The sequence below is a fragment of the Pituophis catenifer genome, unplaced genomic scaffold, assembly GCF_029215685.1.
Source record: "Pituophis catenifer annectens isolate HBS135680 unplaced genomic scaffold, rPitCat1.0.hap2 SCAF_2, whole genome shotgun sequence".
Classification (NCBI taxonomy): domain Eukaryota; kingdom Metazoa; phylum Chordata; class Lepidosauria; order Squamata; family Colubridae; genus Pituophis; species Pituophis catenifer.
Window position 1 is genome coordinate 101,800,145 of NW_027256882.1, and position 72,089 is coordinate 101,872,233.

At 37.9% G+C, this 72,089-nt stretch overlaps 1 protein-coding gene across 2 annotated transcripts; it reads left to right on the plus strand.

The window, feature by feature from the left end:
* Nucleotides 1-8,294: 8,294 nt before the first annotated feature.
* On the plus strand, nt 8,295-46,692 carry MACROH2A1 (macroH2A.1 histone). Of its 2 annotated transcripts, none has more exons than XM_070937289.1 (9): nt 8,295-8,341; nt 19,414-19,614; nt 31,037-31,143; nt 31,446-31,643; nt 32,664-32,771; nt 36,543-36,642; nt 43,031-43,120; nt 43,877-44,051; nt 46,011-46,692. In XM_070937289.1, the coding sequence occupies exons 2-9, from the start codon at nt 19,443-19,445 to the stop codon at nt 46,174-46,176; spliced, it is 1,116 nt and encodes a 371-aa protein (XP_070793390.1). In that variant the 5' UTR covers nt 8,295-8,341; nt 19,414-19,442; the 3' UTR covers nt 46,177-46,692. The 2 variants fall into 2 exon arrangements, with proteins under 2 accessions (XP_070793390.1, XP_070793391.1); XM_070937290.1 differs by lacking the exon at nt 36,543-36,642 and adding an exon at nt 39,015-39,105.
* Nucleotides 46,693-72,089: the final 25,397 nt, after the last annotated feature.

Sequence of the window (72,089 nt, forward strand, 5' to 3'; positions counted from 1 at the left end):
TGTGCCCCGACCCAGATCCCCGCTTCCTGGAACCGCCCAAAAATGTCTGAAGGGTGGGGGATGGGGAGTGGGCACGGCTACATTCAGACTATAAAACACACCCAGATTTTCACCCTCTTTTTATACTCCAAAAAATACGTTACCTGGCAAGAAGTCAGGAGCAGATCTTCACCCTAACAAATTGAACTAATTGTTTCCTGCAAACTCCTCACCCCTTCTCTCCTCTATAATCCCTATGGGAGGGGCCATTCACCATTCACCTGTGCCTTTACTCCTGAATTGGCCCTTGTTCTTAGCTGTTCCCTTCTCCTGGCAGCTCTGCGCATGCGCACATCGGGAACAGGCTCCAGCTGTTCTTCTGCCTCACTGATACCCAACTCCAAAGGCAGCTGATAACTGTCGGTCGGCCCTGGCCCCATCTCTGCCTCTGACGCAGAGCACTCACCAGAGCCTTCCCCAGACTCCAGGTCTGGCCTATGTTCCTCCACAACCTCCTCACTGTCTGAGTCTGCCACCAGCTATGCTGACCACTGCCAGGTCACAACAGCTTGGTTAAATTGTTGAACTCTCATTTGGTCTTATGAGAATGCATCTTCTACAGTTTGAATTCATAAAGCATATCTTGCACAGCATGGTGTTTACATTCCTACAATGTCAAAATCTAACACGTCATATTACAATTCAATAGTCTAAAATAAAAGAAGACAGCCAAGTATGTTGGGATTCCCTTTGCTTTTTCAGAAAAATAGAATTGTTTTGTAATTAATTGTTCAGTTCTGTTCCATAATGGGCAGAAATGATCAAATGTTGAACGACCTACAGATAATGCTGAACCATAAAATTTGTTTTGTTTTACTGTTGTTTGAACAAGGCCATAAAGCTTGTTCCATATAACGTAGTTTATAATTACATTATCTGTGAATTTGGCCAGTGGATCAAATCACAGAAGTCCACTGTTTTGCAGAAGACCGCCCTAGAATGAGGGCTTTTTCACTAAGTTTGGAAAGGACAACTTCTCAATGAACCAAGGTTTAAACTTTTCTCTTAAATTGTTCATTTTATACATCTTTTACTCAGCCCAGCAGAATAACTGCAAACTGAATTAAGAACTAAAAAAGCTATTATAATGCCAGCATTTGATGTATTGTACTAAGCTACAAGCTACCACATAGATTCCAAGGCACTTTGACTCTCCTGTAAAAGGAATTATTTGTTGGATAACTGAAAACACCTGGGTGCATGGAATTTCCTGCTGCAGCTCAGCTTTAATTTCCTCAGATAGTTAAAAAAAAAAAAAACACACCAAAGGTGGAAGAAAGCACCAATCAATCAAAATAAATTGCCAATGCACTGTAGCAATGGTAGTATTTTCAAAATTAAATTCTAATCTTCACATGATTTGTTCTAAGTTACTTTTATTCAAACCATTCATCTGCCCCACCTTTGTATTTTCATAGTTTTTGTGTAGAACCCCGTAATTATTAACACCAGTTTCCCAGGCCATCATTTCTGTGTGATCAGAAAAGAAATGTGAACCAAAACCGCCTATATTTTGCTTGCTTGAATCATTGTGACTTTCTCTAGAGTTATTTAGCACCAAAGTTAGTAGACATCCTCTTCTGCTCATCAACATTCATGGAAATGTCTCAAAGGTACTTTTTCAGGTTGCAACTGGTCTTTCTCGTTTTTTTCCTTTTGAAGACATTTCGCTTCTCATCCAAGAAGCTTTTTCAGCTCTGACAGGATAGTCATTCCCCACTATCCTGTCAGAGCTGAAGAAGCTTCTTAGATGAGAAGCAAAACATCTTCAAAAGAAAAAACAAGTCCAGTTGCCTCCTGAAAAAGCACCTTTGGGACATCCATGACCTGGATGACTGAGAATCTCTACAGACATTCATGGATATGGTAAGGGGGAAGAAAACAGCTCTATGAATGGAAAGGCATTGATTACAGTTGCTTGCATACTGCCTACTGGATAGGGTTACATTCCCCTGTACGGAGTCTGTGCACAATCTGGGGTGCTCCTGGACTCAGAGCTCTTGCTTGAGGAGGTAGCAGCTAGGGGGCATTTGCACAGATACATCTTTTGTGCCAATTTTCCCCCTCTTTTATAAAAGATTTTTAAAATTTTAAATATCTTTTAGTATTTTATATATTCAATTTTAAATTGGTTTTAAAAGTTTGGGGTTTTAAATTTGTCGGGGCCAAAATTATTTAATTTGATTTTATTCTATTTTTTAAATTTTGTATTGTATGTGTTTTTATTGTTTGGCTGTGCACCGCCCTGAGTCCTTCAGGAGTAGGACGGTATAGAAATCTAATAAAATGAAAAATGAAATGAAATTGCAACCATTCCTGGACCAAAAGGCCTTGCTCACCAGTGGTAGGTTGCTCCCGGTTCGCACCGGTTTGCAAGAACCGCTGGTAAAAAATTTTAATAGTTCGGAGAACTGGTAATAACATTGGCTGGCCACATCCCCGAACCAGTCCCCGGCCCGGTCGCCACTCTCTTACCCTGCCCACCTCATCAGAGGCTTTTTTTACTTTTTAACTTTTAAAAGCATTTTTTCTACAACCTCTTCGGCTAAAAAAATGCTTTTAAAAGTAAAAAAAAAAAAGCATCTGATGATCGCGTGGCTCAGCTGGGATCTCAGAAGCTTCTAAAAGCATTTTTTTCTGCAACCTCTTCAGCCGAAGAGGTTGTAGGGAAAAAAGTGCCTTTAAAAGCCTCTGGCAATCCCAGCTGACTTGCCTGATCGTCAGAGGCTTCTAAAAGCATTTTTTTCTGCAACCTCTTAAGCTTTTAGAAAGAATGCTTTTAAAAGTAATAATAAAAAAAAAAGGTTGGCCACGCCCACCCAGTCACATTACCACAAGCCATGCCCACAAAATAAGCCACACCCACAGAACCGGTAGTAAAAAAATTTAGAACCCACCCCTGTTGCTCACCATGACTCACACCTTAGTCAGTTCCAATTGGATTACAGCTCCAAACAGGCTTTCCCTTGAAAACCATTCACAAGTATTAACTGATGCAGAACACAGCATTTTTTCTTTTAGAAAGAAGAATGTTTAGTTTAGTAGCAATGCTCACGTTGCAGTTTTTAAATTTTGTTCCAACAGTCTCTTTAATATCTTTTCCATTTTATCACTTGGACACAAATGAGAAGCTGAACTTACTGTGAAGGGATTCTCCAGTCAGTGATAAATGAAATGCATCAGTGTCATCCACGTAAATTGGAATAACTAGATTTGAGTACAGTACACAATAGCTTTCAGTTAGTGATGTCTTTGGCTGTTTCTCAACTTCTTCTGCTTTTGCTTTTTCGTTCCTTTTTACTTCCTATTGTAGGAAGAAATATCCTTCTGGATTCAGCTCCAAGTGGGGAAAAAGACACTGGAAACATGGAACCTGCTTGGAAAGATAGTTTAATGGTGGACAGGATCACATGGTTTGAGTTCCTGAACAGAAAAAAGGGGCCGAGATGCTGGGAGTCCCCGGGTTTTATGACCTCTCTGGCTTTGAACTTCCTGGGGCCCCGAAAGAGTATCCTGATTGGTTGTCAGACTCCCAGGAGGTGGGAGTCTTAGCTAGCCTTGCTGGCTGATGTAATCTTCCCAGGTGCCATGTGGTGAGTTTCTGTTGCTACATGGGTCCTATATTGTATTAGTTTCTGTTGCTAGATGAGTCCTATTGTAGATGATGGTCCATTGACAAAGATGGGAGGGAATTGAGTTTCTGCCTCTGGCCCATTGACAAAAGGTGGGAGCTGCTTCGTCTTTAAAACATGCTTCTCCATTTCTCATCCAGGGAAACATAATATTCTGCCTTTTTAATATTTCCTAAAATATTTCATTCTTCTAAGAAAGGGATGGGTGCTAACTTCCTACACTATAAAGCAAATTGTATCCTGAACTCAAGTACTATAACTGAAAAGTTCCTCGTATTCACTTAATTTTTGTTTCAGTTGCTGTTTTGTACAAGAAGAGTTAACATAATAATGAACCTTTTACTTACATGTTTTCTTCTTCATCACAACACAGTTGTGTCATTTTAAATGCAAAAGAATGCCCTTTTATTTGTTACACCAGCACCAAAATTTTGGCAGTTTATGGAAAAAATCTAGAAAAAATTAATCTAGTGCTAAGGAACAAAATATTGAAGCACTTTAAGAAAATCCGTACAGTGCATGAAACCTAGCAAGTAATTGTTGAAAGTCTTATTACATTTCTAATACACAGTTAGTCTGGATTATACACAATTAATTTCTTTTGTGGGCAATATTACACTCTGGTTTATTATATGTACTTTTAAAATCTGTTCTATTTTTAAAATTTGTATTTCGTTCCACTTGTCGGAATTGTGTAGGATCTTCTGCTTGAGCAGGGGGCTGGACTAGAAGACCTCCAAGGTCCTTTTCAACTGTTATTCTGTTATTGTGGGGGGAAAACATGTTCTAATGATATATGCAAGTGTGCACAGTGCCCTCTACTGGTTGAAAATAATAACTGCACCATTTCTGCTAGCATTTCCCCATTCAAGGTAAAGTCTTTAACATAACGTATTGTGTCCAGGTAAACTTCAACTTACGTTCTTTTAGTTACAACAGCAGTGAAAAGCTAACTTATGACCATTTTTTGCTCTTACAACCATTGCAACATCCCCATGGTCATGTGATCAAAATTCAGACACTTGGCAGCTGACTCATATTTATGACGTATTATATTCGTCATATAATATTACCTGTATTATATTCATTTTGAATATTGTTACTTTATATAGATGCAATATCAAATTCACATTTAGTATTGACTCTTTTTTATCCTATATATCCTGTAGCTTTTATTTTGATGTAATTGGTGAGTTCATTTAGATTCTGCACATTCCCAACCTGCAAGCTGGCCCATAGTGGGTAACAACAGAGTAAGTTACATAATTAAAAAAGAAAGAGACAACATAGTTTTATGATGTTTATTATTCTATCTAATACTATAAGCAAGCACAACAATAAAGTCAAAAGACAATAGAAGGCATCATTCTTAAAACATAATAAAGAGCCTGACTGGACTCTATGCCCCCTTAATATGTTAATAGCATAAAGAAGATGAAGTGTGTGTTTGACTATGCACAAAAAGTGTTATATGAATAATCTTCCTTCTAAGCACATCAGAGGCTGGGGAAGTTATCAGAATTGGCAGAATCCCAGTACTATCTTCTTTAATTGCATAGAACCTATACATGGACTGGAGGGCTAAATCTCACTTCTAAACATATCATGCCTCATCCATGCTTTCATCTTATTTGGAATATCCACACCTTTCATCCAGGGGTGAAATGCTCCCACTTCGGACCGGATTGCCTGATCCAGTAGCGATGGCGGCTGGTGGTTCAGAGAACTGGTAGCAAAAATCCCTGCCCCCCCCCCCCCACGATGCCCAGCTGAGCCGCACGATCATCAGGTTTTTTTTCTTTTAAAAGCATTTTTTCTACAACCTCTTCGGACGAAAAAAATGCTTTTAAAAGTTAAAAAAAAAAGCCTCTGATGATTGTGCGGCTCAGCTGGGATCGTCAGAGGCTTTACAAAGCATTTTTTTCTGCAACCTCTTGGCTGAAGAGGTGGTAAAAAAAATGCTTTGAAAAGTCTCTGACGATCCCAGCTGAGTTGCCTGATCATCAGAGAGGCTTTTCAAAGCATTTTTTAAAAAGCCTCTCTGACGATCCCAACTGAGTTGCCTGATCGGCAGAGAGGCATTTTTTTAAAAAGCAGAGGCTTTTCAAAGCATTAGAAAAAATGCTTTGAAAAGTTAAAAGGAAAAAAAAAAGTTGACCATGCCCACCCAGTCACATTACCCCCACCCACCAAGCCATGCCCACAGAACCAGTAGTAACAAATTTTACATTTCACCCCTGCTTTCATCTCTTTTCACCAGGCATGATAAAAGTTTGTCCTTTACAACTCCTAAAGCGTTATTATCACATCCAAGTCCCCTCAGGATTCTATTCAAAACTTTCTTCATTAGCTTCCAATCTGTTAATACTTCCAGTACAGGATGTTTCTTTACCTTAAATGGGTTGGGTTTTGGGTTTTTTTTTTTTTTTTTTGAGCCCCTCATTTGCTTGGCCTTTGTTCTGATGATGATGCTTGCTCCTCCAAGTCTATCAATAAATAAATAAACTCTTAATGGACTTAAATATTCTTTGTTGCAAGTTACTATAAATGAAATCCTGAAAGTAGCCATGGATCCACATTGTAAGGTTTTTATTTCTTGAATATTATTTCCTGCATTCTCACTCAATAACAGGAGCTGCTGCTGCATGTGTGGAAAAATGCAATCGTGGCCACATAAAAGCACCTGAAGATTTTACCAGATTAGAAACATTCAATTTAAAACAAAACATTTGTATTGTTTATACATATATTTCAGCTAGATAGGTATAAAATGGATTTTTAAACTATGTACAATTTAATATTGAGACGACTTTAGGATATGCTCATTTGTTGCAATAGTAGCAATGTAAATCTAAACTCAGAATCTTGATGTTGTGCCCTGTCCTCAGGATTTTGCAAATGTTATATCGGCTAAATAGGTCAGGGCCATTTATTCTGTTCTGAATGTCTATTGCTGATCCCAAAAACAGACATGCTGTGGTAGGAAGAAACCCTATGGGGAATGTAATCATATCACAGTAAAATGGGATGAAACAAACTGCTTCTACAAAATATCACTGCAACTAAACATGGCTGTTATGAACCAGTCCTAATGCCATGAAAGTTTGACAGCTGTTCAAGAGGTCCAATTCTAAAAGAGAACTCAGAACCAAGAAGGGCTGGAACCAATTAAGAGTCTGAGAAGCAGAATCCTCCAGAAAACAGCCTAGATCGCTCAGGAAATAAAAGATTCAGGAAAATCTGCAGCAGAGGGAAAATGTGTATTTTGCTTTGCCTCTCAGACTTCAACCTTTTCCCCAGTGATGTATGCTAGTTTCCACCATCTTGATGGGTGCTCCCTCCTTTGCTAGGGCACATATTGGCAGGCGGCTGTAGAGAGCCAGGGAGGCACCCAGCAGGCTTCGTTGCAGGGGATTTAACTGCGGCCCCTCAGCATGGAGGCCTGACACCAGCGCCCCTTCACCACTGGCTGCAATGCATTCCCCTGCTGGCCCACAGAGCATCCACTGCCATTCATGACTCAAGAGAGGGCAAGCGGTGGAGGGGGGTCCCAGGTGGGAGAGAGGCAGGTGAAGGAGGAGGGAGCAGTGCTCCCCAGCAAGGCTGCAGTGCTTAAATCATCAGAGAATGGAGGGCCAAAGAGAGAGAGATAGGGGAAAGGGAGGGGGGGAAGGAAGGAAGAAAGGAAGGAAGGAAATGAGAGGGAAGGAGGGGTAAAGGGAGGAAGGAAGATGGGAATGAGACAGGGAGAGTGGGAGGGAGGAAGATGGGAATTGGAGAAAGGGAAGGAGGAAGGAAGGAAATCAGGGAGGGAGAGGGAAGGGAGGAAGGAAGATGGAAATGAGTGAGAGGGAGGGAGGGAGGGAGGGAGGAAGATGGGAATCAAGGAAGGAAGGAGGAAAGAAGATGGGAATGAATGAGGGAAAGAGGGAGGAGGAAGGAAATGAGATGGAGGGAAAGTGAAGGGAGGAAGGAAGATGGAAATGAGTGAGAGGGAGGGAAGAAGATGGGAATCAAGGAAGGAAGGAGGAATGAATGAGGGAGGGAGGAAGAGAATGAGAGGGAGGGAGAGGGAAGGAAGGAAGGAAATGGGAGGGAGGGAGGAAGATGGGAATCAAGGAAGGAGGAAAGAAGATGGGAATGAATGAGGGAGGGAGGAAGAAAATGAGAGGGAGGGAGGAAGGAAGATGGGAATGGGAGGGACGGAGGGAAGGAAGGAAATGAGGGGGGGGAGGGAGGGAGGAAGATGGGAATTGGAGGAAGGGAGGGAAGAAGGAAATGAGAGAGAGGGAGGGAAGAAGATGGGAATCAAGGAAGGAAGGAAGGAAGGAGAAGATGGGAATGAATGAGGGAGGGAGAGAGGAAGAGAATGAGAGGCAGGGAGATGGGAATGAATGAGGAATTGGAGGGAGGGAAGAAGGAAGGAAGGAAGGAAGGAGCGGTGGAGCCGAGACCGCCAACGAGCGACCGACTGAGCGCACCGAGGCCCCTGAGGCGGAGGAGGAGGGGATGTGACGAGCCCTGTGCGCTGTGCATTGTGGGAGGTGCTTGCACGTTCGCCCGAGTCGTTCCAGTTCACGCGCGACGGAGCCGAGAGGGGAGCGGGAGACGCCGGGGGAGGGGGGGGCACGTATTGCTGCTGCCGCTGCCGCTGCCGACCCCGCTGCGCTGTAAGTGACCCACGCCGCGTTTCTTCCCCGGAGCCTCCAGGACGCGAACGCTGCCGGGCGGCGGGGCTTGTCCTTTGTATGGTCGCCGCTCTTCTCTCGGTCTCTTGGGAAGGTGGGGTTGGGAACGGCTGGCTCTTCGCTCTCTTGCCGTTGCAGTCCCGGAGGTGGCTGTTTTGCAGGCGGCGGCACCTGCCTTGCCTGCCCGGGAGTCGCCGTCAACTTCGGCTCTTGGGCGACCTTTGGGAGAGCCCAGCCGCGACTTTTCTTTGGCAGCTGGGATCTCAGTAGGGGGGGTGGAGCATAGGAGAAAGATCCCTCTTTCGATCCGCCCGAGGACGGGATCCACAAGGATTAAGGGAGAGCTGCAAGACTTCTCCGCTATGCCCTTAAAAGACAACCAGGAAATAAACTCTCCCTTCCCTCGTAAAATCGTTGCATCTGTTCTCATTTTGACTTCAGCTCGAGCAGGGTCGGCTTGGGAAGGGATCCTCCAATCCCGAGGGAAACAGCTTCGTTGCACCATAATGTTAAACAATTATTTTTTTTAAAAAAAAAAATGGTTTGGCTTGCTCCGGTTACGTTTCTCATCCCTCCCTCCGACCGTCCTTCACTTTCCTCTTTCATCTCACTTCGGGTCATTGGACACGAAGAGATAACGAACAGGGGTTGCAAATAGAAATGCTGGGGGTGGGGATGGGGGGAGTTAATGTGGGTCATGTTCCCTGTTTCAGGGCAAAGGAGGCTATGGCCCAAAATTCTTTGCTCAAAAGTAGCTTTTTAAACCTTACTATCAAAGGGATGGATGAAATAATGTGGAAGAAAATGCCACGTCAGGAAAGGGGGGGGGATTTAACCCCAAAACACCTCAAGAGGGTATTTTAGAAATCTGAACCAAAGCTGTGATGCTGAAGCGGCAACATTTACCCTGTCTTCTGGAGCGGGCAGCCATAATAAAATGAATAATAAATGTGTTAGAAGAGCTGTTTCTTGAATTATGATATTCAGTTTATAAAAAGACCTTAGAAGAAGGTTGAATTGTAGAAATAAAAATTAAGTATCAAAGCCACTCATAGCCCATCCAAAAGAATAAAGTCCAAATTGAGGTAGTTCTGCTTGTTTACGTGTGATCCCCTGATACGGTTTAAATCTGTTCAAAGTATGAAGTACACTTCTTACTGATTTGGATATTTCTCTGAAGTGTACATGCATTAAATTTTAAACTTACTTCCTGGCAAATGTATGTTGTCATTTTCTGTTTTGGGGACCAAATTGTACCCTGACTTAATTCATAACTCCATATGTAGATTTTTGCAGTGTTGAGTTGTATCAGTTTTTCATGATCTGAAATTTTGTTCATCTCACTAGAGTATTAATATTTATGCCTTACGCCTATTGGGAGGATGTCACTTAGCAACAGGTGTATGGGGACTACTCTAGTTTACATGCTGTTTCTGTTTCTTAAGGTTTGAAAAGAACAAGTTCATTCTTTCAATCAGGCAAGAATTGCCTTGGTAGGTGAAGAGAAATCTTTAATTAGGACTCTATATACTTTAGATTTGATTTCAAAATAGCCATTTGGAGCATACAGAGGAATAAATATAGCATTTGTGTGCAACTTTCTGAAGCAGCTGCATTTTCTTCTGGTATTGCATGGCTGTTCTCTGGTAACTGCTATATGAACCCTGGAAAAGATGTGACTGCTTTAAAGAGTTGTAATAAGTATTACATTCATGCATCCTCATAATCCAAAACAGTTTTTTGGAATCATATCCAAAACATGGCATAACCCTAATATTTAGGACAGTCAGAAACTAGAATAGTAGTTACTGATGTCTGATAATACATTAATTTACTAAGAAATTTCTGTTGTGGATTGGCACTATATTTTATTCTTGACACGTATTCATCCATTTTCTTATTTGACTAAATCTTTCTTTAGATTTAACTAAAACTATACCTTTCTTTCTCTCTCTAAGCAGATTCTACAAATAGGAAATGTGCAGTAATGTCTATACTTTGTGTATAATTAAAATTTTAATTATGAGTATTGATTATTATCAACTACCATATATATTTCTACTGTAGCTTTACACTTGTGTAATTGAGAACAGAATTTGAATAACTTGGTTCCAGTGACAGATTTAGAGTTTGCATCTGAATGAGATCTGTACATAGTCTTTGATTAGGGAATATACCAGCACTTGTAGAGTCATTGGAATTTAAGACATACAGTTTGGAATTCTGCCAGTCGCATTAGTAGGCTTTAAAAGAAGATAATTGGAAATAAAAGGGGTATACCATTTAAGAATTAAAACGAAAGTGTGTATGTGCATGAAAGCACCATCCCATAATATCAAAATGATTTAATAAAAACTACTTTACAGACTCAAGGAGGAGGATGAATGGATATAGAATAACTCTCATTGTGCTTAGCTTTTTCCTGCATTCTATGTATTTATGTTGTCTCGTGCTGAGAGTATATGTAAGCAAAATCTCACACTAAAAGAAGTGCATACATAAGTAGGCAAGCAGCCAACATATATCTTCAGCTAGAGCAGTTTTATGACACGGTTACAGAAAAATACAAAAACATTGCAGAATGAGGAAGTACATGGCATATATATTTCAACCGTAAATATTGCCAACCACATCAACATTTTCTTTCACTTTGCCTCCCTGATTATACTTCGTTATGTTTATTAGCATAATATGTTTTCCTTTCAGCAGAGAGCAATAAAATGGAAAGGCCCAGTTCCACTTGTCTGTGTTGAAACCAAACCTTTGTTATTCTACCAAATAATGCTTTCCGGCCTTCATGTGTGTATGTTGTTAATGCATCGTTAATAGCTTCAAAAAGGCAGATTTATACTAAGCTTTAAAAAAAGATTGTGAGACTATACGTACTTTACACATTCATTCCTTTTTTTTTTAAAAAAAAAAGTTTGCCTAAGAGCTTTATGTATAAACTGTAACAATCAAGGGCTAGGTTGAGTATCAAGTGTAAGTCTCTTCAACTGTGGTTTATTGATTTTAAGGGAAATTAAGATGAGGGTATTTAAACAGATTTGTTTTTGGTTCAATTTTTTTCAACAAAGAGAATTTATGTTCCATCAGGAAACTGTGAAGAACAGGAATTAAAGTTGAGGTTGACAGACCCAGGGGTAGAGAATGTTTCTTGTGAATGTATTTAAATCTCAGTGCATCCTAGGATTCTGAAGGAATGTTGATAGTCTGCCTGAAATAGTAATAGCAATAGCACTTAGACTTATATACCACTTCACAGAGCTTTACAGCCCTCTCTAAGCGTTTACAGAGTTAGCATATTGCCCCCAACAATCTGGGTCCAATGTTACATATTACCTTTCAGAAATCTGCAGAAGTGGTGAGTACCAAATAAATAGAAAAGTATAAAGCTCCTCAAAATCAGGAGAAAGGGGGAACTATAATGAGGTGTGTTGCTTACAGGCACATACACATCTTTCTTTCAATTCTTAAATGGCGTGCCACTTTCATTTCCAATTGTCTTTTAAAATGTAATGCTACTGATAGAATTCCAAACTGTGTGCCACAAATTGAAGAAAATATGTGGGAAGAAGTAAGGAAAAATAAAAGACAACTCAGTTCTGGAAAAGGGGAAAGTGTGAAAAAGAAACTCAAAATAACCCTACTTTGATTCTGTTTGGCATAAGATGGGGAAGAGGGGAACTCTGCCAAAGTCTCAAGATTCAGTACAATTCCTCTAATCCTTGCACTGTTTCATGATTTGGCCTACCTCACAATACAGGCTCACATGAATACTGGGGAAGATTCTAGACCAGATTACGAAAAGATTTAAAATGCAAATTAATGCAATGCAATGCAAATTAACAAATTTGCAGATGACACCAAATTAGTGAGTGAGTGTGTGTGTGTGTGTGTGTGTGTGTGTGTATTAGAAGACATAAGTAAATTTGGGGTTATTTTGATGGGGTAGAAAAAACGGACTGAAATTGCAAAATATTTAACGGAGACTTATGCTTATCTGTTTACATATTAAAAAATCAAATTCTCAGATGTAAGTTACTCAGCTTGGAAATAATACTTAGGAAAGATTTCTTGGAATATGTAGTGCAGCTGAATGTTTATTGAATATGAGTCAGCAGTATAATGTGGCTGCATGAAAGCAAATGCAATGTGGGTGGCATTAAGAGAATGCTTGATCAGATCTCAGCTTGAATATTGATTGAATATTGACAATCTCCAATTGCTTGGAGAAGTTATGGGATCTCCGTCATTACATAAGTTCAAGAAGAAGCTTAATGCCTGTATGGTAGGGATACTTTAATTAAGATTCTTGCTGCACTAAACAAAGGATTGGACTTGATGCCCTAAGGGACCCTGGGCTTTTTTCAATTGACCTGAATCAGTGATTTTACACAAACCCTAAGCTATATCCAAACTTTATTGTGAAGTACAGTGTGTGAAGCAAGTCTCCACCGAACTAGGAAACTTTAAAACGAAAATAGAGAATTTATGAAAAATATGCCAATGCTTGGTTATCATTCTGGATATATTTTATATATCTTCTTGTCAGTGACTTGGGACTGAGAGCTATTGTACTCAGTTTGTGACCTTCAACTTGGTGTCTAGATCAGGGGTCTGCAACCTTAAACACTCAAAGAGCCATTTGGACCTGTTTCCCACCAAAAAGAAAACACCGGGAGCCACAAAACCCTTCCCCGTGCCTGACTATTTCTTGAATGGCCACAAAACTAGCATAACCACCCCAAACCACCCCAATGATGCCCTTGAAGTGATGTCCCAGTGTCTGGAGGCCGTGCGGGTCTGGATGGGGAGGAACAGGCTTCGACTCAACCCTTCCAAGACCGAGTGGCTGTGGATGCCGGCATCCCGATATAGCCAGCTGGTGCCATCGCTGGCTATTGGCGAGTCATTGACCCCCAGAGGGGGCTCACAACTTGGGCGTCCTCCTGGACACACGGCTGTCTTTAGAAGAGCATATGACGGCCGTGGCTGGGGGACTTTTTATCAGGTTTGCCTGATACGCCAGTTGCGCCCCTTTCTGAGTCGGGATTCCTTATGCACAGTCACTCATGCTCTCGTCACTTCTCGTCTGGACTACGCTAACGGTTTCTACATGGGGCTCCCCTTAAGGAGCACCCGGAGGTTCCAACTGGTCCAGAATGCGGCTGTGCAGGTGATCACGGGAGCGAAATGACGCTCCCATATAACACCTCTCCTGCGTGAGCTGCACTGGCTCCCAGTGGTCTTCCGAGTGCGCTTCAAGGTGTTGGTTCTCACCTTTAAAGCGCTCCATGGCTTAGGGCCAGGGTATTTACGAGACCGCCTGCTGCTACCGATAACCTCCCACTGGCCAATACGTCTCACAGAGAGGGCCTCAGGGTGCCGTCGGTCAAGCAATGTCAGCTGGCGGCCCCCAGGGGGAGGCCCTTCTCTGTGGGAGCACCCGCCCTCTGGAACAAGCTACCTCCCGGAATATGGCTGATTCCGGATCTCCGCACTTTCCGTAAGGCCCTGAAGACGTTTTTATTTCAGCAAGCTGGCCTGGCCTGAATAGGTTTTAGGGGTTTTTAATTGTATTGCTAGGGGTTTTAAATTGGGGCGGCCATTTAATTTAATTTATTTTCATTATTTTAACTTTTGTATTGCATGTGATTTTAATTCTCGGCTGTTTACCGCCCTGAGTCCCTTCAGGGAAAAGGGCGGGATATAAATTTAATAAATAAATAAATAAATAAATATGTAGTTAAATTAAACATTCTGTTTTCTTCTGAAACTTTTCTTTTCTTGGATTTATCCATGGTTGGCCTACTGGGGGTTGAGAAGCTCAATAAATCACATGCCGGCGGGTGTCGCACATTGGTAGTTGTGACACATATTTTGAGTGACGGAGCCGCAGCAGAGGGGTGAAAGAGCCACATGCGGTTCCAGAGCCACAGGTTGCTGACCCTGGTCTAAATGGTCACCAAGATTTCTAATAAGTTTTTTTGGTTCAGCAAGGGTAACTGTATGTTCTTAAAGCCTGTTCTTACTTGATTTTCTCAAGGACACATAAAAAGATGTCAGCAGTGGTGATTACTTTTGTCAGCATTTAAACAGTTCAGGGATAAAAATGGAGATTCTTTTTTTTTTTTTGCTTTAATTTATATGCCGCTTTTCTCTGGAGAGTCAGGGCAGCTTACAATGCATTAAGCAATAGCCTTCGTACTTTTGTATATTTATACAAAGTCAGCTTATTGCCCCCACAATCTGGGTCCTCATTTCACCTACCTTTGGAAGGCTGAGTCAACCTTGAGCCTGGTGAGATTTGAACTTGCAGTAATTGCAAGCAGCAGATGTTAATAACAGTGGTTTAGTCCACTGTACTACATGTATGTATGGGTAGTTTCAAAGAGATATGCATCTTCTTTTGAAATTGCCAATTTATGATGGTCAGACAAAGTTTTCATGTATCGTAATAATTAGTTGGGGCCAAATATACTGATTCTATAAATAATTTGAATATTCAGGGTTTATAGGGTTTGAAAGTTGCTTTGATCTCACTGCCTTAAATATACAAATGATTCTGCATAGAGTTGGAAGTAGAACAGTCTCCATAGTAGGAAGCTGAGCGTATATCTATCAAAATATTTCAAGTTCCACAATTCTTGGGTAGAACGACAGCTTCTAGTGTAGTCTCTGTAGCAAGCACTGTGTTTTAAGTGCTGAATAAAGAGGAAGGAAACAGTGAATGGTACTTACATTTTTTTTAACCCAGCTTCACTTTACATGGAGTAACTTTCTTGATGCTGTTACACAACTATAGTGCAGTGTTAATCTGGGATTCTACCTTATCTGTCAATAAGAGTGCAGGAGACAGCATTATACTGTGGAGAAAAAACAGGAAATTCTGAACAGCAGAACTTGATTGGCAGTAGTGTATTGTAAAAGGAACATAGTTCAGCTGAATAAAACAGAGAAATCAATGTGGTATCATAGATAGGTACACTGAGCTACACAGTGGAAGCTTGAATCTAAATTTTAAATCTTAGTTTGCAGAAATATTTTCTTTCCATAGTCAACTTCACATGGTTCTTGTGGAGATATCATGCGGTAGTTGCATCCCCTTCATTTCATACTATTATTATGAATAAAATAACTTATGGGCTAGGTTGAAACGGTAGCCATTGGATGGCTATGAATTCACAGTCTGCTGGCTGTTCAAGAAGATGTAAATGTAGTTCTAGTCCGGCTTGGCTTTTATCCAGCCTTAGGACCTGATTATCTAGTAGCAATGTCATATGTAACAAAATCAGACATGTGTATGCAAGAAGTCATTGTCCAAATGCATCTCAGCAGAAACAAGCCACTGCCACAATGCCACATAGACATTGAAAAATGAACTCAGCTGAAATACATCCAGCTTCTGAGGGCCAGCTGTCAGTCTGTTATTAAATTAACTCCCTTGTCAAATATGCTTCAGAAGCTAGTTTTGTCAGTGTGAAATATGTGACCCCAGTTGCTCATTGGTACGGTCTTCATTTGTTAAGACCGTGAAGTAACGTAGTGATATGTGGAAGTGCCTTGAGAGAAGGGTGGGAAAGCTGCAGATTGGACAACCAGTGTGTAAAAACTACATCAGCCCAAAGGAAGAGAGGGCATCGGAAATATTTCAGAAGGGACTCACCTTAGTTTTCTGGAGAATAAAAGGAAAGGAGGGAAGAAAAAATAACTTTTTTTTTGCATGATTTTGTTAATATAACCTTAAAATAAACAGAAAGCTACTATTTCTGGTCTGGACTACTTGCACGGCTGATATCCTTCTAGTTGAGCTTGATTTCTAGTGACTTCATGCTCTTGCCATATAGTTTTGTGGCAATAATACTACTTTCTTCAACATTTTTTTCCCAATCTGACTGGGAGGCTTAGTAATTCATGAGTTATTCAAGCTCTAACCTAGTTCAATTTGCTTAGTTTTTTAAGATCAGTTGCATGCTGTCACTGATGTAGATACAACATTGTAGCACTCCCAGTGAAATTAGATACAACTCCCCCCACCCCCACCTTTCAATCTCCTGTCTTCATTTCTGAGCTACCAAAAGAAGTTTAGCATCTTAAGGCTAAGATTATGTAGCCGTGGTTGATTCTCTAAGAATATTATTTGAAGTTAGTTGACCAAAACAGCTTGTTCCAATTCTGTGATTCTGTTGGAAAATGATAGATTGGACAGCTTTATGAAAAATGTCACATTACAGTGATATATATATATATATATTAACTTTAAGAAAATATGTTAAAGAACATATTTAACTTCAGGTGTCGTCTCAGTTTGTAATTGTTATTAATAAACCAGCCTCTTTTCAATAACTGGTAGATTTTTAAAATTCAATAGATGTAGCTTTAAAGTTGTTTTAAATGGTTTAGAACAGTGGTTCTCAACCTGTGGGTCGGGACCCCTTTGGGGGTCGAACAACCCTTTCACAGGGGTCGCCTAAGACCATCGGAAAACACATATTTTCAATGGGTTTAGGAATAATTTTATGGTTGGGGGTCACCACAACATGAGGAACTGCATTAAAGGGTCGCGGCATTAGGAAGGTTGAGACCCACTGGTTTAGAATCTAAATCATTGCGCCTCAGGAGCCGTGGGTTGCCGACCCCTGGTTTAAATTGAAATTTCAATACAAAATATTAAAAATATCCATTACTACCGGTATTATTTTATTTAACGGTGAATGGTTTTATAATGCTCAATCTCCAGATTGACTGAGGCCTCTATTGTTTTTAAAGACTGGTAGAAGAGCCAGAATTAACCAGATGTTTTGATAAATTAAATGTCACTTTTCATTTTTATTTTAATTCCAAAATGAAAAGAAGAATGGGATGGAGTGAAGCTTCTTAACTTTTTTTACAATGTTTCCTTAAGTTTCTGAACAATTATTGTTGGTGTGATAAGATAATATATTCAGTTAGGACTGTCATGATAGCCTCAGTTGAAATAGTACGTCTGTTCTGAAATATAGACAAATTTCCATATATGGAGTAATTAAAAGTTTAACTACAATCTGTCTGACATTTCAGTCTTGTATGAAAGCATTCATAGAAATAGTTAAATATTGCATCAATCTGAATAAACTATTTTATTTGGAGATGCCTGTACTTGTGTTTTGATAGATCTTGGTTAAAAAGGTAAAGGTTCTCCTCGCACGTATGTGCTAGTCGTTCCCGACTTTAGGGGGTGGTGCTCATCTCCGTTTCAAAGCTGAAGAGCCAGCACGGTCCGAAGACGTCTCCGTGGTCATGTGGCCGGCATGACTAAAGCCGAAGGTGCACGGAACACTGTTACCTTCCCACCAAAGGTGGTCCCTATTTTTCTACTTGCATTTTTTACGTGTTTTCGAACTGCTAGGTTGGCAGAAGCTGGGACAAATAACAGGAGCTCAACCCCTTACGCGGCACTAGGGATCAAACCGCTGAACTGCTGACCTTTCGATCCACAAATTCAGTGTCTTAGCCATTGAACCACCATGTCCCCTAGCCACTGCATCCTCTTGTTTGCAAATACACATAGTGAGTGAAATTGAACCAAGTGGGGACAAAAAAGAATGGAGAGCAAGCAAATCAAAAATTCAAAATAGAGATACCATTATTTAATAATAGAGAAGAGAAAAGAAAGAGTGAGAAGAACTACTGTGAAATAATGTCATTTGATGTCAGATCAGTTTTGCCTGAGAAGAAGTTTTCTTAAGACCAATAAATACCAACAGGTTTTCCTTTGGTTTATAAAATTTTGTTAATGGAACTGTCTTATCTCCACACCAGTAAAGGAAAAAAGCCACAACGCAAAATCAAAAGTTCAAGTCTTTGGAAAGATTTTTTTTTTTTTAAACCACCAGTTCCCAGCAGAGCCACAGTTTCTGAGCTTGTAAACTACACCTCCCCATAGAGCTTTTTAGCATTTTATGGTAATGCCTATACTCTTAGAAAAATGCAAGGTAAAAATTACAGGCACTCCGCAGAATTATCCATAAAAAGGTTGTGCATGGTAGTAAATTAACTTGCAGGTTTTGGCCATCCTTCATGGGTGTCAAGTGCAATTACGTTTGTGGAAAGTAGTTGTCAGACTGAAGTTTATGAAACTCCATCTGGGGAATGGCATAAAAGTCTGGTTGGTAAGGAGATGAATTCCACCATTCCACATTCCAGGAATTTAATTGCAACTCTTTATCCTTTCCAAAAAGATAAAAGAACCATATATTGTATATGCAAGTGTTGTTTACAGGGCTTAGTAGGAAGTAGGCCTTGCTAGCCTTGGAATTTGCTTTAAAGGTCAGTCCAAAAACTTAAAAGATATATTGAAGACTAGTGTACTTTCATGTGAAAAGTGCCTATAGCAAACTTTATTCAAGTGGGACTAACCAGAACCATACTATATATTCTACCTTTCTCCCTCCCTCCGTCCCTCCCTCCCTATCTCTTGCAACAATTGGTAGAGGAAGTTTCCATGTCTTTATAAAAACAGGAAGCAAAATTACCCATTTCTAGAAACAAATAATAGGTGGAAATATAGGCTAGAGAAAATTAGTGTTGTTGTATCAACAGGCTTTTCTGATCTGGAAATTAGTTGGGAATGTTATTGGCACATTGTCCAAACCCCAGGCAAGTTTTATGTATTTGATGCACATGTCTACACATATGTATAAGTTTGTCTTTTGAGAATTTTGAATTAAATTTTACTTTTGCTTTAGAGATTTTATCAGGCCTTTTTAAAATCTCTCTTCCATTATATCTTCTTTGTCACATAAGCTAAACAATCTACTATCCATCATGCAGTGAAATATTGATTATTTTGGAAGCTGATTTTGCTTACATACTAACAATGCTTAATTCCATTACCATTGTTGAAATACACTAAAAATCCTGTATTTGTGATAATATGGCAATTGAAATTGCACAGTGCACTTAGAAACTTTATTTAGCTGTTAATATTTTATAATAATCAGGTCTTACTTATTATTTGGAATAAATATTATGGAACCCATGGGTAGTCTTACTTTCTTCTTTATTTTTAGTGTGCTGATCCACACCCCCCTGAAAAAAAATGTCCAGCAGGGGTGGAAAGAAAAAGTCAACCAAAACATCTCGCTCAGCAAAGGCTGGGGTCATATTCCCTGTTGGACGCATGCTTCGTTATATAAAGAAAGGTCATCCAAAATACAGAATTGGGGTCGGTGCTCCAGTATATATGGCAGCAGTACTTGAATACTTGACTGGTAAGTTCATTTGAATAAGACAATAGTGAGAAAGCAATAAAAATAAAAAATAGTCATAAAAGGAATTCATGAAGAAAGTGAGGAGGAGGTTTGGTATAGAAACATTATCCACACAATCCAGTTTGTCAAGTTTTAATCCAGATTTCTTTTTTCTAATTCTTGGAAGTATCATACCATAAAATTTGAGCAGTTGTAAAAAATTTTAAAATTTGAATTTACAATAGATTTCTCTGAAGATTTGTAGCTTTTGAATAATTGTTTGTAATGTTTAAGTACCCATGCACCCATACTGTATGTAAGCTTCTAATAAGAATCAAGACCAGAGTGTAACAGTGATGTTTAATGTGTATAAAGTTTCTGCTCATAATTTGATTTTACAAAAGAAAAAGACCACAAATAGAAATTTAAGTCAACTTTTTAAAATAGCAGCAACTATGGTAATATTTTTTAAAAAAACATTATCTTTTTAAAATGCACAGTAGTGAAAAAAATTGTAAGTATCTTTAATGAAATTTTGTTAATTTCACTTGGGCTAAATTATTGTGAGGTAGAAGATAGGATTAACAGGATTCAGATTCTTTGTTCTTTGTAAGCTTTTAAAAGTTAAACATGCAACTTTTAAGAAAACTGAATTATGTTTATTTTTAAAAAGACATAATACTGAGCTGCTTTTAAATATGAAGTAGATTAACATTAAATAATATAAATATAAAGCTAAAGTATTTCTACTATTCAATTTATGTGCCCTTAAATGTAACTCAATTACTGATTACTGATGCATTCATATTATTTCTTGATAAAATATGCAAATGGCTCTCCATTGTTGCCTTTGGAATGGTTTTTTTCCCCAACTTTTTCAGACCTGACATCTAAGTCTTTCATCCAATTACTAATCAGGTTTGATCTTGCTTAACTTTTCAAAACCAACCACGGTCATCTAGAAATTGCCACTTGTTAAGGTTGTCAGGTTTTCCAGTAGTCTCTAAATATGTCATTTGAGATCAAAATAGTGTATTCTTGAGTTAGAATATTATTGTGATCTAAATATATAAATTTGTATCATTATGCATTTTTCTTGAGAGTAAAAGGAACACTATCAGACATGAAATCTAAATCAAAATATTCAAAACTACATGTCCTTTTACAAAATAATCTTCACCGTGTGTCTTATTTAAAAGAACAACTTGCAAAAACATGTATTGCTAGAAATGTTTGAGCAACACATGCCTCCAATTATGTAACTGTTTTCCTCACTTCTGTCAGCTGAAGTATCTTGAGCAGAGAAATAAAATGAAACATGAAGATCAAATTTGGGGGGGGGGAGGTTGGCAAGGATGGAGGTGGGTGAGTAGAAGAATCCGGCAACTTGGGAATTTGTAAACATGATCTGCAATCACTAAGGAAGGTATTACAGAAAGAACTGAGAAGAAGGCATTGTCTACTTCTAATTAGTTCCATTATGAGGAACTGTGATTACTCTGTGCTTGTATTCGTGCACATGTTTTCTCTTAATTGCCTGCATGGTTTTTCTGTTTGACTAATTTTTTAAAGAAGCAAAGTTCAGAAAAAGACACTTTCATTTGACTGATTACTCTGATGGCTGTGCCCATTTAAAATGCATTATGATCAAAAGTGAAGATGTTTATTTGCAGTGGGAATGTGTCATTTGCTTTTATAAAACAAACAAACAAGAAGTACTCCATTTCATGGTCCTTTGAAATGTCAGTCTAGAGCACTGTGTTTCAACCTTAACAAATTTAAGATGCATGGACTTCAATTCCCAGAATTAATGCCCAGCTGAATGCTGGCTGGGGAATTCTGGGAGTTGAAGTCCACACATCTTAAAGTTGTCAAGGTTAAGAAATTAGTCTAAATGATCAAGTAAAATTCATCCATTGTACAGCTTCTGTTCCCTGTAAATAAGCAATATCATCTAGGAGTAAGTAAGCAAGCAAGCAAACAAGCATTCTCTGTTGCAGCATGTGTCCTCTGGAACAGCATCCCCTCAAGAGTTTTACAGGACCCCCCCACCCCGACAGGCATTAAAACCATGGGTTTTTCTCCAGACCTTGGGATTCGGTGATAGAGGAGGGATGTTCATTTTTTATTTCCACTGGGGAAAAGAATTGGTTGTTACTTGCTCTAGATCAGGGGTGTGAAGCTCACTTCGTAATGGCGCTGTCACGTGATGTATAGGGATATTTCCCCCCTTTGCTAAACCGGGCGTGGGCTTGGGCATGGGTGGCATATGACGCATCTGGCCCGCGGGCCGGGAGTTTGACAGGCGTGCTCTAGATGGTATCTTTTGAGTTCTTAAGGATAGTCGTCAACTTATGGCCAAGGTTGGTACCAGAATTTTGGTTGCGGTTGTAAAGCGAAATATCAGCTGACAGGATGACTTAGCCACTGCAATCTAGCCACTGCAGTCATTAAGCGAGAGTTACTGGTCTTTAGTCAAGAACCATCCCAATCTAAGGCATTCCAAGCTTAGTCCCTCCCAGCCCTAAGCCTCAGTAAGGTAAAGAACTGCCTCCAACTTCCCCCCCACCTACCTATCTCCCCCCAATCTCTGTCCTTTTGGCCACTCTGAGAACTATCTGGCTGTGGGGCTGCTTGCTATGTCTAGAAGCTGTAGCCACCCAGCCTGTCCCAATCACCCTCGTCACCCTATGCTGTGGGACCCCTGCCACTCTGTAGTCTGTCACCCCAGTTCACCTTTGCTTTTTTCCCCCCCTCCTATAGCTGCTGAGGCAGGCCTAGCCTGGTTGCAGGGTCAAGCTGGGGCTGGGCTTTGCACTATGCTGTGGCATAGGGATTGCTTTTTACCTCAGACCTGCTACACACCAAAATACCTCTTTGTACCAGTTTAACCCTAGATGGCAATTTGAGCTTTCTGTAGGCCTTTTTGTTATCTAGTAGCCATCTGAAGTTGGGCAGCCTATGTATATTAATTATTCAATTATTATTTGCTGCATCTATACCACAGCTTTCCACAGGATAACATGGGAAGGCGCCCCACCCTTGATTTTTAAACTAACAATAACCTTGTGAAGTAGGACAAACTCAGAGATAGTGACTGTCCCATGGTCAACCAGTTGTCCTTTCATCTCTGAGAATAAATAGGAATCTGGATTTCTCTACTCCTAGTCCAACACCTTAAACAAAGCTGCTAATTTTAATGAACATGTTAAGATGCTTGTAAATTTAAGATTTTTAAGATTTTTTTAAAATTTGAAACATTGAAAGAATTCAAGAAATGAGAATAGGTGATTGTAAATATCTTCTATATATTTCTTTGACCTGAGAACTCATGACAGTTACAGAGTTTTTAAGTTTTGTTCAAAGAAGCGCTTCAAAATAGTCTTGGTCTATTTGTTTATTAAATTCCAATGTCCTTTTCTGTTTCTTCTAAGATTATTGTAATTCTAGAACATTAACAAAATGTAGAGGCCCTTAGAGCCATTAGTTCATGATGAATAGATTTGTGACATACTATATTCATGAATAAGTCAAACATGATGCTGTTTTGCTTTTTTCTTTAAACTAAAATTTATTTTACAGGAGTTTTAGAATGCTGTACTGTATTAATGTAGTTCCATTTACGGTGACCCTTCCTCCAAGGTGTTTGTAAAACAATTTTTTTAAAAAAATGCAGACAGAAAGTAGAAAAAACTTGTAGAGAAAGTTTAAAGACAACAGAAATGAACTTTATGGAAATTTCTGTTAATTTATTGCTGTACTGAGTTGAAGAAAACTACAACAAAGAAAAAATGAAGTTTATAAAACTGCAGGCGATGTACAAAACATACATTTCTCTAATATACTTGGATGTAGTTTGCTAGAAAAGTGCAGTAGAGAGAATCCTGGAACTGTTGGTTTTGCCCATTAACATTTTCCTCCATTGGAAATGACTTGCTAGTATGTACATTTTATAAATTTAAAACAAACAATGCAAAAAAAAATTGCTGATTGGAATTGGAATTGCTGATTTTGAGGTTTTGTTCTTCTGTGTTATTGCATCACCAAAATCCTCAAGAAGTAGTAAAAAATCAGATTTCTGTTGAATCATAATTCATTAATAGGATGGAGACTTATGCTAAGTCATTGAATGCTTGAACAATAAAGCTCTCTCCTGCCAGTTTGTTTTACTTGTCATTTTAAGTCCTTATTATGTTAGTTGTCAGAAGTCATTATCTTGAACTCACTTAACCCACAATGTTACTTTTTTCTTTCTCTGGAAAAATTGAAGTAATTTAAAAACATGGGGGTAATTGTATCCGAGTCATAAAACATAATTTTTAAAGGATGTTTATTGCAATCTCTGTGATGTGTAAAACTAATTTGATTTGATGAATAACATTTAAAGGTTTTGAATATTACTTAAAATGTATCATAAGAAGGAATAAAAAGTTTTCAATGAAAAATGACACTATACTTTTGAATACATGTCATTCCTGCATATGTTGTGTGTATGATTTCTATTTATGTTATGCCTGTCTGAGTTAATGAGTCAACTAAAACTGAAAACAAAATATACTTATTGAAACATTCTCAGATTGGTACAGCCAACGAACCCCTTCATAAGCAGCAAGAATATTTTTCTGATAACAAAAGTCTAAAGTGGGTTCCATATGTTCTATATTTTTAGTGGTATATTTCATGTTGTCATTGTTTTTTTCTTTGTTTTTCAAAAATTGACTAGACTGTGGGACAATATCTCTCTCTCTCTCTCTCTCTCTCTCTCTCTCTCTCACACACACACACACACACACACACACACACACACACCTGCCTCATAGCTATACATTTCAATGTTCTCTTTCTGCTGCTTTTGAATTAACCTGGATCCTTAAGGTAAAGAAATCACTTATAAGCCCTATTCATGTGAACTACTTTACTAGGTCCATGAGGTTAGAAGTGGATAAAGTTCCCCCAGATCTTCCTGTGCCAACCATAATTGTGCCACTGGTAACTTCTTTTTCCATTTTAATTGAGAGAAAAAGAAAAAAAGAAAGTGAAGCTCAAAGACTATCTTTCTTTAGGAGGCTTAGATTATTGAAAAATCTTGCCATTAGTAGTACAACTCCACTTATTCCCAATTGTGTGATGGCAAATCTGTTACTGGGAGATTTGTTAATTTGTTCAAATCGTGAAATAAGCACATAATAGGAACGAATGACTGTGGCTAAAGTTAGGCCTCACTTTCTTTTCTACCTGTAATGTTCCCTTAAGCAAGTGTGAAAGAGGTAACCGTCTGCTACAAGGACTTGTTCAGTGCTGTATCCAAAGAAATTAGTACTTTGTAATCATTGATGTTAATGCATACAGGGGACACACATGCAATGTGATTGGTGTCTAATTTGTGTAATTACTAGTTTATAACAAATGCCCTTGGAACTTAAGGATGTAAGCCAAGAGCAAATGTAAGAGCACAAGACCTGTCTTGAGTTGTAAACTAGTTGAGCCAAAACTCGCATACTGCTTTCACTCAAGCAACATCTGGCAGTTCTTAGTCTAATCATGTTTAGATGTGTTTAAAAGGGGGGAAAGGCATGTGTAAACTGTTAAAGAGTAACAATGAAGTGTAAACTGGTAGGCAAAGGAAACACCATTTTACAGACTAATTGAGAGAAGGAAGAAGAGAGAATCGGGCCAGTATGAACGGATGAAGATTTTGACTTCCTTCTATTAGGGTCTATAAAAAACAGCTTATATTTACATTTGTTAATCAGGTTTTGGTCCTCCTTTCAGTTCTGTTTTTTAAAAAATTATCTTCTTAAAATCATAGAATCATAGGGCTGAAAGGCACCTTGGAGGTCTTTTAGTCCAATCCCCTGCCCAAGGCAGGAGTCCTTATACCATCACGGATAAATGGTCGTCCAATCTTTTGTTGAAAACCTCCAATAAGGGAGCACTCACAACTCTGGGAGGCAAGCTATTCCATTGAGTAATTGTTCTTATTGTCAGAAAGTTCCTCCTTATTTCCAGGTTGAATCCAATGAGCTTCCACCCATTGCTTTTTGTCTTGCCTTTAGGTGCAATGGAGAATAAATCAACACTCTCTTCTCTATGTTAGCCCTTCAAGTATTGGAAGACTGCTATCATGTCTCTTATGAGCCTTTTTTTCACTAAGTTAAATCTACCTAGTTCCCTTAGCTCAGGAGTGTCGAATTTGCAGCCCGCGGGCCGGATGCGTCATGTGCTGGCCCCGCCCCCGCCCAATTTAGCGAAGGGGGAAAATGTCCTGATATTTCACGTGACAACGCTGTGACGATGTGAGTTTGACACCCCTCCCTTAGCTGTTCATTGTATGATTTAACCTCCTGACCCCTTATCATCTTTGTTGCTCTTCTCTGCACTCTTTCTAGGGTCTCGGCATCTTTTTTGTATCAGGGTGACCAGAACTGGATGCAGTATTCCAAATGTTCCCTCTCTAGTGCAGTATAGCTACACTACGTATTTTTTTGTAGCTACAATTCAAAATTAATTTATGAGAGAAGAAGCTCCACTGAACTCCTAAACTAATATGGTTTTTAATAGTCATATTCCCATTTGGATGACTTTAGCCAATTGATCTCTCTAAACCCAATTTACCACACTAGGTGGTTGCGAGGATAAAAATCGGATTTGAAATTTCTGTATATCGTGTATTTCTGGTGAAAAATGTGATAGAAATGCAATAAATAATAATTGAATGTATAAATATGTATAGGGTCACACTCCTGTTGTAAAGTTATTAAGACCCAGCATCTGACATATCAAAGAAGTACAATTTGAGATTCCAACAAAATTGGTGTGATGCTTCTTCCAGGTAGTTTCTACCATGTACTTGCCCTTGCTTATTGTTGAAAGTTCACAGGAGTGTTTGTGTCCCAGTGACGTGAGATTCACACAAGAAACCTAAAATAGATTTCCACCTAATATTTTTTCCACGACTTCTTCCATAGCTAATTAAGATGGAAAGTATAATACGGCTGAGCAAAGCATTTGAAAGAAGTGCTTCAACAAGTACATTTTCCTGAAGCAAACACTCTCTTTGAAGCATTAAACCAACCGTGTCCTTGTATGGCTTATATGGCTGCTTCAAAAGCTACCTCTGGTTGGTTTGCATGTGTGCTTTCACAGATACTACTTTCTACTTCAAAGGGAAGTGCTTTGTTCACATCAACATATTTTGTAAAACACTTATCTGAATTCTATAGCACAGCCTTAAAAAACATGTTCTTCCTTTTCAATTTATATTGACTGTTTCCTAATATGATTTGATTGCTTATTTGTTCCCTATGACTATCATTAAGTGTTGTACCTTATGATTCTTGATGAATATATATTTTCTCTTATGTACACTGAGAGCATATGCACCAAGACAAATTCCTTGTGTGTCCAATCACACTTGGCCAATAAAGAATTCTATTCTTTACCTTCCTTTTTGCTTTCTGGAAGGCTACCTTTTAGAAACACCTGCAAGGTTGAAGGAAAGGATGAAGTAGAAATTTGACTTGGGGGGGATGAGAGGTTTCTAAAGTGAAATTATAAATTCCATTAAACACAGCTCAGTCAGCTGCATTGTTAAAAGCTGTCCCTTAAACATTTAATGCACAGGCAATTAACTGGGTGAACAGGTTTGACAAGATACATCCTTGGAGTGATAATTATTGACTCTTAATTATGGCAAAGGTAAGCCTGATATTTTTTAAAGAAGTATTTCTAGAGAAAAGAAGTACATTTTTTTCAAAATAAAAGAATGTTCAAGAAAAACGCTGCTAATTCTGTTAAAATAATTCAAAATTATAAGATGATCTAATCAATTAGTCACTTATAGAAGACTGATTTTTGTATGTGTGTAACAGAGAAAGGGATAAAAATAAAGTACCTGTATGGATTAGAAATTGTTTATTCTATTTATGGTTTCCCTATTACCATTTGCTTTTTAAAAAATTTCTGAATGCTAATGTCCCTCTCTTAGTTTCTGGAGTTTTTCTTAACTTTCTTTTTGGCTGAATGATTGAGTTTCACACACTTTTTAGACTTTTCTCTTGGCTTTTGGGGATGTTAGAAATGCTGGCAACTGCTCAGCATGTCATCTGTTAGCTGTTACAAACTAAATTTTCTACATTATGACTTCATTGCAATGAAGTAAAGGAAGGCAAATGTTTTTGAAATCAGAGAAATGGTTTTACTCAAGACATAAAATTTCTACCCAGAAGAGGAAACAAAATCTAATCAGACTTTGGATGAAGTCAGAATTCCTAGCTGTCAGGTATATTCACATTTGCATAGCAAAAGTCCATGTCCTGAACACCTGACAATTACCAAGGATTTTTTCCTTGAACTAAGTATTGAGAAAAGAAACTATCATGCAAATTTAGCATTTAACTTGTCTTCTATAATGAACAACAGATTTGACTTGAGAGCTGACATTTAACCTACATTTAAATTTCAAAAGTATGAAATTGTAGAATCATTCCATATAAATTTCCATAATATACGTTAAACTTTGAGATTGATCAGTTACTTCCATTTCAGTACAGATGTTTTTATAGATGTTTTAAAGATGTCTGCTTTAAAACATCATGGGAGTTCTACAGTATTTGGAACACCATTGTGAAAAAGAATGAATGAAGTTTGTTCAGAGCTCTGACCATGGTTAATGCCATATATCATGAAGCTGCTTAGAAATCCATTGTGTATGTAAAAATGTTCATAAAGATCACAGATTTATGGGACTTGTAACCAAAGTTGCTAGAAAATGCCTATTTCCCTATAGGAAATAATAAGAGCATGGTTATTGTGAAAAATACTACCCTTCTTAGAAAATTCAAAATTTTCCAAATTATGATTATATCCACTTTGTATTTTCTATTTAATTTTTAAAACATTGAATAAAACTGTGATAGACTAAAAAAAAAAAAACAGGTTAGCATCTAAAAGAGGAGGCATGGAATTCTTAACAAATTTTAACCTTTTAAAATGGAATCCTTAAAATTGTGACATTGTTATCTGATTCCCAAGTAGGAAACTCTCCAATTGAGTTTTATGTGGAATTGAGAAATATCTGCATTTCAAACATTTGCTAGTAGCCTTGCCTTCGTCTGGTATGTTGCTAGTAGCTTGGATCTCAAGTTTGAGTTGATTTGAGAACTGACAATGACAATGGTTTTGGATTTTTGTGTCTCCCTGGATACGAGCAACTACTGTAATGCTGTTGTTACTGACTTTCTTCAAATTTGATCTGATTAATTGCTTTCCGTTCAAGAGCCCCAAACAAGATAAAATGCCCCCACCTCCAACTCCTCAGAATTGGGCAAGGAAAAAGAACTTGGAGGGAAATCATAATTCCCAGCAACTATTAGGCATGTTGAAAAATTCTTAGGCATGTGTTGCGGAACAGTGTCTTGTACAGTATGTATGTATGTATGTATGTATTGTACAGTATGTATCTTTTTTCCTGTGATCCAATATACCCCTATTAAACCTTGGGATTTTAAATCTCGTAGGCTTTCCCTGCTCTGATATTTCATACATACTTTCAAATTGGGCTAGGCCTGTGTCAAATTATATTAATGGAAATCTGGTATAAAAACCAGAAGGTTTCATGAGAACCAGTCAAACAGTTGCAGGTGTAAGTTACATGTGAAGTTTCCTGTTTGCTACAAGTTGGAAAAGTTCTGTGTGTCTGTTTCCTATCTTGAAGAAGTTGCTGGCTTGGGGGTTCAGTTTTTAAGTAGTGGGTTGCAGGTTTGCTTTGCTTTTTGTAAAATCTAACTATTGGTCACTTGTTTGTATTAAAAAGAAAAGTTCCTCAAACTATCTATAAAATTCCCCAAACTAGATGGAAAAATGTACTGTTACATTTTGTCAGTCAAGGACTGTCAGAAAGAGATGCATGTGTTTCTCTTCTGTCCTTACATTCTTTTTGCTATATCTCCAATTTAAATTTTCCAAGCATATTTACATCTTGTATCTGACAAGAGATTGAGATATCTAAAAATCTCAAAATGATTATTTGGGGTGGGGGTTCTTTTTACAGAGGTAAAATCTTAGAAAATCTTAAGAGATGGGTGAAGGACAAAAAAATAATTCCCATAGAATTTTAGAGAATACTTATAGACTCTGTGATATGACTTTTTGTATGTTTATATCAGCTGTTAAGCGAAAATCTATTCCTAGTCTCTAATAAAGGCAATGAATGGAATTGGTCAATAGCAAGTAATATACTTATGGAAGAGAATCCTATCTCCAAACTGAGCAATGTAATTCATCATAATGGATATTGATAACAAGTATAGTGGAGTATGAATTAGGCACAAGATAAAATTAGTAAGACTGTCATCATTTTGACTGTGTTCATCAAGTTTTTAGTAGTATTCATTGCTTTTTTAAAAGCATTGGAAAATTATTTTGTTATTAATGAAATATACCCACAGCTTGTCTAAAAGTAGTCACAGATTTCCCAATAAACTTTAATGACCAGATTATTTGTAAAAAAAATAATAATAATCCAAAAAAATATCTAATAGTTGTTTACACGCTCTGACATGGTTAAATATATTCCATATTCATTTATTACTGAATTTATACCTCAATTTTCATATATTCCAATGCTGAAGCAGCTTATAGTGAAAATAACTTTAAGATACCAGAAAACTGATATAATTAAAAGCAACATTAAAATGAGCCATTAAAATAGTGAACAGAATTTTGGTAGAATAGGGTGCTTACTTGAAGTTGTTTAAACAAAATATATTGCTTTTAAATATACTAGTAACTAAATATGTTTATGTATACAGTATGCATACTTTAGTTATTTATTAAATCTTCTATATCCATTGAATATTTTGCTTGGTGATTTTGCATTCTTTATCTATTCACTATCTTTATAATCATCTGTGTGGCTCTTTCCATTTTAATCTTCTTGCTTCCTTTACCTGCAATTGCTTTTTAATGTACATTGCCACGAAACGTAGAAAATTTGGGTATTTCCATTGTTTATTTAGCTGGACAATCCTTGCTCTTTCTTAACATATGTTATCATTTCTGTACACAGTTACTAACGTTTTCCAGATCAAGTTGTTATTATTAGCAAAATTCTTAAAAACCTGGTTTATGTTCAAGACTGTCAGATGTGTTAAATGCATTTAAAATACTTCCTAAAAGTATTTTTGGAGAACATCTTTGGAGAAAACTTGCACAGATGAATACCTCTGATGTCACATGCATCTATACTGTCCTCCATCTCTGTGGTGAAATAAGATGTTACCAGATTATGTGCAATTAATTCTTATCAAATGTCTTTTCCCATTTATTTATCCTTAATATTGTTGTACCAGTTGTAGTTCTTTTATTGATTCCTGAATAACGTTGTGCATTCTATTTTGAAAATAAAAAAGAAGAATCAAAACAATTTTATCTTTCTTGGCAGCGGAAATTCTTGAATTGGCTGGAAATGCAGCACGAGATAACAAGAAAGGTCGTGTCACTCCTAGACATATCTTGCTGGCTGTAGCAAATGATGAAGAGTTAAATCAGGTGAAAATACATTCCATGGTTTTAGGAGTTCGTTTTTCTTTCTTTTTAAAATTCCTGCTTATTCTGTCTAAAAATGTAACTCATGATCTGTTAAATAAGTCAAAATTGCTTCATTTGAATGATATCTTTAGAAAATATATCAGCAGTTGTTAACTCTAAAATTGACATACAATCTCATCACGTGGTAGGGACTCAACTCTTAATTTGGGTATTTCATTATCCTTTTCTTCAGAATTAAAGTCTTCATTTTTTCAAGTTTTAAAATCTCTTAGAGATACCTTTTTGTTCCATTTCCTTTTAAGCTGTTGAAAGGTGTCACCATAGCCAGTGGTGGTGTATTACCAAATATTCACCCAGAGTTGTTGGCCAAAAAGCGGGGTTCAAAAGGAAAATTGGAAGCAATCATCACTCCACCCCCAGCTAAAAAAGCAAAGTCACCAACACAGAAGAAAACCACAACAAAGAAAGCAAGCACAAAGAAAGTAGCAAGAAAGTCTAAGGTATCTACAATTTTTTGGCCTACAGTTTTTTTTGCCTGTCATGCATTTTTGCTCAGAAATAGGGTAAGTAAGTTGCTAGATGACTAGTAAAATATATATCCAATCTAATGTAAAGTAAAATACAATTGCACTGAATTTATTCTGGTTCATAAGAATATCTACATGAGATCTAGGTATTTCAAGAGTGGATATGTGAAATATTGACTTTTCAGATACATAGTAATAAAAATTCAACTTCTTTTATAGATTTCGATGTATAGATAGACTGCTGTGCAGTTACGTTTTCAATTCTGGTTTTCTGCACGTTCATTCCTAGCTATAGAGTCCAAGAAGCCAGCTATTTTTGGTGTTGTTACACCAATTACTATTTATTTTTTAACATAGGAAAATAGATGCTGCTCTTGAAAAAAGATGTAGAAAGGATGACCTGACTTCAGCATTTAAGATCTAAAAATCAGGATTTTGCTAACTTTCTTTCCTGTTTGGAATTTGCTTATCCCAACATATAGTTGCTATCTCTCAGTCTCTGTATATATGTATGTGTATGTATATGTGTTTAAGGGATATGGTGGCTCAGTGGGTAAGACACTGAGCTTGTCAATCGAAAGGTCGGCAGTTCAGCGGTTTGATCCCTAGTGCCGCGTAACAGGGTGAGCTCCTGTTATTTGTCCCAGCTTCTGCCAACCTAGCAGTTCGAAAGCACGTAAAAAATGCAAGTAGAAAAATAGAGACCACTTTTGGTGGGAAAGTAACAGCATTCTGTGCGCATTTGGCGTTTAGTCATGCCGGCCACATGACCACGGAGACGTCTTCGGACAGCACTGGCTCTTCGATTTTGAAACGGAGATGAGCACCGCCCCCTAGAGTCAGGAACAACTAGCACATGTGCGAGGGGAACCTTTACCTTTATCTTTATGTGTGTATGTATGTATGTGTGTGTGTGTACATTAGTTATGTAATGTTTATTTAAAATTGGATTTGCTAATAGGCTGATTGGTTAACTGATTTATATGTGAAAAGAAACAGGGAGAAGTCAGTAAATCAGCAAGTGCTGACAGCACAACAGAAGGCACCCCAACAGATGGTTTCACTGTCTTATCCACCAAAAGTCTATTTCTTGGGCAAAAGGTAGGTTTGTGCATTTATTCAAAATATTTTCTGTGTGTGTGTGTGTGTGTGTGTGTGTGTGTGTGTGTGTGTATGCATGTGTGTTAATTGAACCTAGAGATACATTTCTATGAGTAAAAGGAAATATTCTCAACTTATTTTACAAACATTGTAAATGATATATATTAAGTACAGAATGCCATCAATTTATAAGATGCAGTGGATTTTTTAAAAGGCCCCACTCCAAAAGAGAGTAAAATTTAAACAGACATAAGATTAATAATAAATATGAACAAATACAGTTTGCATACTTCATAATCCAATAGTCTCAGAAAAGACAGGTCTCTAGGGCTAGGCGTCCCCAATCCCCGGGCTGTGGACAGCATGTGAAACCACGTTCCCTCCTGGTCCACAGAAAAATGCTCTCCATGGAACCTGTCATTGGCGCTCAAAAAAGGGGGGAGCACTACTCTAGGCATTCAAAAGAGGAAGACATACTGCCTTATATTTATTGAGCAACCCAAGAAGAGACAGATAGGAAGGTAGTCTTCGAGTGGATTACCCTGGCAGAGTAGAAGGAACCAAAGGCTAGGCAGAAAGTTTTCAAAAATTAGATGAAAATACAGCCATGAAAAAGTAAGGACATGGCATTTATTTTGCTATAAAACAGAATGAGAATCTTGTAAAAGATAATGATTGGGAAACACCATTTGGCCAAATAAATGATTAATAAAACTGAAAAAAATTGATAATGATTTCATAGAGATAAAAAGCCTAAACTATAATTGTAAGAAAAAGGTTTCAGTAATCCAGAGTAGCAATAATTTAACACAAGAGAAAGGGAAAGTGGCCGAAATCAAGTTTAGAATTAAGGTTATCTTCCTGGAAATAATTTGCAAGCATCAATAGAGACAGGAGGGGATTGACATAGTAACCCATAGTCACAAATTAACATAAATAGAATGCATGGGCAATAAAAGAAATATGCATCAGTTTCTTAAAAAGATGTGGTGGTAAGGGGGGGGGGGGGGATATTGCAAGAGGATTCTTCAACCACAATCCAAAGAACTTTTACATAGGCTTAAGCCAATCCCAACTCATACACTGTATGATCTAAGGAAAGAAAGAATTTGGGAAAACATTGGAGGGATTGGTGGGTGAGAGAAACATTAACCAGTTCATACCTGATTTCCCCACTTAGTTTTTTCAAGACATATGTGGACTTGAAAACTGCATATTTGACCATTCACATGTTGCTACATATTTCCCTTGCAATTGAAAAATTAAGGCCAATTTTCTCCAATCTGAATTACATTTAAAAAATGATTAAAAATAAAGTGTGCTATGTTTGGTTACAAAAATTGTAAACCGATTTCTTCTGATGCTATAGTGTCATATTTCATTGGCTAATTATATTGCATTGAAATAGTAGAGTTTGATATATATACAAGAAACCTCCAGAAAGAAATTTTCACAGGAATAGAGGCGATTGTAAATGTGTACAGAAAAGAGTTATCTTTTAACATGATTTATATTAATATGGCTTCTAATCATATTATTCTACTGTAGTGGCATGATGATAATTGAAATTTTCATCAAGACACACCCATAAATATTAAGAGCTATTTGCTAAAGGTTGAACAATAAATACTGGTTTATAAATAATGATGTATGGAGAAATACAAGATAATATGAGACTGTATCATAGCAAGGAGCCATATATTCAAGTAGATAATTTTTTTGTATCTAAGAAGGCTTTGTGTATATATTTAGCCATATTTACAAAGTTTAACCCTAAACTTTCCATGACTTACTGCTATTCTAAGTATTATTGTTTGTTATCACAAGCTTTGAATACTGAGCTACAATATTATTATATTATATTATATCTATTATATTATATTATTATTTACTTTATTAGTCTGTGTGAGGCCAAAAAATATATGTTATGTATTGATAGTGGTTGAATGAAAGTGATATCAAAAGACTGTTATGTGGAGAATTCTTAATCTCAGCCCTCTTAATCCTGTTAATCTCATGTTGTTCTAACCACATTCATTTCACAAGTTGCTAGTAACATACATGGAAGCCCTTAAGAAGTCTAAGAAATGTATGGCTGTTGGAAAGACAGTAATCTGAAATGGTGGCAGCAGATAATAATTGAAATACCTCTTTTTAAAGTTGTTGTATAATTGGAATTATATCATGTACAGACTGGTTTTGACTAATGTTTATCCATGGCATCATCAATCCATATAGCTATCACGTGCTATGCAGTATAAATTTATATTAATGTTGAACAGAAAAATGTCTTTTGTGACAGTGGAGAGAGCCTAAGGGACAGTATTGCCATCTGCTATGCTTCCATTCAAAAGAATTCCTTTCAACAAGCAGGCAAATGTTCTGCTGTCTAATGGGGGGGAGGACAGGGAAATGTTATGTACCCACTGAACATTTCCTTCGAGAAAAGAATTGTTTTGCACAAAATACAATTTGTTGTTTACAAGCTTAAGTGTGCAAACTCTCCACTAGACATACAACAGGCTAAATACATTTTCTTTTCCTCTGTCTTTTTTATTGAGTCTAAATACATAATTGGAAATTTATTTTCAAATTAAGATCTTGCTCTTACTGGATTTGTACAGTAGGCGGTCTTCCAGTATCTGCTTATTACTTGTGGCATTTTGAAAACAGTGGAATATAAGCAGTGGATTGATTCAGACATAACATGTGTTGATTTAACTGAAATTCAGAAAGCAGGAATAGACGACTGGATTTCCATTCTTTCTTTGCTTTAGGCAAGTCTGCTATCTTGCCTTTAATTTAGTTACAAATGGAATATTGAAATAATAATTAAGACTATAAGCCAGCCAGAATTTTGTACACATATAACAGCATGAATCCTTCCTTCATTAATATTTCATTTTCTTTTTAGATGAGTCTGATTTTTTTCTTCTCCTACTCCTCCCCCACTTTTTTTTTTTTTTTTGTGGCAATCTTAGTACAAGTTTCAAACAACAGAACATGAAAAAACCCAGAAAATATTAGAAATGAATAAAATAAAATTTGCCATCTCTCTGGTGATGTTTAAGAATGGATATTTACATCATTCATCTTAATTCAAAAGTAAAATTGTAGAGTGGAAGTACTACAGTCAAACTTTTCAGGGCATCTCTGAATTGTTTACAGTGCAATCCATCTGATATCTACTGGGTATTAACATCCTACTGGCTTCAGCTGAAATTACTCTTGTGTTTTAGGATGCTTTTGCTGTTTAACTCAAAATTACATAGTTGTACTCATGCATTCTGCCAAAAATTTGAACATAAATGATCTCTCTACCAATCACAAAAAATAAAACATAAACAATGTGAAGGAAGGCTATTTTCACATCAGTTTAAATGGATGCTATGCGTAATTCTGTTATTATGGTCAAAAGATGCCCCTGGGTTGCATGAGCAAGAAGCTCGAGGTTGTAGTAGCAATTCCTAGCAACTTAGCATCCTTGGGCTTTTGGAGACCCTTCCCCATCTGGCATTACAATTTGTAAACTAAGCCGTGTTCTGTCAAATTTTGACTTCCCACGTGGAGAATCATGTTAGTGTCTAGAGTTTGAAACATATTCTATGTTTATTTATAAGCAACCTTCTTTATGACCTGCTGTTTATTTTTGCACATTTGCCTTCGGAGATGCTATCCTCATCTATGTTGCAAAGCTTACTTTTACTGCAGCTTCTCTGTGATTTCCCAACTGTCCTGTTGTTATTTCCCACCTCATGCTTTTCTTTTCAGCTGAACCTAATTCACAGTGAAATCAGTAATTTAGCCGGCTTCGAAGTGGAGGCCATTATCAATCCCACCAATGCTGACATTGACCTTAAAGATGATCTAGGTAAATGGGAAATGGGTGGCTATAACTAACAGTCACATGAAAATTATGGAATTTGCAGATTATTTTCATGTCATAAATTTGATATTTTATCGTGCAACTCAATGTATGTTCCTCAGATACAAATCCCATTTGATTGCACGGGGACTTAACACAGGTAAGAAGATAGAGGAGTGCATCTCTAGTACTCAAAATATATAATGGAAAGACTATTAATATGTGTAGCATTCTCCAGATACTACTTGCATGAAAATGGCTCTCTGAGTAACTCTGAAATCATTTAAATGTTGTTCCATAATAATCAGATGTGACTGTTGGTTCCCTTGGGAATATTTTGCATATAAATTCCGTGAGGACTGAAATAGCTCTTTATATCATCAAGTTGGCTTCAAACTAAGCAGTTTCTCCATTCTGATTTTAGTTTTCTATTTTCCTTGTTTTAGCTAAAGACAGAAATGGATAGACATATACAGTTAAGGATGCAGTCCTACACAGACTTACATGAGAATAAACTCCATTGAATACAATGGGAATTGTTTCTGCATACACAGAAGTATTAAAAGTTATGTATTTGATGTTACTCTGCCTTCTCCTTTCATTCTCCCTTTTCTCAGCACACACCTGTACACAGACTCTTAGACATTTTTCTGAAATGCTACCATGTGTATTAATCTGCAGAATTAATTTTTTTTTATATATATATTTGCATATTGCAAATGTAAGAAGCAATTGGTTAGGATTGCACTATAAGCACCAGATCCTTCTGGAGTTTTTCCTCCAGGCAGCTGTCTTATCAGCTGTGTTATAGCTTTTTTAATGTTAAAATGATCTATGTTAATTGTCGTTTTAAGTATCATTTTATCAAAGAGAAGTTACTAGGCACACATTTTTTTTTAAATGAGGTAAGAGAGAGAGTATTTAATTCCCACATTATATGGGAGTTGATTAAAGTGAAAATAGTAGTTTGCCTTGATTTAGGTGTTTTATGAATAACTTCTTCAACCAGATTTACCATCTTGAATGAGAGATTGCATTCTATGGTTGGAGCATTCCATTTCAGAATATTGTTCCTAAATCCTTGATATTTGTGATTCTTTTTTTTAAAAAAAAGCTACCTCCCATTCATTGCCAAGGGTAATCAAGTGCATTTTACTGTATATCCTGATTGAACTTTAATGAAGATATGAAATTAATGTTAACTACTTAAACATTTTTCTGAAATGCTACTATGTATATTAATCTGCAGAACATAGGGTTAAAAATATTTTTATTTGTACATTTAACTTAAAATATGCATTTAACTTAAAAAAATAAACTTAGAAGTAGCATGATAAAATTAAACACAAATAATTAAAATCTAAAAGTATCATATTTTGGAACTTAAAATATGAAATTATGAAATTAGCACTTTTTTCTCAAAGAAAACTACCATGGTGAATTCCATATAGTCCTATGTTTCTGTTTATTTAGAAGTTATAGAACAAATATTATGCTGAAATCTCTACATATATTCATTCTTGAATCTTTAGTTCCTTAGTCATAAGACTGCTACTGGGAACTCTAGAGTTAAGGCACCTTATAATTTATTGTTTGCAAATTATTTATATCCTTCAAAGGCTCAGCACTCGGTCATATAGTTGTTTTCTATTATTAGTTTCAGAGGGAGAATTTAAGAGTTTTGCCTCAGGATAACACGGACATTGCTTGTTCAGGCCAGAATGAGCCCAAAGGACTGTCAAAGCAAAAGACTATGTTTCATTTCATCCCTTAACCCCATGCCATTCAGGATATCTGCCCCTTTCAATGGGGTTACATATTCAGCAAGTAGTTATAGTATTGCAAGCTGAAAATGTTCCCAGAACCTCTGGGGAGTTAAAGTACACATTGATTTCTGTAGGTCTTGATGCTTAAATATTCCCAACATGATTAATAAAATCATGTTGGCAATATTTATAAAAACCAAGGAATATTGTAAAGATAGTATATCAGAATGGAGAAACAGTTGATTTGTTAGATTTGATGAGCCAGATTGAATGGTGTTATCATGTTTTTTAAGATTACATTTTTACAGGTTCTGCAAAACCAAGAAGATGCTAGCTGTTCTTTATACTTCCTTCCTGAAATGCAGTGTCTTTGACCTATTGGTCAAGTACTAAAAGTTATGTATTTGATGTTTCTCTACCTTCTCCTTTCATTCTCCCTTTTCTCAGCACATACCTGTACACAGACTCTTAGGCTTTATTGTGATGGTTTATTACACATATTTTGGAGCCCAAAAGGTAGGATAAAGAAGGATGTTGGTATGTACATAAATGTAGATCCTGTTCTGGGTCTTTGACCAACATGGTTGATACACATTTGTTTACCTGTTGTAGTTGCAAGTTGTTCAGGCTGACATTGCCACAATCGACAGTGATGCTGTCGTTCACCCGACAAATTCTGACTTCTACACCGGTGGTGAAGTAGGTAATGGAGAGTTCAGTGCTGCAGATTTTGTGTGTGTATGCATGACCAATCAGCAGCAACAACCTTGTCCCTGCTCTGCAGAGCTGCATTCTTTTCTCACTTCCAGCAATCCACTTCAATTCCAGAGCAAATTCCAAATGGTTAAGTGAAAAAAGCTCTTTGATCAATGCAAAGCAACCTTGACCAATCTTGGGGGGGAGGAGGGGAACTTAAGCAAAGTTGGAGTTGATTGGTCCCTAGATGCAAATCCCTCTGAAATCCACAATTCTCTACAATAAACTGACAAATGAATAATAAAAAAAGAGTTCTAGAAAAAACACAAGGCAAGAAAATCCAGGGGTGTTTTTGTAAGTACTAATCATTAATTTATTAATTTTGGGAGATGTCAACTTTATCTCTATTACATAGAGAGTGATTCTGCCTCATTGTGTAGTAAGAGTTAAGTCTCTGAGCATACAATTTAAGAGACCTTGCCCTGAAAACTAGAGCTACATGTGGAACACTTAAGAAAGGTACCATTTAACAGAAGCATCTCATCAAAGTGTAATTTTTTTGAGAGAATGCTAACTTCACAAGCTTAAATCCAATTTTGATTGTTTGATTATATGACATCAAGTTGGTGTGGACTCTTAAAGACCACACATAGGTATTAACCAACACAAATATTAATTATTAATACTGTAATGGGCCTGTGGTAAGCAAGGAATGACAGCCTACAAATGTATTATCAAATTAAGGGACCGTCAGTATTAAAATAATGATATTTTGGAGGCAAGGATTCATAGCATAGCAAAGTACAATGATGTAAGACCTCCCTCCCAGAAATACTAGGAACCACTGTAAGATCAATATATAATAACATTAGTTTTTGAATGCCAATAGCTTTAATCTCCTTAAATCAGCTATGTTAACAATCTTACCATGGTGCATTTACTACCAGGTATTTTAATGCTTTAATACCTGAGCCTCTTAGTTCAGAAAATATATGATAACCTAATCAGGGATGCCATTTCAGTGAGGCAAATAAAACATTTAAAAATAAAAGTCCATCATAAAATATACATTTTCGATATATGGTCACGAAACACAGGTTTGTCTTATAGAATCCCTGTGGTAAAGTACTGTAGGTACCTGATTTTTCAATACAAAGAATATAACTTTGGTTACATTTGGAAAAGTTCTATAATTTATTAGTTACAAATTTACAGTTTTGAGAACCATGTAAATTTTCATTAAGCTACCATATCCAGTTCCCACCTTATTTTTTCCTGTATATTGTAAGGATGCAGGAAAAATGTCCAAAATTAACTTTTGAGCAGAATTTCACATGGAATATCATAGATCAGAAACCATATACATTTTAAAGTAATGGTTTGATCCATTTTATCTTAATGGTGCTTATTTCCATTGAAATCGATGGAAAAATTTACATATGCAATATGTCCTTTATTTTGATTTGCAGAACCCGTAATTTCTAAAAAAAATAGCAAGATGTGCTTGAGTATCAATATTTGATTTGGGAGAGGAAGACCTGAATTGTTTCATTCAGTAACATATGGTCTTCTAAATGCCTGTGGCTGCTGGAAGAAAGAATAGAAGTGCATACATGCTTAGCTTCAAATGATTAACTTTTATTTCTATAAAGACCTTTCTAACTGCAGTGTATGTTGGGGAAATATTTCACAAATTTTGTAGATATCTGCTGTTGTCACCATTATACCAATGCCTGCTTTGACAGCATGAAATAGTGACATTATTCTATGGGAGTTTCACATATATTTATGCTTGTGTTGAGCAAAGAGCCACTCAGCTGAAAGCTGTAGAGCAGAGGTCTTCAAACTTGGCAGCTTTAAGACTTGTGGACTTAAAGAACTCTCAGAATTCTCCAACTAGCTATGCTTCAGTCACCTTTGAGGAACTTAACAGTACATAGTTCCTTTATAGTCAGTGTGATCACTTCCTAATGGTCACTGTTCCCAGAATCATTTCTGTCAAATTTACTGAAACTGAGTCAACTTGAATTGAGTCAGACCATTTCATTTAGAGTTCTGTGCAATGAGTGTCAGGAGCTTCATATATTTCATATCTTAGGGTCTCCCTGTCTTTTCAGATAATACGGAAAAAGCATGGAAGCTTTTACATGCAAAACATATGCCTTACCATATGACAGACAGTCCTCATTTCTATTTGCTGTTACTACTGCAAAAATTGTTTGAAACTCAAAGAACCTGTTTATTATTTATTTATTAATTTTTTATGCCGCCCGTCTCACCTGTAAGGTGACTCTGGGAGTCAACCTGTTGATCTGGAGTTTCCTACCTGTAGTTCAGCAGTATAACTCCTGTGGAACAGACAAGCAGTGCAAAAAAACAAACGAAAAGGATCAGGAGCCATAGTTTATGGACTGTGGACTAACAATTAATAATTTTTTAAAATGTGTGAGTCATTTATATTCTTTTCATTTAATAACTTGATTCTGCTGCTCCCAAGGTCAGTTTTCCAGGAACTGAGGATGTATGGCTCTCATCCATGTTTGAAGAAAAAAATACTTGGGGCCCTCCTTAATGATAGAATGGGTCCGTGATAGAAGGAAGGCAGGATATGCATATATTATATCAGTGTTTTTCAAACTTGTCAGTTCAACTCCCAGAATTCCCCAGCCAGCTACAATAAAACCAATAAAGATTAGGCTGTGATATCAAGTAAAGCATAATAGATTCCCAGTAGTTCTAGATACCTGGTTTCAATATGCACTGCCAAGTTAAGAAATATTTTCAACAGGCATATAATATGTGGACTTCCATTAGAAATTACAGCCCCCTCCCTGTATCAGTTGAGTGAATTCATTTTAGAAATATTGTTCTAAAGTACCAAAAGCCTGACCCTACACATGTTTACCTGGAAGTAAGCTTCGCTGAATTTGGCAAAGATTGCAACCTGAGGCATTGTTCCTATGTATCGTCACAAAATTCTCTTGAAATAAGCCCCAAGTTACTTACTTACTAGGTAAATATATTTATGGTTAGGCTGCAGAGATCAATTTACAAAGTTACTGCTTTAATCCAGAATTAATCCAGTGTCACTGTCACTGTTTCTTTGCCTCGCTCCTTGTATAATCATGGAACAAATGCAATGTGATTTGGGTGCTTCATTAGGAATGAACCTTTTCCAGCTACATTCTATTTCCTCTGTATTAAAGTAAAGCTGCAAAATAAGATCTAAACCAGTTCATGGTGGACTGCCTTTGCGCAAACCTCAGCCCGTAATGGAAATGATGCAGCTCCCTTCCTAACTCGAGCAGCATTTGTTACACTTCCGTAGCTGTAGTGAAGCAATTCAGTGGAGGGAAAGGGGTACCCTAGAGAATCTCCTTATTTCTGAGGCTCTTCCTCTTGGTTAAAGGTGGTTCAACAAGCCGGGCAGTTGTCAAGTAAAGCAGCCAGTTGCACTCACAAGACTGTTACACTCCCGGGGGCCACCTGTTGGGGTCAGGGATGAAGATGAGGTGAGTTTCAAGTTCTTCTTATGGCAACTTTGTCTTTAAAGCAGTCTGTAACAGAAAGGGGGAACTTGCCCTCCATGGGAAAGCATTGGTACAACAGTCAAGTCTCATTGCATTAGCCCGTTCTCCGGAAGGCATGTCTACTGTTGGTTCTATGGAAGCAGCAGCATGAAATGTCACCGCCCTGCTGGTTGGCATTGCAAATTGCATCGGGATAAATCCCGTGGGAGGGCAAATTTTTAAAAAGAGGGAAGATCAAGAGGGAATTGTTACTTATGGACCAGTCCTCAAAGGTTTAGATCTTACTTTGCAGTCCCCCGTCCCACCCCCATTTTTTGCTCAGAGAAATCTGTGATGTGTAGCCACCTGAAGTGATAAATGCTCTGTTGGATGTGGAACAGTCACCGCTCTGTTCTTGCACAGGGAGCACATTGGAGAAGCGGGGTGGAAAAGAATTCCTGGAGGCTGTTGTTGAACTTCGCAAAAAGAACGGGCCATTGGACACAGCAGGAGGTGCAGTTTAAATCCTTGGGAAATGGGGAACATTTTATATATATGTCTCATAGATGGTAGTTCAGTTTAGCTTGGATTCTTTTAAATAGCCAGAATGTCCTCAGCATGTCATTGATGAGTATTGTATCAAAAAAGCCTTCGGACCTGGGTTTATAAGAAGGCGTTAACACTAAATTGAAAATAATAAAAACGAGAAATGGGGAAAAAGAAAATAAACTATGCATACATTCACTTTTAAATCGCTACTAGCATATGCACTAATTCAAACTATTATATTTGTAAAAAAAAATTAAAAAATAGAGGTGTCTAGTCCTATGTAAGTCAACTGCATGTGGAAGTGTGAATGATTGAAGGAATATAGAATCCTAGGTAATCAAAAATAAAAAACTAAGTAGGTAGAGCTTACTTATATAGTATTACCTATATATTAATGGTAAGCGTTATACCATTCAAGGTGAAAATCTGTGTGAATTTGTAATGAATTTGTATTTCACAGTTGATCTAATTCATGTGAATATGACCAAAGAGTATAAGTATGTAGGGTACAGGGCATGTTTGCCTCCGCCTCCCCAGGTTCAAATTATAATTTCATGTAATGTCCGAATTTACCACCGGGATAAATATAGTCTCATTCAGTGTGCAGTATAGGTGATCATTGGAGTAAAGAACTATATGTATCCTTCATTGCTGAATTATACTGTTCCAATAGTATTTTCCAAAATATTAAACACAGTCTTATTTTTTTCCCTCAACCAGCTATTGTCAGTTCAGGACATGGATTGCCTGCAAAATTTGTCATCCACTGCAATAGCCCCAGTTGGGGTTCAGACAAATGTGAAGAGTTGTTGGAAAAGACAGTGAAAAACTGCTTAGCACTGGCAGATGAAAAGAAACTGAAGTCAATTGCATTTCCTTCCATTGGAAGTGGCAGGTAAACCTGGAATTCATCCAGTTTGTCCCCAAATCTATATTCACACTACATGCTAGGCAATAAAGTGATTATTTTTTGTGTTTGGCAAAATTGTGGTTTATAATCCAAGGATTGTGTTTTAGCATGATAAATTACTTAACTGTAAAATTCAGCAAATCATGATTTGTCAATATGATCCCTGGCGGTTCTGCTGGCTTCTTATTGCTAACCACTTATGGTGGATCTCTCTCTCTCTCTCTCTCTCTCTCTCTCTCTCTCTCTCTCTCTCTCTCTCTCTCTCTCTCTCTCTCCCTCCCTCCCTCCCTCCCTCCCTCCCTCCCTCCCCCCCCCTCTCTCTCTCTTAACATTTTAAATATTAATTACAGCATGAAAAAATGTTTACTATTTGATAAAGTTCTCTTGTGTGGGGCTATGTATGTATATAGAGTGGAGTTTAAATGGTATTGAATCAGATTTACATTCCATGTGAAAATGTGTCCCTTTAAAGAATAGCATACTCGTCTTGTCAGTTCATTTCAACAAATCTGAAGAATGGTAAATAAAAATCTTAAAACATAAAAATGTTTTTAAGAGCAGCAGTTTCTCTCAGTCCCAACACATGTACACAGCTGTTCTAGGACAGACATCTGTCAACCAGACATTACTCGTTAAATCTGTATAAACAGTTCTGTCCAATTTTATGGATAAAACATGAATTTACATGGGCTGATTCATTATAAGTGTGTGTGTTTCAAGAAAAGAGGGAAGGGGGGAGGAGGCACAATGGGCAATCTATAATCGTTATGCCAGATGTTCTACAATGTCTAATTTCAGCAAAGCCAAATTTGTAGAATGGCATTTTAAAAGTTCAAAGTTCTATATACTCTTCTCCAAAGCAATAAGTACCGTTGTTTAAATGTAGACTTCAGAGCATATCTTCAAAGTCCTCTAAAGCTTGCCTTTTCAACTATTCATATTGGAACCGCTCAAGAATCCCCTTTCTCCACTGCTTGTTCCTTAGGATTTGCAATCAATAGTTAGTTAGGGATTCCCTGAAAATATGCAAAAACTTATGTGTGTTGTTTCCAACCATAAGCTCAACATTACTGTAGCATAATGGTACACAACATTTTTAGGCCAAGAGGATAAGGACATACTGTAGACCCCACAAAATAAATTCACAAAATAATAATTTATTTCAAATTAACACACATGTTCAATTTAACATGACATTAAATAGTTAACTAAAATTTAGTTTGGAATATTTTCCCCTTCTGTCACATTAAAGATTACAATTCATTGAGAACATTTGGAGTAGGTTTGGAAGAAATAGATCATAAATTTCTAGGCGTGGGAGTGTGTTTGGGGATTGTTATGTGTGTTGGACCTGGTCTTTGGATGTTAAGTGAATTTCGTTGTATGGGTATACTGTGTATACACCTACAATGACAATAAAGTTGTTGTTGTTGTTATATATTGCTGCCTAAGTAGAATTGAGCCCTGCTTTTCCAAGCTTTTCCATAGCTTATGTTTGGTTATTAGCAGTGGCTGCTTTACAAGCCATGGTGGTTTAAGAACCAGTCTACAAAGAAAAGATAGGAAGGAAAAGGCTGCCGTTTGTCTCTGCTCTTCAGATAAGTGAAAAAAGAATCGGGGTCTCCCTCTTTTCCTTTTGAATCTCACCCCATATATTCCTCCTTCAAGCTTCTGCAAGATGCACAGCACATGCCTGTATAATATATAATATAGTATATATGTCTACTCAGCGATTTCAGTGGACGTACTCCCAAGCATGCTGATATAGGAATTCATTATAAACGTCACTATAAAATTCATTGATAGGACCTTTGGTACTAGGAAACTACACTTTGTTGCAAGCCTCATTAGGATTTTGTCACATTTTTTAAACATACATATGCCACTTTCAACTTTTATTAAACTAATTGTAATTATCTTTTCTCTCCAAAATTCTTTGAATAGGAATGGTTTCCCAAAACAGACTGCTGCTCAGCTGATCCTGAAAGCCATTTCCAGCTATTTTGTATCAACGATGTCCTCTTCAATCAAGACAGTCTATTTTGTTCTCTTTGATAGTGAGAGTATAGGGATTTACGTGCAAGAAATGGCCAAGTTAGATGCCAACTAAGTCTAGAAAGCAAATGATACTTGCCTCTTTGCCCAGCCCCTCTCCTTAAATTCCTCATTGTAAAACAGAGAGCCCCTTATTTTAAATTTCATTCATCTAGGGAATAAAGATGGGCTTTTTTTTTACTTTTAAAAATGTTTTATGTTGGCACTGATAGTTGACATTACTGCTGTTTAATGCACTGTATTCCAGGCATTGTCTGAATTTAGTGTAATCTAGGAGATTTTATAGTTTTATTTTAATGAATTATGGATTGATTGGAAAGTTGTTAGCAGTACATAGTCTTTTATTTGTGAAAGAAACCGGCAGACCCTATTTTGTAACAGTGTTGTGGTGCTTTTATCAGGTGGCATTCCTTTCTCATCTTTTTAAAGAAAGAAAATAATGCTACATATCTAATTTGTGTTTATTTCATGTCTTAATGATGAATCCAAGGAGAAAAGTACCCCATTGCCCTTAATTATATTTGCAATTTGGAATTTGTGTGAATTGATTTAGTAAAATGTTTGAAATGGTCTTGGTGTTGTCTGAATTAATGATTTGTAAGTCTTAGATAAAAATGGTGGGGAGGCGTAGTGGTCAGAGGTTAAAGATGCTTAGCTTGTCAGCTGGAAAGCTGACAGCCCGGGGTTGAGACCTGAGCACCACATGATGGAGTGAGCTCCCGTTACTTGCCCTAGCTCCTGCCCACCTAGCAGGTGGAAAACATGCAAATGCGAGTAGATAAATAGGTACCACTTTGGTGGGAAGGTAACAGCGTTCTGTGCTCCTTGGTGTATAGTCATGCTGGCCACATGACTATTGAAATGTCTTCAGCCAAAGATAGCTGGCTCCCTCGGCTAAGAAACCGAGATGAGCGCTGCCCCCTAGAGTCAGACACGACTGGACAGGGGAAACTACCTTTATCTTTAGCTAAAAATCTGTAGTAGTCTGTTTGGATGTTACCAAACAATGACTGAGTAATAACATATTGCAGTGAAATACTCATATTAATTCTCATAGCTTATGGAAAGAATGGAGGTTTGTGCCGAGTGATCATATTTTCAACCCTGCCAGGATAATGCATGTGTGACACATGTAGAAAGGGCAAATGTTTTGATCATGTGATTATGGCCAGCATCTTGATTTCTTTCTTTCTCTCTCTTTCAGACACACACACACAAACACACACACACACACACACACACACACACACAAAGTGATACCACTTTTCCTCTGTTTTTTCCTGTCTGTTGCTTCCTTAAGCTAGTGGAATTCTAAAGGAAGAGCCCATTAGATGAGATCCTGATTCTGAGACAAAGCAAAATAATTGGGATAAAGTGTCCATCTAATCAAGAATCTTTCTTCCAAAATGGTCGCCCAATTGATTCTGGGATGTCCACTGCAGAGTTAATAAACGGGTTTTAGTGTCATGGAAGAATATCTAGTTTAATTCTTCTTTCCAATTTATGCAATATTTCTCTATAGCTTTTCAAATTTTACACGTGAAATAGTGGTACTATTACACTTGAAATTTGTCCCTAAGATCCGGTATTCTCACAAATAAAGCATTTGTTTTTATTATTACAAAAGTATAGCCTATTATTCATAATGTTCTCAATGGTATTAGTGTTAACAATATATTAGCAATTGAAGCCATTTGGAAGCCATTTGGCCTAAATTCTTGCATACTCCAAAATTCAGCAAAATCAATAAAAACAATATAGAATGGAATCCTGCCTTTCCACGTGCCTAATTGAAGCTCCTGTTCAAGTCAGGGGAGCTTCTTAAAAACTGGATCCAGCCTATAGATCAGAACTGGAGATCTAGGGCTCACATAACCTTTAGAATAAAATAGAATTCTTTATTGGCCAAGTGTGATTGGACACACAAGGAATTTGTCTTGGTGCATACGCTCTCAGAGTATATAAAAGAAAAGATACATTCGTCAAGAATCATAAGGTACAACACTTAATGATAGTCATAGGGAAACAATCAATATAAATCTTAAGGATACCAGCAACAAGGTTACAGTTATACAGTCATAAGTGGGAGGAGATGGGTGATAGGAACGATGAGAAGATTAATAGTAATGCAGACTTAGTAAATAGTTTGACAGTGTTGAGGGAATTATTTGTTTAGCAGAGTGATGGCATTCAGGAAAAAACTGTTCTTGTGTCTAGTTGTTCTGGTGTGCAGTGCTCTATAGCGTCATTTAGAGGGTAGGAGTTGAAACAGTTTATGTCCAGGATGTGAGGGGTCTGTAAATATTTTCACAGCCCTCTTTTTGACTCGTGCAGTATGCAGGTCCTCAATAGAAGGCAGGTTGGTAGCAATTGTTTAGCCAGCCTAGCCTAGCCTGTTAGGCTTAATAACAAGATACAAAGTGCCATTGTTTTGACAAGAAAACACTAATGGTCAGAGTAGGCCAGATTCTCTTACCTCTCAAAAATAATTCATAACCATTTAAGTATTCATTCATTCATTTATTTATTTATCAATCAAATTTATATGGACACCCATCTCATAGAAAATGACTTTGGGCTGTGTACAACAATCCAATAATCCAATAAATCAATTCCTATTAATGTAAAACAATCATTACTTAAAATCCATTATATAATAATACTTGTTTTAAAAACTATGAAAGCAGAACTAAAAAAAGAAAGAGATGAAGGGGTGCTAATGACAATGGAGCCACCTCACGTGTTGACCCATCCCTTGGCCACAATTGGGTCTGGTTGGCTTTTAAATTGCCTCTTAAATTGCCTGTTAATTTTGGCTACATTGCACTATTGTGGAAGTTCCCATGTAATATAATAGTTTATCAAATTAATTGAGATTTTGATTATATCACTCTTTTTAATACAATCAAAATGTCATTAAAATCTATTTAAAAGTAGAGGATTATTTAACAAATAATAATAATTTGCTAGCATAAACTGTTATATACCGGTATCTACTTGTATTTGATCCTGTAAAGTCCACTAGATGTCACTAGAGGGATTATAAGAATCTGGAAAATATCAATTACTGCTTTGGAATATTTCCTATAAGAGGCCAAATTTAGTTTGTCAGTAGCTTTCAGATGAACATTATATTTGCAATCTTCCAAACAGAAATGGAGAATTGGATGTCTTATATGCTATTTGCGAAGAAAATGCTGCGGGTGTGAGAATTTGAAACCATAATATTGGGTGTCAGAATTGTGAAATAACTGGATGCCGTCTTACATCATTTTTAGCCAGTAAATGAAAAGCAAATGTTCTTCCTTCAGCCCAGCCTCATTGTACAATTCAAATACAATAAAGAATAAAATATAGTTTATAATATCCTGCAACCTGAATACATTCTTGATACATATGTGCGTTTCTACAGTTACAAGGACTGTAAGGATATTGAGAACTCTCAAGTGGTTTTGAAACAGACATTTGGCTGAAGTTAAAAATACCCACAATCAGTGGTGAAATCCATTTTTTTTTACTACCGGTTCTGTGGGCGTGGCAGGGGAAGGATACTGCAAAATCCCCATTCCCTCCCCACTACAGGGGGAAGGATATTGCAAAATCTCCATTCCCACCCCACTCTGGAGCCAGCCAGAGGTGGTATTTGCCGGTTCTCCGAACTACTCAAAATTTCCGCTACCAGTTCTCCAAATTGCTCAAAATTTCCGCTACCGGTTCTCCAGAACCTGCTGGATTTCACCCCTGCCTACAATATATATCCAGATGCTTGTATGGAGTCACATCTTTGACAGAAAGATATGTGTGCTATTTCTCTCATGCACACCAATAACCTAATACAGTTGAGTCAAAACTTATATATAACTAAAGGGGAGGGTCTAGCTCTCAGGAGTGGGCTTCCTCCAGTTTGCACCAATACTTGTCTTTAGGGATCACAAATACAACAAATGCTGTGGGGCTAACATTCACAGTAGAAACTCGGGTTGCCTCCTTTTTTTCACCGTTTGTAAAACATAGCTCGTCAGCCAGCTTCAAGTCACTGCTTTAACTTTGTATATTGTCCAAACAAAAAAAAAAAGATATGTGAGATGAGGGGCTATATGAATTTACCAAACAAATAAATAAATAAATAAAACTGGTGTACTTATTTTTGAGCACTCCCATTTTTAACCATTACTCTTATGTCGGATAAAGCAGGGCCATTGAAAAAGAAAGAAAGCTGTTGCCAGAGTTTCTGTAGGAGAGCAAACTCACATGGAGCTTTGTAGTGTAAGAGAATGACAGTTCACAGAAACACCCAGAGCCACCAGCTGAAAGAATTTGCAATATGCTCAAGAGAATTGCCTTACACAAGACCGACAGAGTTTACATTTGTTTATGACCTCTCTTGTGGAAATTAATAAAGGATGGCTTTCTTAATGCCTATTACCTGGAGAGCCTAATGGATGCAGCATAATTCTCATAACTATATGCCACCATAAAAAAAGAGATGAAAGCCTTTCCCTGCAAATGTTAGTAAGCAGAGGTGTTTGTCTTAGTGAGGATAGAAATGAGATGCTGAGTCAGACTGATATTGGTTGGGTCTAGTAAAAACAAGCCTTGTGTTCTTGGATTGTATTCAATCTTACTAGTGGGAAAGAACATGATGTAAGAATTAATTGCTAGTGTTTGCACAAACACTAGAAGTCCAACTGGCCCAAGCCACACCTAGCCCAATGAATGAGTGAGTTTGTGCATGTAAAATGAAAGTATTGGGACTTAACAGCTACACAAGGATAATGAGGTTTGGATAAGATCTAGGAACTTTGTGGTTGCTGGATTATTTTGTTGATTTACGCTCTCAAGAGAAAGGTTGGCTGTTGTTTTTACATGTCTTTATTGGACATGGTAAAAAGTTGAGGATGTTTTTTCACATATCCCGCCTTCCAATAGGTTATATGCAACATACTAATAACATACAAAACTATTCAAACATATTTATGGCTTGATCACATAGTTGACAACATTCCCTCCAACATATACACATACAAATATTTTGAATGCTGTTTACTCTTCATTTCACCCAGTGATTGAGAATCAACTGGGAGGATAATCTAAGCAGATTTATTGCTGTGACTTTAACCCCATTCAGGCATTGTCTTTGCATGTTCAAATATCCCAGATGTTGGATTGAATATCCAGAAGCTATGCCTTAACAGGCAACAGAGTTTTTGTCCAGTAAGCAGGGTTTTCAATATCCACTGCTATACTCAGGTGCTTGAGTAGGAGTAAGAACAAAGAAGACAATAGGATTTCCTTCTATGAAATTGTAGGCAAAATCAAAAGAGTCTTTTCAGAGCCAGAATACATGAAAAATACACATGAAATACAGACAGCAATGCATTCATCCTTCAAATCCTATTTGTTATATTATGACAAAGGGAAAACAGCAATTTGAATTCTGCAATTTCATTTCCTACAATTCTAAAATTAAAACATTGCATTGCACTTTTTCTCCCTTTGGGGGATATTTTAGTTTAATGCGAAGTGCATTCCTGAATAAGAATTGAATAAATCTGACTAATTCACAATTTTGTGGATTCCAGCAAAGCCACTACCTGCATCCTGTAATTGTTTTGTTTTTGTTTTTAACCAAAAGTCAAAGTAACTTCACAGCTTTGTTTCTGTGGCTATTTTCCTTGTAAGATCATGACAAGGCAAGTTATTCTTTCTCATACTGGGAACTGAATGAGTATTTTCTGGATGTTTAGTGTGATCCAGCAGAACTCTTTTATGTCCATAGAATTTGAAGATAATGTACTCCACAGGGCCACATTAAAGCCAACTGATGCCATAAGCACAGCCCAACCATGATGCCCTTCACTCTTTCCATTGCTTGATTGAGTAAAACTCAATGAGTTTTTGAGTTACAATAAAACTAAGTGTAACAATGAAAGAGTTAACAGCATGATAGTTGTGGTGCCCCCCCCTTCCATTTGTGCCCTAAATATTAAGCCTTTGCTTAATGGATCATCTGAGACTGGTCCTCGATAAAAGTGCTTTGGCCTTACTAAGGACATTGAATAAGCCAACCAGGGCTTAATTACACACAGATACTTGAAGACTTGTGATAGATTCAGCGGAACCAAGGCACTGGAGATTTTACTGCACAAACTGTACAGAGTAAGTTAGCATTCAGGAAGACAGCTGTTGTTCAAGCCCTTATCTGTGATCAGCTGAGATCTTAAGTAAAGTCCAAGTAATGTTTCATCTTGGCTGCTATTGCCATTTAGAAGAAAAAGGACCTTTCTAAGTTCAGATTCCTGAGAAAGTTCAGAAAAAATATGGAGGAACACTTGCCTAAGCAATCGGATAATGGGATGACTACACACTAAAGTTGCAGGATAGAAGAGATGAAGGTATTTTGAATTGCTGGATAAAAATAATGAGTTCAAACAAGCAAATCTGTGTTGAGAGTCTCATACTACACCTGTGCTTTGTATTCAGGCATTTGGACTACATGTTTATACTGAGCATCTCACTTGTTTTTGTGTGTGTATGAAATGAATTTCTGTTAAAGCAGGAAACGGAAAAATATTTGTTTCTTCACTTTACGCTATTAGGTATTCAGGTTCTTGAAAAAATTACTTCTCATTATTATTAGCATCATTTTTTCATAATGCTATGTCAATATATATCAATATATGTTGCTGCTTTTTTTCAAGATCTTTTACTACCTTATTATAGCGGACCTGGCGGGTATTACGGAGACCTGGTTGGGCCCAGAGGCAGGGGTCCCTCTGGTAGAAATGTGCCCACCAGGTTTCCACGCATTCCATCAGCCAAGGTCACAGGGGAGGGGCGGGGGAGTAGCGGTTATTATTAAAGAAGGCCTTAGGCCGAGGGAGACCACTGTACCTCAGACAGCTGGTTGTGAGTCCCTCCTTGTGAAGTGGGGCAACGGGGCTCAGATGGGTTTACTGATCACGTACCTGGCTCCCTGCCACGTGGCGGCAGCCCTGCCCGAGCTACTCAACGTTATTGCCGCGGTGGCGGTTGATACCCCCAGACTTATGGTCATGGGGGATTTCAACCTGCCATCCGTGGGTGAGGCGTCTGAGGTGGCTTCCATGACGGCCATGGACCTGACCCAACTAATTCATGGCCCTACGCACACTGGGGGAAACACACTGGACTTGGTTTTTGTCTCTGGACAGTGGTTGAGTGATCTCGAGATAGGGGATATAGTCATCGAGCCCTTGTCATGGTCAGATCACTCGCTCCTTCGCCTTGACCTTCGAACCGCAGCACCCCGCCGCAGGGAGGCGGAACCGGTAAGATGGTACCGCCCCAGGCGCCTGATGGAACCTGATAGGTTCCAAATGGAGCTTGGGCCAATCCCGGAGGTTCTGGCTCACGCCTCATCTGGGGACCTAGTGGCCGCCTGGGATAGGGCGGCGGCTGGAGCCCTGGATCGAGTCGTGCCTTTGTGGCCTCTGACCCGGCGCCGATCTCGCCTGGCTCCTTGGTTCACCGAGGAGCTGAGGGAGATGAAGCGCCGGAAAAGACGCCTAGAGAGCTGTTGGAGGGCTAGTCTTTCTGAATCTGACCGAACACTGGTAAGATCTCATATTAGGAGTTACCTAGTGGCGATAAAAGCAGCAAAGTGTACTCACTTTACTGCTCTTATTGCGTCATCAGATAATCGCCCGGCCACCCTGTTTAGGGTGACCCGCTCCCTGCTCCACCAGGAAGCGCGGGAGGACCCCTTGGAGGGAAGAGCCGAGGATTTTGTTCAGTATCTGTATGACAAAATCACTCAGATTCGGGCAGGTCTGGACTCCGACGGGATAGATCCGGCGAGGGTGACGGAGACAGGTCTTGAGACTGTTATCTGGGATGAGTTTGATCCTGTGACCCCAGATGACGTGGACAGGATTCTGGGTAGATTGAACACGACCACATGTTTGTTGGACCCGTGTCCCTCCTGGTTAGTGCTGGCTTCCCGGGAGGTGACGCGAGGCTGGCTCCAGGGGATTATAAATGCTTCGTTGGGTGAGGGTGTCTTTCCCGCCGCCTTGAAAGAGGCGGTGGTAAGGCCTCTCCTCAAGAAGCCTTCCCTGGACCCGGCAGTATTGGCTAATTATCGTCCAGTCTCCAACCTTTGCTTCGTTGCGAAGGTTGTTGAGAGTGTGGTTGCGCGACAGCTACCCCAGTACCTGGATGAAGCGTCGTATCTAGATCCGTTCCAGTCGGGCTTCAGGCCTGGGTACAGCACGGAAACGGCATTGGTCGCGTTGGTTGATGATCTCTGGAGGACTCGGGACAGGGGTTGTTCCTCTGTCCTGGTCCTGTTAGACCTCTCAGCGGCTTTTGATACCATCGACCATGGTATCATGCTGCACCGGCTGGAAGGGTTGGGGGTGGGAGGCACCGTTTTACGGTGGTTCTCCTCCTTTCTCTCTGACCGGTCGCAGTCTGTGTTGACAGGGGGGCAGAGATCGACCCCGAGGCCCCTTATATGTGGGGTGCCGCAGGGATCAGTTCTCTCGCCCCTTCTGTTCAACATTTATGTAAAGCCGCTGGGCGAGATCATCCGTGGTTTCGGGGTGAAGTACCATCTGTACGCTGATGACACCCAGCTGTACATCTCCACCCCGGACCACCCCAACGATGCCCTTGAAGTGATGTCCCAGTGCCTGGAGGCCGTACGGATCTGGATGGGGAGAAACGGGCTCAGGCTCAACCCATCCAAGACCGAGTGGCTGTGGTTTCCGACGTCCCGATATAGTCAGCTGGTGCCATCGCTGGCTATTGGGGGCGAATCATTGGCCCCCACGGAAAGGGCTCGTAACTTGGGCGTCCTCCTGGACTCACGGCTGTCTTTAGAAGAGCACTTGACGGCCGTGACCGGGAGGATTTTTCATCAGGTTCGCCTGATTCGCCAGTTGCGTCCCTTTCTAGATCGGGACTCGTTACGCACAGTCACTCATGCCCTCGTCACCTCTCGTCTGGACTATTATAATGCTCTCTACATGGGGCTCCCCTTGAGGTGCACCCGGAGGCTCCAGCTGGCGCAGAGTGCGGCCGCGCGGGTGGTTATGGGAGCAACATGGAGCTCCCATGTAACACCTCTCCTGCGCGAGCTGCACTGGCTCCCGGTGGTCTTCCGGGTGCGCTTCAAGGTTCTGGTTACCACCTTTAAAGCGCTCCATGGCTTGGGACCTGGTTACTTACGGGACCGCCTACTACCATCATCAGCCTCCCACTGACCAGTACGCTCCCACAGAGAGGGGCTCCTCCAGGTGCCGTCGGCCAAACAATGTCGGCTGTCGGCCCTAGGGGGAGAGCCTTCTCTGTGGGGGCACCGACGATCTGGAATGAGCTCCCCCCAGAGATACGGAGGATTCCGGATCTGCGCCCCTTCTGCCGCGAGTTGAAGACGCTTTTATTTCATCAAGCTGGCCTCGCCTAAATCTTCTCCCTTTTAAGTGTAAATTCTAAATTTTAATGGATTTTAAAATATGGGTATTTTTAAATTATGGGTATTAATTCAGCCAAATTTATTTAATCCATTTTATTCGATTTTAAATTTTGTATATTTATGTGTTTTATTTCATGGCTGTGCACCGCCCTGAGTCCTTCGGGAGTAGGGCGGTATAGAAATTCAAATAAAAAAAAATAAAAAAAAAATTCATCTTCGTATGAAATATGAACCTTTACATACAATTTATATGTGTGTGTCTGTGTCTGTTTACACACACACATATATATGCAAGTTCTGTAATTTCCATTCTCATGTATAATTTTGAATAAATATATTGGGACTTGGCATTTAAAGAATTTAATAGGCAGCATAGGCAAATCTTAAATTAATTTGTAACTATTCAAAAAAAAAAAAAAAGAAACCCAAAGAAGTAATAAATTAAGATTGGAAAGGCACCAAGACCAGATGGGCTTACTATTGAACTACTAGAATCCCTCCAAAATGAATGAAATCTCAGAGGTAAAGGCAGTGGTGAAATGTAAAATTTGTTACTACCAGTTCTGTGGATGTGGCTTGTGGGGGGGGTAATGTGACTGGGTGGGCTTGGCCAACTTTTTTTATTTTTACTTTTAAAACCATTTTTTTCTACAACCTCTTCGGCCAAAGAGGTTGTTTAAAAATGCTTTTAAAAGGCTCTAATGATCAGGCAACTCAGGTGGGATCGTCAGAAGCTTTTAAAAGCATTTTTTCTACAACCTCTTCGGCTGAAAAAAAAATGAAAAAAATGCTTTTAAAAGCCTCTGACGATCCCAGCTGAGCTGCACGATCATCATAGGCTTTTTTTTTTTACTTTTAAAAGCATTTTTTGGGCTAAAGAGGTTGTAGAAAAAATGCTTTTAAATTTTTTTTAAAAATGATGATTGCACGGCTCAGCTGGGCATGGAGGGGGGCAGGGATTTTTGCTACTGGTTCTCCGAACCACCCGCCGCCATTGCTACCGGATCAGGCAATCCGGTCCGAATTGGGAGCATTTCACCCCTGGGTGAAGGCAATACCACATACATGGGAAGAAGTAAATATAACTTTGGTTTGTAAAGAAGAGAAACCAATAAGATAGTCCTTATTGAATGTTGATTACAAAATTTTCACTGCAGTGTTAGCAACCACCTAAAGAAGTGATACAATAGAAATGCATCAGACAGGTTATATTCTCAAGAGGAGCAGCCAGGACAGCAGTGGATCCATAAAAAACGCAATAGGTTATCAATAAAAAGGTGGATACAAACAATACCTTTTTTGGATGCAGAAAAGCTTTTGAGAATTTGGAATGTCATTTTTAGTTGCAGTACTGAATAATAAATGCCATAGTACAATTTAAAGCGTGAGTTAAAAACAGAGCAAAGATCATAGCTAAAATGGAATATTATGGATTTTTCAATCAGTTAAGATACCAGATAAGAATGTTCAATCTCTCCTCTATTTCTAGACATATTAGCAATACACAGCAATATTCAAAATTTAAAGAAAACAAGCATTTGAATTGACACCCCCACCCCCACTATCTTTTCTACTAGAATTTTTCCAGAATAAATAAACAGAAAATATCATAGTTGATTTAAGATCACACTGATAGCTACAAAGACAAATTTGGTTGAACATTGGAAAAGCAATAGCTTGTTGACAATATCAGAGTCAGAAAGCAAACTTGAGGAATATGCTGGAATGGCTAAATTAATGGTCTGACTAAATTTAAGCAAGAAGAGCTTCCCGATATATTACATATCACCCAACAAGTCAATTTCAAACATTTAGATTACAGTTTTTAAGGAACAAATATTCAATGTAAAGGTGATAACCAGATGCAATTTTAACATTTATGAATATTTGATATAATCACCAGTCAAGCAGAGTAGAATGTAATTTAGAATTTAAATTGTTTTTATTGATTCTTCTTTATCATTTATTCATTTTTCTTTTCTTTTGAACAAGGTTGTGCACTTATTATTATAAATAATTATAAATAGTGATGATATCTAAATAAATATTAATAGACTTTTCTAGTGATTTTCAATTATTTATTTAGATGATATAATGAGTGGTAATACATATTCAGTTCGTTATTTAAGCAATCAAATGATGAATTTTAAATGTTACAATTGTAAATTCTTGTTCATTTACTGAGATTTTATTTTCTATCCACTATGTTTTTAATATTTCTTCTTTTTTCCTTTAATGGAGTCATTTATTTGGTTCCTTTAATGTTTTAAGATAAGTTTCAAATATTTCTTTAGAAAAGATAGTGTGACTGGTATATAAAGTCATTCACTGAGTTTTGTGGCTGAAAAAAGACTTCACTTTTTATGTCCTCTGTACCAGTACGAATGTTGGAGATTTAAAACTAATTTCATATATTATACCAAAACTTTATATTCTACAATTCCAAATAAGCAAAGATGAAATGATTGCTTTGCTCCTGAGAATTTTGTTTTGTTTTAGAAAAAGACCACAATTTGCCAGCTGTTATAGATGCAAAAAGAGATCTTTTGAATTATAGAGCCTCTGTCAAGAAGACAAAAAGAAAAAAAAATATTCTAAATTTGTTTCTAAATTTCCTCAGTGTTCTGAACTTGTGTTAGTCAAGCCATGGGGAGATTGGCTTCTCCATGACTTGAATGGAATGCTTTTCTGCTGAATGAGTCTATTGATTCTCAAGGAGTATGCTGAACAAAATGTAATTCAATCAAAATAGAGTATTGATTTGATTATTCATTGAGACATTTTTCTCTGAAAAGACAGTTTCTGTTTCAGTACATTGGGGACCTTGGAATCCTGCTGGTTAATAAAGCTTTCTTGCACCAAGTAACTTGCTTTCTCATCATTGTTCTAAATCTTGTTTCCCAAACATTGGTAGTTTAGTTATTCTGAGGCCCAATATCATTCTCTCTCTCCCTCTCCCTCTCCCCCCCCTCTCTTTCTCTCCATCCATATATCTCTATTTATCTGTCTATCTTTTTTCTACCTTTTATGTTAATGTATATAGATATGAGAATAAAATACAAAACAGAAAGAAAATAGAAAAAAACATGCATCCAACAGTAACAAAACAACAACAAAAATTTGTACCCAAAAAAATGACCCAAACTTCCAACATTAAATGTATGTTTTTAAAAAATCATCCTGGCTGGACATTGAAAATAAAAATAAATAAAAAACCTGATAAATTTTCCTCCTCTTACATCAGGGGAGTCAAACTTGTGGTGTCACATTGTCACATGACATATCACAACTTTTTTCCCCTTTGCTAAAATGGGCTGGCCAGCTCGTGATGCAGCCTGCCTGCAGGCCATGAGTTTGACACCCCTGTTTTACATAATGGGTCTATCAGTCAAAGACTATAATAAACTTACTTGATTTGACTTGACTAATGGGTCTTTAAATAGTTATAAATTTTTCGATCCTTATTTAACAAGAAAAACATATAAACAAATATTTCAGATGAGGAGGGTCTCTAATAATTGAATTGATTTGTCTGTCTGTCTATATATATGCATCCACACCCACACAAATGTTATTTGTAAGTTTTATGTTTCATTTTATTTCTGTATTATTTATTGCCATAGAGAGAACATTTGGCAAGCACTTCAGTACATGCAAAGCATTACAGAATTAAAACCAAAGATTGTGCCACTCTTAAAAAAAATGTTTGGACTTGATGAAACTGATTGAAGTGTCAAAGTGAAGAGATTCGTGAACTGAAGGAGGGGATGTACTTCAAACAAATGAATACACATTGGGGGTTATGAAGCACTATGTGGTCTTTTGATGTCCTTGGTACATTCTACTAATCGCTGAATTGCAATTAATATTATACCTGATGCTCTCCTTAAGCAAATGCCACTGTTAGTACTTGCATCCCAGCACTGACCTTGGTACACATGATGACACCATCACAGGTGCCATTGTTTGCTCCTCAGTTGACCACCACAGGAGTTAGCTAGGGCATGGCAAGACTACTTGACAAGGCCTTTTATTTTCTGCTAGTCTATTTATCGCATTATGTCAACTTACTTCTGCAACCAACCTGCTTTTGCCGATTATCTAAATAACATAGAGAGCATAGAGAGCATTGCCAGCAATGCTGCATCTCAAAGCAAGCTTTGAGTTGCCTTATATGATCTGCTAGTGAGGAGGTGACTCATCCCCAAAAAAGCAATCAGCTTGCCAACCAGCTGTGCCAATTGTCCTGGCACACCAGAAATGAGATTCAAGAAAGCAAGCAGTTCCATTAGAGAAACCAGTGTTCCTTTTTTGGGACATGTCAAATCCAGTATTGGAGAGAAAGCAGTGGAAAAGTAAGAACTTAACTTTAAAAAAAGTTTTTGTTCTAATATTTTATGTTAAATTGGGATAGGACATTTGCTGCATTGGTTCTATATAATTTGATCCCTTTGCTGGACAATTTGGTTGCTGATCAATCGTTTCTACCCCAGCCTTAAAGAGAAGCTTTCAAAGGTGTATTATGGTAAATTCCTTGAAAATATCCAGCTGAATCAAGGCAGGGTTAATGCCATCTAAGTGATCAACCTTCCCTACTATTTTCATTTCAATCTGTCCAAACTAAAACAAACCTTCATCGCTTCCCCATTGTAGATTACAGTTCATTTTTCTTTTTTCAGATTAAATCGTGAAACTTAACACAATTTGGATAGAATTGCAGTTAGCTGCTGAATCAGAACCTCATACTGAATTTTAATCATGTCACATCAAGGTCTGCAGGGGAGGCAAAAGAAAGTCAACAGGCCTCAGTACATACTGGAGGAGGAGTTGCTCGGTCCTAACCACAATGTTCCTTTTTGTGAACTCCCCCCTCCCATGGATGCTCTTGAATCATACTTAAACCAGGCTTAAAAGCTAGCAAAATGATTAAAGTCAAAACAAAGAATTTATAGAAGAGGAACATGAGAATACTGTTTTCCACTGACTATTATCAGCTTGCAAAATTTTGCATTGTGAACTAACATAGCTTGTTCATTAGAAAGAACAGCTCTCCTGATGGTTTTTTTTTCTTTTCTTTTTCTAAATGTAAGGCAGATGAATTCTGTAGAGATGGGTCAATATCTTCTTAAAATATGACACTTACTCCAATTCATCCCACACAGAGGGATGAATTGGAGGAAGGCCGGGGAAGAAAATATACTCCACAAACTCTGTAATTCTGCTTTTTTTGTTGCTGAGTGTAATAAAAAATCTCAAATGTATGTTCTGCTCTCTCTTCATTCTTAAATCAAAATAGAGCATCTTAAGTTTTTTTTTCTTATTCTCTCCTCCCTTTTAGAGGTCTGCTATTGAATTCCTTCTTCAAGGCCATTTCTATACTCCTCTATAATGCTGTATTTTGCAATTCAGTGAATAAAAATGTGAATGGAAGTCTCTCACTTATGTAACTCTATCAAATGTCTAGCTCATAACACAGGTTTATCACTGGACAACTATATTATTTATTTATTTTTTTTATTTATTTGATTTATATGCCGCCCTTCTCCGGAGACTCAGGGCGGCTTACAATGCTTTAAGCAATAGCCTTCATTCTTTTGTATATTTTATACAAAGTCAGCTTATTGCCCCCACAAACTGGGTCCTCATTTCACCTACCTTAGAAAGGATGGAAGGCTGAGTCAACCTTGAGCCTTGGAGAGATTCGAACCAGCAGAAATTGCAGGCAGCTGTGTTAATAACAGGGTGCACTAAACCCTTGTACTATCAAGGCTCTTGTGCTCTATAAGCTTAAGCACAAATAAAATAATGGCTCATCTCGGCGTAATATGACACTTGAAACTTGGATCTTATTTCAGGCAGATGAGTGTCAGAAGAAAAGCACTAAAATGCAATGTGCTAATGTGGGAAGAGGGAACCCCATCATTAGTACTGGAGCAACATCTGTGGCATCATCATACCAATGCCTTTTGAATTGTTACTTGTGCAATGTTAGGTCCTGAGTGCTTCCATTTTTTTCCTCAAAATGTCTATTAAATAAAACAAAAAGTATGAAAAAAAAATTAAAACTGATGCATTTGTAGAATACTTATTTATTGAATGGTATAAAAAGACAGCATTGAACCCATCAGATAGTAATATAATGCTGATATTTTAGTAAATAAAAATTATAATGAAATGTTTTTAATTTAATTTAATTATAATGTTTTAAATTTTTGCAAATATCCTCAATCTCTGGCTAATAATTTTGATTTTGCAGAGTCCTGAAAGGATCTTGAAGGGCGAGTATCAGTGGTGGGTTTCAAAAATGTTTACTCCTGGTTCTGTGGGTGTAGCTTGGTGGGCATGGCATGGCTTGGTGGGCGTGGCAGGGGAAGGATACTGTAAAATCCCCATTTCCTCCCGATCAGCTGGGACTTGGGAGGCAGAGAATAGATTGGGATGGGGCCAGTCAGAGTTTTTACTACCGGTTCTCTGAACTACTCAAAATTTCCGCTACCAGTTCTCCAGAACTGGTCAGAACCTGCTGAAACCCACCTCTGGTGAGCATGGGTCCTTGGACCACCCTTTAAGAAGACTGATCTGATGGTTTAGACAAGGACATGTTTAAGAATGTCTGTGAATGGAGAGAATGGCCACTGGGGCAGAGGTGGGATTCAAATACTGTGGCAACCGGTTTGCCCTGCACCAGAAATGTGGTGCATGCGTGCATGTATGCAGCATCACAAAACACGGCAATTCACTCACGCGTGCTGTTCACACATGCATGTGACATCCAACAACATGGCAATTCCCTTGTCTGCGCCATCTGCACATGTGTGCGACGTCAATAAAACGGCAATTCACTTGCTCGCGCCATCTGCACATGCGTGCAGTGTTAAAAACACAGCAATATAGGACAGGATTGCACCCGGGCGGGTGGGCGGGGTGGCTGGGTGGGCGGGGCAGGCCCAGGCCCACCTGCAGGTCGCCACTACCAGTTTGCTTGCTCGGTCTGAACCAGCTGAATACTACCTCTGCGCCGGGGCAATAGAACTACTATCATCTGAAAATAGCTGAAGGTGAAAAAAGACACAGTCCTATCTGCGTAGAAGTTAACAGGTTGGGAAGTAGCAATCTTATTGCTAGTGCAAAATTAGAGGCTGGCTCTTTTAGATAAATGAGATTTTCCGGTTGGTAAATGTCAGGAACATGTGAATCTCAAGCCATCACAGTCTTGATAATCTGCTGAATTTGGCTCAGCCCACTTTGCCTTATGGGGATAAGTCATCAACAAACTCTGCAACATGAATTCATTATATGCAGAACTTAATTGCTTCAATGAACATAAAGCGTGTCCCCTTTTTGTGTTTCAGACTTGCAAGTTGACAACAACTTGCTTGATATAAATGATATCATTTTAGTCTGGATATTAGTTACATTCAAGTATCAGTCTTCCCTTCTGCCTAACTAGCCTTATACTTTGTTCTGTATGTCCTTTGCAGACAGCCTTAATACCTAAAGCTGGAACTGCAACTCAGAAGCAACAGCAGCATAATTGATAGGCCTGAAGAGTGCAGGTAAGTAGAAGGATTGTATTTACATCCCTGCTCTGAACTCCACAGGGAACAAGGCTGGTGCACGATGGCTACAAAACTTGAAAATTGCCACAACTTCCTTTCTGTGTTTTGCTCTTTGGAGATTTAGTTCATTCCTCCATAGAATCCAACTTAATGCCTTCACAGCTCATGTTTAACCATTATCACTAGCAACCGGTTCATAAGTGTCTTTGCTTTGGGCTGGATCTCACAAATAGGAATCAAGGGGAGATGATATTTGCTGTTTTCTAATAGCAAACTAATAGTGACAACATCTCCCAGCCTAGCCTATGAAATCCCAGCTCTGCCGCATGTGTTTTTCTGCCGACTTGGTTAACAGAGGAAAGGTGATATTTCTGTACCTTGAAATGACTAGGCTTCTTAGGCTTAGGAGAATAAATTAAAGTTGAACCAAAGTATGCCTCAGCTGCAGTGGATGGGCAGATTGATTTGCTTTCCATCTGGGAGATTAAATTCTACTGCCAAAAAAATGGCACCAACATAATTAGCTGTCAGTCAAGTTGCAAAGAGACAGACTATGTGGGATAATTGAAAGCCATGTAGCTTCTCATTACGTACTACAGTAGCTCTATTTGCAAATTTCCACCTTGAGGTGGTTCTCAGAATGTTGTCAGAAATTATAGTCATCCCTGCTGGCACATTCTTCCCAGTGCAAAAGATGAATATCAACCAAGGTGTGGATTAATACTAAATACATTTTCACTTAACCTAACTTCATTGTAATGTATTTGTCAACAGCTGTTGACAGCTCCACTAGGCTTGAATTACAGTCTTATCCACACAACTAGAAGGAAATCATGAGTTTTCCACTCCTTTGCATCCTATAGAGGTTTTGCAGGCACAAAAATCTCCTCCGTGGTTGAAAACTGGACAAAATAACATGACCTCCTGTAAACATTTCCTGAAGGATTGTTGCTACTTGCAATGAAACTCACAAAAAGTTTTAAGTGGCATTTTGAAGATAAGCAAAATATGATGCTTCTAAAGCATTGCATCAGATGCAAATGAGGGGTGGAGTTTGATATGTGTTGATGGAATAACTTATAGCTTTGAGAAACACTCATTAACCTGGGTGAGCTGATCACAATAATACCGAAAATGAGTTCATTACATTCCTGTCTTGGAAAGATGCTAGAGCAGAAATAGCAATAGCAACAGTTATTAAAAGCTGTATATAATAGACTTATATATCACAGTGCTTTACAGCCCTCTCTAAGTGGTTTACAGAGTCAGCATATTGTTCCCAACCATCTGGGTCCTCATTTTACTGACCTCACAAGGATGGAAGGCTGAGTCAACCTTGAGCCGGTAAGGATTGAACCTCTGGCAGTCAGAAGAATTAACCTGCAATACTGCATTCTAACCAGTGGTGAGTTGCTACCGGTTAACCCCGGATCAGATGGACTGGTAGCAGCAGCAGTGGAGGCTCTGCTCACCTGCCCAGATGCTTCTGTGCATGCATTCACCCATGAGCGAACTGGTAGCGATGGGTTTTGAAACCCACCCCTGATTCTAACCACTGTGCCACGATGGCTCTTACACTAAATCACACTAGAAATCACAAGAAATCACACTAGCAAGCCTATAACCTGATCTGGAAGCCTCATTCTCATTAGGTATTAGGTGATATTTTGTTGACTGATGCAGTTCAATGATTTAGATTGATTAGAAGAACCAAGCCAATTTAATTCAAGGCTTCAACACAAAATGTAAAATCAGGCTGATCTGATTTTTCAAATCTGGAAATGTGCACATTTGGAGGAAATATTAAGAAAAATGTACATTAAAGGCTTTGTGTAAAAAACAGTTACAACAATGTGGGGGGTGGGGAAGGACTTTCTTTGGAAAAATGAAAAAAAAATGAAAAATTGAGGAACAAAGTTGCTTGGTCTGTCTTTAACAACTATCCATTCTCAAAATGTATTTATCCAGACAACTGCTATAACTCCCCTCCTGAAGAATTATAACTTCCCACAGAAGAGGGAGCCAATGTCATAACACCAAACCTGAGAAGACTGTCCCCTACCATCTCTAACTCTGCTATACTGTTAATTTCTAAGCTAATCATTTGTTTTAAGAGACTTTTAATGAACACTGTAATTGGATATCTCACAGGGCTGCACTATTCCTACCTTTTTTGGTGCAGCAAATCAAGTCAGATGTTGAGTTTTCCTAGTTATCATTTTTCAACAAATGCCCTGAAAAAAAATCTTCTCTTTGAAATCTGGATTTCAGTGCTGAAGATTTTTAAATTGAAAAGAAGTCAACTGTGAGAGGCTTCTTTTCCAATCTGGGCAACCAAGAAACAGGTGTAACTACTCTTTCTCTTCAACTGGAATTTGTCAGCAGGAACTTGCCAAATTATTGTACCACCGCAATGAATGTTTTCCATAAAAGCAGGATGTAACGTTCAAGAGAAAATTGGAAGTAAAATGAATTGGCTTAATATTAAAATGTTGTAATATGCATTGATCTTACGTTACGATATTCAGACATTACTCTGGTTCTTCAGCCTGATTGCAACAGATTGTTAGCCTTGGAATAAACAGACTAGAGACAAATACAAGAAACACAATTGGTTTTCTCCATTATACAGTTTACATTCCTCCCTATACCCAACAGGTGTGTGGGTGTAAGTGTGATATAGAGATCACACAAGCAGAGATCGTCCATTATGACATCTGGGCGGGTGGGTGGAGCCTCCCGCTTTTACTACCGGTTCGCAAGAACCGGACAGAATCAGGATCAGGATCAGGATCAACCCACCACTGATGTGCATATATGATGCACATATAATGAAGTCCAAGATAAAGCTGGATGTTCTTTCATTTTAAGAAAATATTATATTTCCCTAACTTTAAGTCATAATGAATTATAGTATTTATTATTACATTTTTAATACACGTAACTTTTTTCACTGTGTATGTATTAACCAGAAGCCTTGACTGTGCATGTATTTTTAACTCCCATAGAAATATATTTGGGCAATGTGTCAGAAAGCAATAAGACCACGAAATGGTCAGCAAGGTCCAAATGCCATAAAAATGAAAGTGCCAATGTTGTTGTTGGCATTTCACAACATTTCTAGAAAGATATTGCAGAAAATACCACAATTGGCCAGATTAATTTTTTTAAAAAAAAATGACAAAAACATACGTCGGGTAAAGCAAGCTAAAGGGACAATGGTAACATTTTCTTGAGGAAGTTGCCTAAAAAATTGGAGAATATAAACTGTCGAAATGGCTTTGCTGTGCTGTTTTGCCTGCCTGATCTGAATGGTGTTGGAGATTGCAAAAAATCCCTTTTGCAGTGATAGACCTGAGAGCATAGGAGTTGCTCCAGTGGTGCTTGGTTTCATGAAGTAAAACCTCTTCATTTCCTAACCATCTAATAGTTAGCGGAACATCAAAGAAGCTTCCACAAGGAGACTGAGCTTCTGCATTTATTTCTTGTTGCTCTCCTCTTAATTAGACTCCATGGTGGAGGCAAATGAATTTTAGAAGGGTCCTTTTGTTGTCAGACAGTGGCTGCAGCAGATGCTTCATCTTGAGTTTCAAGTACCACACAGCTGTTCCACAAGCAATTAGTCTTCCTATGCGCACATGAAACTCCATCATTTTCCCCTTTCCTGTCTCCACCTGATGTTTGTTCAGTCTAGCGACCTGTCTAAACTCAACATCTGCAGTGGTCCTCTATAAATCCACCGAATGCACATTGTGATAACATTACTCCCAACAGCTCGGTAAGCACAAAACTAGGCTGTGTTGGACTCTGGGTCATGGTTCCAAAGGTTTATTTGCCCTTTTCTCTTAATGAACCTTCAGGCATGAGCTCATTTCTTGCAATAGAGGAGGAATAGTTTCATGGAAGCTGACAGAACTTGTGTAAACAGAAACACAATGAGTGATAAAGTCTGACCTTTTCACCTGTGCTTTAAATGCGACACTAGTAATTCTTAATTGGCAGCCTGTTCTGATTTTCTTTGTAAATAGGTTCATTATAGATTTTGGCTGCTGCTTCTGAGCCTCGAGGATCAACTTGATTATTTTTATGATTGCTAATTTCATTCAATTTCATTTAATTTATTATCAGCAAGCACACATTTACACTAAGTCAAGTAATATTGCTAGATGTTTTACATATTTCACAATGTCAGTCATTTTAAAATATTGTGGACTTTTTTAATGTTAACCTTTAGCAAAACAAAATATGTGAATACATTTTTAGATGATGGTACTAACTAAAGGATCTTAATAATGTATCCCAGATTGTGGTTTTTTTTCCATCACAATCCATCATTGAACCATACACAGCTCCACAGTTTTTGGATCATGAAAATGGTGAGTTTCATCACCTTTTCTTCAGTAATCACCTGTAAAATTTCAATAGCTTCCTTTAGCTTTTGGAAACTTTGTTCTTTCTTTTCTTTTCTTTTTTTAAAGAATTTTCTCATTCCATGCAGAATATGCTTTGGTAAGGATCAAACCAGACATTATATATAAATGGCCCTGTATATAAAATACTTTTTAAAAAAGGCAAATAATTTTTTTGACATAACTGCCAATATGAAGAACTTGAAGCTTTCCTTTACTAGTATAATTAAGAAGGTGTTATTTGATTTAGAAGAAATTATAGTGTAGCATCAGTAAGGGATTGTCTTCTGCTTCCCAGTGGGAAAAAAGTTTTCAGAAGGAGAGTTTTCTCAGAACAAAAACAGATATGGGGAAAAAAATAACAGCTCATCAAAATTATTATTATTGTTGTTGTTGTTGTTGTTGTGGTTGTGGTTGATCACACAGTCAGCCAGATGTTTAGACTGGATTTCCTTCCCAAGAATCTGGGATAGGCAGATGTTGTTGTTTAATAATATGAAAGGTATCATCACAGGGTGTAAAGTGTTTCAAGTAAGCTGCCTTCTGCAATTGACTGGCAATGATTTTGTCAGTCCTGATAGTCATTCAAGTGGTGTTCCAGATATTTTGAGGTGGCACCCAAGCCACCTATTATTATTGGTGACATCTTTGCTTTCTTTTACCACAGTTCTACTTCCATTTGAGGTTTTTTTGTATGTGATCTTCTCCAGTTCTTACTCTTCTTTTCTGCCGATTCCAGGTACTGCCACATCCACTGTCCAGACTTTTGACTGTCTTATCAACAATTGCTAAATCTAGGGTACACACATCAGCTTTAATCCCACCATCACAACCATCACTACAACCATCACTAAAATGGCTCGTTTCTTTCATTAAAACGGAGGTGTGATAAAATGGATTGAGCAGAGCCACTGGGAAAGAAAGCAGGTGAAAGAAGATTTTATTCCCATCACAACTCATGCCTATGGCATTTCCAGGTTGGAGGAAGCCAACACAAAATTTATTTATTTTTTTACTTTCCTTTATTTTAATTAAAATGCAACATGGTCAATATGATGATTGATCATATTGACTATATTTATTGATCATATTGACTGTATTGCATTTTATTGATTGATATAACCACTGTCCTTCTTCTGCAATGTCCCCCATTATAACTTAGAACAAGATCTCTGGGGTCATATGCAACTGTGGGACTTCAGTTTGTGCCCGTCTGCCTTAGTTAAAAAGGGACACAGCAGACTAGCTAATAAGTTTATTTTATTTATTTATTTAGGTCCCAAGACTTCTCTTTAAAAAAAAATTCAACAATATAGTTAATAACAAGATAAGATTATGAACATCTTGAAACGCCCATTAGAAAGAACAAGATACCAGACATTGCAGAAAGCTATGACTATCAAAAGGAATTTTGCAACCTTCTTAGAGATTTCTGAGGACTGATGCCATAAAAGAAGAGCAGAAACCTTCTAATCCCAGGAGCAATTAGAATTACTGAAAAACGGGACTAAGAGTTTCGATTGCTGTTGGGTATATAAAGGACACGTAAATAGCATGTGATATAGATTCAACCTTTGTATCTCCGCATAGACAAGGGCAGCTTTCAGTAGGGAGGTTAATGTGTCTACTGATCATCCTAAAAGGATAGCACCCCAGATTGTGCCATGTGAGGACCAGGTATGAATGTAAAGAAATATCTAGGCACAGTCCAATGAAGGGTGGCAATTACATTGTAGAAAATAAATGGGAAACACTGCCTTGATTGGTCTGAATATCTAAGTCCCCAAATCCTCTGCTTCAATTCAGCCAAAGTATTATCAGAGCCAAAGGCAGAAAATGCTAATAAGGAAACGCGACATTATATCATATCATTAATTTGTTTCTTTGAGGTAGTTCTAAACCTGTTGTGGGATGAGGTGGACCAAGGAGATTACCAAGATAGTTGCTTCAGACAGAATTTAAGTCAGCAGATTTTTAGTCAAGCCCCGGAGGAGATGAAGCCTAGTTCTAACAATTTTAAAGAATTAGAAATCAAGTAAAGTTTTCACAAATCTTCATTATAGCTTCTATGCTTGGGTTTCTATTATAGATAGACAGCTGAGCTCCATATATTATTGAACCCCAAATTTTGGCTTTAAATTATTTGATAATTACCAAGACATAATTATTTCCATAATTATTTGACTTGTAAAATTAACAACATATTATGACACACTTCTCTCTGACCACTAGAAGGTAGTATCAAAGTAACATGACCAAATGAAATGAAGAAAGTCAAGTCCTTCAATTGCCTCAGCAGAAAAGGTACAAAGAAACCAGTTTGTCCAAGGAAAGGGTGGGACGAGAGCAAACAACTTGGTGAGCAGTGAAACATCCAATTTCCCCCAATTGCCATCAGAAATCACCTAGTACAAGGCAACCCATGACCCAATGAGGTGCTCTTCTGATTTATGATTGCTGATGATTTGACCCGCCAGATTACAGTTATAGGACCTGTAACATGTCTTCTCTGCAGTGGGATGGGGAGATAAGGAAAGGCGGTCTCTCAGATAATCTGGTCCCATGCAGTGAAGGACTTTAAAGGTTAAAACCAGCACTTTGAATTTGACCCAGAAGCAAATAGGCAATCAAAGTAGGTCATAGATCAGAGGTGGCATATGTTGTTCTAGAAGCACACGTCCATGCCACTTTATTCTATACCATCTGAAGCTTCTGGATACTCTTAAAGGCAGCATTAGAGTAGTCCCATCTGGAGGTGACTAGGACATGAGTAACTGTGAGCATGGCCTCCCAATTTTAAATCTATATTATCCCTGGAAAAGTATGTCTAGCATCCGAGCAGCAGAAGCACCTTCCTGCACTCATGATCGTCTCATGATTTTAAGTGATGTTTAAATATCAAAGTGTATGATCTCAAGAGATTTTACTTTATAAAATCAAATCTGTAGAAGGAAGAGTGAGGTGTTGGGGATCACTGGGATCTAACCATCAGGATTGCAAGTTGTACAGCTAGGTTGGGGAAGAAAAGAAAAGTATTACTCATGGATGGGGTTATCCAAGAAAGCACATAAGAACAATAAATTCAAGGGCTAAAATTGTATGTAATTCCTACCTAGCTTTGATTGGTGAGTATGCTTGTGAGTTTTACATTCTCTCTCCATTGAAAATATTTTGGATAAGACAACTGAAAAGCCAGATGGGAATCTTTGGCAGTCTGCCTTTCATTCTGCATTTTAAAATGTTGTTTTGTTTCATTTGCATTAATGTCATTTTCCTACAGATGTTAGATTTAGAACAGCTCTTCACAGAACTCCTCATAAACCTAAAAAAACACCCCATAATCTAGATAATTAGTACTTTATATTTTTAAATGTCCAGAACATTGTACATTTTTTTCCAAAAAAATCTGTTTTCAAAATGCATAGCATGCAAATCAATTTTTGCTTTAGAGTCTGGACTATATTGTAGATAAGGGAGGAAGCATCACTGTTAAGGAAGGGTTTACAGGAAAAGTGATTTAGATTAGATATTGAGAAAGGACTCCTAACCGTAAATGCAATTGGGCAATGGATGAGCTTGGCTGGAGTATTTGTGGAATCTAGTATCATAAAGATTTCAAAGAAAATCTGAGCATTCGGCATTAACTTAAAGTCTTTTATTGAATTAGCATTCAGATATTATCAAAAAAGGGGAGAGGGACATGGGCATATTTTTGTTTGAAAGTCCTGGCTCCAGCTGCTCTATGAATTTTTCCTGTCTCTTTTCCAGATCCTTCACTTTTTCATTCCCTGAAAAGTGAATCATAGAAAAGTGAAGGTCCCAAAGGTAAACAATATTGGCCATTTCTAGTTCCAAAGCTGGACACAGTCATCCTATCTGATTCTATCTATTTCTGTACTAGCTTTGTCTGTCTTTGTTTCTTGACAAAGAAATACTTGATACTTGATAGAGTAGTCCAGTATTCTTGATAGAGTAGTCCCAGTATTCAGATCTGAAGTGGGCAAAGGGACTTCAGATGTGGCATAACCCTTTTGTACCTGTCAGCTGCTCCTTAAAGAACCTTGTCTTTTTCAAGAGTCAAACAATAATAATGTTGATCAAGTTTCTCATCTTGGCAACTGAAGACACATGGACTTCAACTCCTAGAATTCTGCAAATTCAAATCCACATCTCTTAAAATTGTCAAGGTTGAGAAACACCAATGTAGATTAAAGAAAATATGGTATTGAATTAAGGAGGTATTATGAAGGTAGCAGGAGAAGCAACCAATATTCCCTAAAAATATTTGTGAATGGGAGGGTATGGGTGAAAAGGTGAGTTCAACAGATGCCAAAAAGATGTTATGGCAAATGCTTCCTTAAGTTTGGGTGAATATATTCTAGCGCATAAATACCCTACCCAGAAAGTTTATCTATAGAATACTGACAGATGATATCCCAGCTATTAGAATATGTGACCAAAACACCCCAGATGATCTCAGAGGCTGAAGTTCATCTGACAAGTATCCTGATTCCAAATTTTTCATGGCCTTGCATTTGTA

What these genes read in the sequence shown, in the direction of transcription:
- MACROH2A1 (XM_070937289.1), top strand. Translation starts at nt 19,443, where the DNA reads ATGTCCAGCAGGGGTGGAAAGAAAAAGTCAACCAAAACATCTCGCTCA. An exon ending in AGTACTTGAATACTTGACTG is followed by an intron (nt 19,615 to 31,036) that starts GTAAGTTCATTT and finishes CTTTCTTGGCAG; the next exon opens with CGGAAATTCTTGAATTGGCT. An exon ending in CCTTCCATTGGAAGTGGCAG is followed by an intron (nt 44,052 to 46,010) that starts GTAAACCTGGAA and finishes TTCTTTGAATAG; the next exon opens with GAATGGTTTCCCAAAACAGA.